The sequence below is a fragment of the Taudactylus pleione genome, unplaced genomic scaffold (genome assembly GCF_031769625.1).
Source record: "Taudactylus pleione unplaced genomic scaffold, aTauple2 ptg000677l, whole genome shotgun sequence".
NCBI classification, from domain to species: domain Eukaryota; kingdom Metazoa; phylum Chordata; class Amphibia; order Anura; family Myobatrachidae; genus Taudactylus; species Taudactylus pleione.
Window position 1 is genome coordinate 2,152,521 of NW_028285079.1, and position 72,089 is coordinate 2,224,609.

Sequence of the window (72,089 nt, forward strand, 5' to 3'; positions counted from 1 at the left end):
CTATGAGCATAGCGGCGGTAATGTGGGCGTGTACTGCTGCATCTGAGAGGCGTATAATAAAATTGATTTATATCTAAATATAAACAAGAACTCAAAGCAGTTAGCAAGATCTATTTGTTGATGAAAACACACTGATACTTTTGAAAACATACATGTAGCCATAGAGACCATTGTGCCCTATACCCAATGCAGGGACATTATACTAATGATCACATTTGAATATATATTGTGATATGATCAGGATAGATGGTCCCTCTCCTGGAATAGTTGGACACCTCTTTACACACAGCAGCCAGGAAACAGGGCACCAGTCCAGGGTTCCTGCAAGTTAGCCAGAGCTTTATTGTGCAGTAATAAAAAATGTAAATCATAAACATAGACTAACTTCCCTCTCTCAAACAGTGGTGGGGCCTACTGGCCTCACCACAAACATACGCATATGCACAATACTTACAATAAGTATATCACAGTGTCTCTGAACAAGCCTGCCTGCTTGTTCCCACCAGGTATGAGACACTGAGCTATAGCCATACACCGCTTATGTGAGACTCTCTCAGCTGTAGGCACTGATTAGCCTGATCTTAGGTAGAAGACCGGAAAAGCCGAACCGGCCTTGTGGATGGAGCCCTCCCTTCACTTACATCCACACCCTCAGGACCCATTATCCGACTTTTTCTCAAAGCCCAACTCTCATCAAGCACAAGCAGAGACATTTCCTGGGGGTTTTAAAACACATATGTTAAGAACCTGGGACACACATATATGCCATTAAGCACTTTTACAGTGATTCTATCACAATATATATACAGTATGTGTGTATATATATATATATATATATATATACATACACAGCTTTGTAATGGAGGTAAGGTGCAATCAGGGAGATTACTAGGCTCTTCAGGGAATCAGGGAGTTTGCTGCTATTTCAGGGAGTCTCCATGACAATCAGGGAGAGTTGGCAAGTATGCAGTAAAGCTGGGCATACACTCTACAATTGTCTGTCAGATGTCTGTCCAATCTGGCTGGTTGGAATGACCTGGTAATGTATGGGAGCAAATGACAATCTTCCATCTGCTCACAAACACTGAAAAACAGATAAAAATTTTCATCCAGACAAATTGGTTAAATCAAATAAATTTAACCAATTTCACCAACCATTTTTGGCTATTTTCCAGTGTTTGTGAGCAAATGGTAGATTGTCAGTTGCTCCCATACATTACCAGGTTTTCATTCCAACCAGCCAGATTGGACAGACATCTGACAGACAATTGTAGAGTGTATGCCCAGCATTAGTGATAGGCCCAGGAAATAAATATATAGAACTAATCTTTTTCCTCCTCCTACTGTGGCTGCTCACAGTCACTCTCCCGCGGGCCCGTTCCATCCTCTGGCTCCTCCTCGGAGTCCGGGCTGAAGTCTATGCACTGCGCCAGGCGGGCCCCACCTCCTGCTTCTCCGCACAGGACTCGTTGCTGATCTCACCAGTCACACCTCCTGAGTGGCTGAGCCGCCGGCTAGATCCAGGGGTTAATAAAATGGGCAAATTGTTAGGTTTAGTTCAGAGCCCCTAGTGCAGCACGTCTAACCTTAATGGCTGCCAAGCCACGCCACCAGCAGATTTTAATTTTGAAATGAATGACCATTTATAGAAGAGAACATTTTTATTCATTTATAATTTATCATGGTCTTGTAAAATAAAGTTTATTTTTAAAGAATATTAGTTATAAGTGTACAGTACAATTCGGACTATCTGCGAAAACTTGTGGGTTGTGGGCTTGATGTAGAGCTGCCACTAAGCAACTGGGTCCCTTCCCAGTTAACAAGGTAATAGTTAGAAGCTAGAAAAAGATCTCTAGCTAAGCTCACGGCACTAATACATCACAGCGTTTGGTAGCGAAAAATAGAAGAACAGAAAGAATTAAAGTAAAAGAAGAAAAAGAATGAGAGAAACTCCCTGCTCCTTATATATAGCTGATAAAAGACATTTTCTACTTCAGGGTCCATAGGGTGACCTTGGGGTATAGCTGGATCTGGATCCACGAGCACCACGCAGTTAAAGCTTTAGCTGCTCCCAGGATGCACTTGGGTACATCGTCCTCTATACCCCGCCCCCGAGCCACAGGCACCTCAGTTTTAGTTGGTGCTCGGCCGGAGTTGGGTCACCCTGTGCGCAGGGGAGCTGCATAGCAGCCCCTAAGCTTTATTTTATTTTTGGAGTTTATTTATTTATTTTTTTACACTCTTCAGAGCGGCAGCGTCAGACTGTTCATTGGACGTCCAAGCTGCCGCTCCTACACCCCGCTGGCGCCGCGACCTGGGGATCGCGGCGGGACTCCAGAGTCTGTACTAGCCGGACTCTGGGGGATCCCACGACTGCTGCCGGAAGCAGCGGGGATCAGGTAAGACGCGGGTCACCGCTTGCGGTGACCCACGGGTATATGCAGTTGGCTGCCTCCGGTCTCTGGGGACAGACCGAAGGCGCTAGCAGTGGCGGCGGGCACCCCCTCTCCGGAGGAATACCCCGCGGGTCCACTAGACCACCAGGGAGTAATTGCTGGCAGAGGGAAACCGGCGTCCCAGGGGTTAATTGCTAGCCAGGGGAGGCAGCTTCCCTGTCTAGCAGCTCCTTCCCTCAGCTCAGTGCACCTTTCTGCTCGGGGCTGGTGGCGCTGAGCTGCTCAGGCAGCGTGCGGACCGGTCCCCCTACGTACCTCTCCCCTGCTAGGACAGTGTACACAGCGCTATAGCCCTCCCATAAACTGAATCTGGGCAGGGTGATTGTAGTGACAAGGGCCCTGATTCAGACCCACTTGCTGCCGCTGGCCGCTCGCTAGGATTGGGGGCGTTTTTTTTGTTCTCCGGACGCTCGCAAAGCTGTGAGACCACCCACAGTTTGTGCGAGCGGCCAGGAGACCATCGCGATAATCGCGACTATCAGCCTTACGACGAGACCCTACGGTAGGGTCAAGGCTGCTGCAAGGCCGAGTGGACTTCCTGCTCTAATAGAGCAGGAAGTCCACTACTGACATCAGTTAGACCTCCCTACAAACGCCAGGCTTTCGTCCAGCCACCCCCCCTACCCGCCCACAAAACGGGGCGAACTGTCACTCACCATATTGTTGCGAGCCCCGTACCGACTGAACTTCAGTCGCTTGACGAGGCTCGCACACGCCGGACGCAGCGCATGCGCAGTGTCCACACATCGGGCCACTTGCGAGCAGCTTTGAATCAGGGCCAAGGTGCAGTGAGTAATAACTTTTGCATTGTATGTGACTTTTGCTAGTGCTGACTGTGCTTTATATCTACTTACTGTCAGTCTATACCTTTCCCTTTCCTTCTGCTACAGCAAATTCATGTATTTGTGAGGTCGGTCACATACAGTTGTGTGCTACACTGTACCATATCTGTAGACCTGTGTGCTGCATGCTTGTGGGTGCGCCAGGAGTGTGCCACTGGACTTCCCTATTGTGTTGATATTTATATCTGCATATATAAAGAAAAGAAACCGGACGGCACTCCATAGACTGATATAAATACTGTTAAACGGTCCTTTAATGAGCCGACGTTTCGGGGTTCCCCCCTTCGTCAGGGACAGCAATACAAATAAAACATACATACATCACAAACATATAAAGTCATATAATTAATCCTCAATCAACTCACCTGAAGGACGCCAGCGTCCGACCTCCAGGAGCCGCGCACAGGAACACTGGCGCTGAATCCATGACGTCATCAGCCAGCGCCCTGCAGGTAAGGAGACAATGTGATCCGGTTGCCTAGCAACCATATACACGAAATAGTAAAATCTCTATGTTCAATATAGCACTCATAATCAGAAACATGCAAACAATAAAACCACAATATCATCACATATTGCATATAAAGAAAAAGTATTTTAGACAAACTAGGGGTGTGCACCGGCCACTTTTCGTGTTTTGTGTTTTGGTTTTGGATCTGGATCTTTCTTCGTGTTTTGGATCTGGATTGGTTTTGCCAAAACCACCCTTCCGTGTTTTGGGTTCTGGGTTTTGTGTTTTGGATCTGTATTTTTTTTTAAAAAAGCATAAAAACAGCTAAAATCACAGAATTTGTTGGTTTCTCTGCTCCTATGCTATTATTAACCTCAATAACCTTAATTTCCACTCATTTCCAGTCTATTCTGAACACCTCACACCTCACAATAGTGTTTTCATGTCCAAAAGGTTGCACCGAGGTAGCTGGATGACTATGCTAAGCGACACGAGTGGGCGGCACAAACACGTGACCCATCTAGGAGTGACACTGCAGTGGCAGACAGGATGGCAGTTAGAAAAACTAGGCCCCAAACTGTACATAATGCAAAGAAAAAAAAGAAGTGCAAGATGGAATTGTCCTTGGGCCCTCCCACCCACCCTTATGTTGTATAAACAGGACATGCACACTTTTACAAATCAATCATTTCAGCGCCAGGGTCTGCCACACAACTGTGGCTGAAATGATTGGTTCGTTTGGGCCCCCACAAAACAAGCTGGCAATTAATGTGTCCCTGCACAAACTGGCTCTACGGAGGCAAGATGTCATCCTCATCCTCCTCATCCACCGATTCCTCACCCTCTTCAGTGTGTACATCCTCATCCTCACAAAGTATTAACTCGTCCCCACTTGAATCCACCACCACAGGTCCCTCTGTACCTTCTGGAGGCTGGTCTCCCTGGAAGAGCTGATAATTCATTTTGATGAACATCATCTTCTCCACATTCTGTGGAAGCAACCTCCTACGCCTTTCGCTGACAAGGTTCCCGGCTGCACTAAACACTCTTTCGGAGTACACACTGGAGGGGGGGCAACTCAGGTAAAATAGAGCCAGCTTGTACAGGGGCCTCCAAATTGCCTCTTTTTCCTGCCAGTACAGGTATGGACTGTCTAGCATGCCTACTTGGATGCTGTCACCGATGTAATCCTCCACCATTCTGTCAATGGTGACAGTATCATATGCAGTGACAGTAGACATGTCAGAAATTGTTGCCAGGTCCTTCAGTCCGGACCAGATGTCCAAACTTGGTCCTGCCTGCCCTGCATCACCGCCAGCGGGTTGCTTAGGATACCTAAGTTTTTTCCTGGCAGCCCCAGTTGCGGGAGAAAATGAAGAAGGAGCCGTTGACGTGTCACGTTCCGCTTCAGCTGACAGTGTGTTCACCAGCAGGTCTTTGCACCTCTGCAGGCTTGTGTCGGCCGGAAAGAGAGACACCACATAGGCTTTAAACCTAGGATCAAGCACGGTGGCCAAAATGTAGTGGTCTGATTTCAACAGATTGACCACCCTGGAATCCTGGCAAAGCGAATGAAGGGCTTCATCCACAAGTCCCACATGCCGAGCGGAATCGCTCCGTCTTAGCTCCTCCTTCACTTTCTCCAGCTGCTTCTGCAAAAGCCTGATGAGGGGAATGACCTGACTCAAGCTGGCTGTGTCTGAACTGACTTCACGTGTGGCAAGTTCGAAGGGCTGGAGAACCTTGCACAACACGGAAATCATTCTCCACTGCGCTTGAGTCAGGTGCATACCCCCTCCTTTGCCTATGTCATAGGTGGATGTATAGGCTTGTATGGCCTTTTGCTGCTCCTCCATCCTCTGAAGCATATAGAGGGTTGAGTTCCACCGCGTCACAACCTCTTGCTTCAGGTGATGGCGGGGCAGGTTCAAGAGTGTTTGCTGGCGCTCCAGTCTTCGGCACGCAGTCGCTGAATGGCGAAAGTGGCCAGAAATTTTTCGGGCCACCCAAAGCGTCTCCTGCACGCCCCTGTCGCTTTTCAGAAAATTCTGCACCACCAAGTTTATTGTGTGAGCAAAACATGGGACATGCTGGAATTTGCCCAGATGTAATGCCCGCACAATATTGGTGGCGTTGTCAGATATCACAAATCCCCAGGAGAGTCTAAGTGGGGTAAGCCACTGGGCGATGATTTCCCTCAGTTTCTCTAAGAGGTTGTCGGCGGTGTGCCTCTTACTGAAACCGGTGATACACAGCGTAGCCTGCCTTGTAACGAGCTGGCGTTTCTGAGATGCTGCTACTGGTGACGCTGCTGCTGTTGCTGCGTAAGGTGATACATCTACCCAGTGGGCTGTCACAGTCATATAGTCCTTAGTCTGCCCTGTTCCACTTGTCCACATGTCCGTGGTTAAGTGGACATTGTGTACAACGGCATTTTTCAGGACACTGAGGACACTTTTTCTGACGTTTCTGTACAGTCTCGGTATCGCCTGCCTAGTGAAGTGGAATCTAGACGGGATTTGGAACCGGGGACACACTACCTCCATCAATTGTCTAAATCCCACTGCACTAATGGCGGATACCGGACGCACGTCTAACACCAACATAGCAGTCAAGGCCTCAGTTATACGTTTTGCTTCAGGATGGCTGCTGTCGTACTTCATCCTCCTCGCTAAGGACTGTTGGAGGGTCAATTGTTTAGTAAAAGTAGTGGTGTTCCTACTTCCTCTCTGGGATGATGAACGACTCCCAGCAGCAGCAACAGCAGCAGCGGCAGCAGTAGGCGTAGCAATGCAGGATCCTCCAGAGGAATCCCGGATAGGAGAGTCAGTCATGCCAGTGACATGGCCTGCAGGACTACTTCCGATCCTGACTAAGGAGGAAATTGACGAGGAGGGAGTTGACGGTGTGGTTTGCAGGCGCTTGGATACAACAGGACAACGGGATTTAGGTGTCCCTGGACTGCTTACGGTCTTAGCCAAAGTTTCTGAACTTGACAGTAACTTTTTATGAACGCGCTGCAGGTGCCGTATAAGGGAGGATGTTCCTAGGTGGTTGACGTCCCTACCCCTACTTATTTCACCTTTACATATGGTACATATGGCAAGACAGTTGTTGTCCGGATTTGGATAGAAATATTGCCAGACCAAAGAGGTGGAATGTTTGGTCTTCTGCCCAGGCATGACCGTGATGGGCTTTTTCATCCCACGGACAACAACTGTCTCCCCCGGAGCCTGATTTAAACAAACCACATCACCATCAGAATCCTCCTCGCCAACTTCCTCCTCAGCGCCAGCTACACCAGTATCCTCATCCTGTTGTACTTCAACAGTGACATCTTCAATTTGCATATCAGCAAGTGGACTGTGGGTGCTCCTTTCAGCACTTGCAGGGGGCGTGCAAATGGTGGAAAGAGCCACCTCTTCCCGTCCAGTGCTGGGAAGGTCAGGCATCGCAACCACCACCACACTTGGACTCTCCTTGGGGATTTGTGATATCTTCTTAGAAAGCACAGTTCTTCGCTGTGCTTTTGCCAGCTTAACTCTTTTGATTTTTTTAGTGGGAGGAGGGCTTCCATCGTCATGTGAAGCTGAACCACTAGTCATGAACATACTAGGGATCGACCTTAGCCGTTCCTTGCCACTCCGTGTCGTAAATGGCATATTGGCAAGTTTACGTTTCTCTTCAGCTGATTTAAATGTCTTTTTCAAGGTCATTTTCCTGAACTTTGCCATTTGGGATTGTATGTGCCCTCTACTATGACATTGGGCATCGGCCTTGGCAGACGACGTTGATGGCATGTTATCGTCTATGTCATGACTAGTGGCAGCAGCTTCAGCACTAGGAGGAAGTGGTTCTTGATCTTTCTCTATTTTATTTTTATCGGAGAAAGTTTGGTCCTCCATTTATGTTATATCGATTTGATATATACGTGCGGCTAAACACAGAAAATAATTTTTTTTTTGGTTTGGACTGGAGTGTACTTTGGGGGTTACAGCACCCTTTAACGGTCAAGCCAGCCGGCCCTTATGACACAGGCGCACTCTTGGCACTACTTTGTTGATGCACGTGCGGCTACTGCGCACACAATTCACAAACACAGAAAATAATTTTTTTTTTGGTTTGGACTGGAGTGTACTTTCGGGGGTTACAGCACCCTTTAACGGTCAAGCCAGCCGGCCCTTTACTTATGACACAGGCGCACGCTTGGCACTACTTTGTTGATGCACGTGCGGCTACTGCGCACACAATTCACAAACACAGAAAATAATTTTTTTTTTGGTTTGGACTGGAGTGTACTTTCGGGGGTTACAGCACCCTTAACGGTCAAGCCAGCCGGCCCTTTACTTATGACACAGGCGCACGCTTGGCACTACTTTGTTGATGCACGTGCGGCTACTGCGCACACAATTCACAAACACAGAAAATAATTTTTTTTTTGGTTTGGACTGGAGTGTACTTTCGGGGGTTACAGCACCCTTAACGGTCAAGCCAGCCGGCCCTTTACTTATGACACAGGCGCACGCTTGGCACTACTTTGTTGATGCACGTGCGGCTACTGCGCACACAATTCACAAACACAGAAAATAATTTTTTTTTTGGTTTGGACTGGAGTGTACTTTCGGGGGTTACAGCACCCTTAACGGTCAAGCCAGCCGGCCCTTTACTTATGACACAGGCGCACGCTTGGCACTACTTTGTTGATGCACGTGCGGCTACTGCGCACACAATTCACAAACACAGAAAATAATTTTTTTTTTGGTTTGGACTGGAGTTTACTTTCGGGGGTTACAGCACCCTTAACGGTCAAGCCAGCCGGCCCTTTACTTATGACACAGGCGCACGCTTGGCACTACTTTGTTGATGCACGTGCGGCTACTGCGCACACAATTCACAAACACAGAAAATAATTTTTTTTTTGGTTTGGACTGGAGTGTACTTTCGGGGGTTACAGCACCCTTAACGGTCAAGCCAGCCGGCCCTTTACTTATGACACAGGCGCACGCTTGGCACTACTTTGTTGATGCACGTGCGGCTACTGCGCACACAATTCACAAACACAGAAAATAATTTTTTTTTGGTTTGGACTGGAGTGTACTTTCGGGGGTTACAGCACCCTTAACGGTGAAGCCAGCCGGCCCTTTACTTATGACACAGGCGCACGCTTGGCACTACTTTGTTGATGCACGTGCGGCTACTGCGCACACAATTCACAAACACAGAAAATAATTTTTTTTTTGGTTTGGACTGGAGTGTACTTTCAGGGGTTACAGCACCCTTAACGGTCAAGCCAGCCGGCCCTTTACTTATGACACAGGCGCACGCTTGGCACTACTTTGTTGATGCACGTGCGGCTACTGCGCACACAATTCACAAACACAGAAAATAAATTTTTTTTTGGTTTGGACTGGAGTGTACTTTCGGGGGTTACAGCACCCTTAACGGTCAAGCCAGCCGGCCCTTTACTTATGACACAGGCGCACGCTTGGCACTACTTTGTTGATGCACGTGCGGCTACTGCGCACACAATTCACAAACACAGAAAATAATTTTTTTTTTGGTTTGGACTGGAGTGTACTTTCGGGGGTTACAGCACCCTTAACGGTCAAGCCAGCCGGCCCTTTACTTATGACACAGGCGCACGCTTGGCACTACTTTGTTGATGCACGTGCGGCTACTGCGCACACAATTCACAAACACAGAAAATAATTTTTTTTTTGGTTTGGACTGGAGTGTACTTTCGGGGGTTACAGCACCCTTAACGGTCAAGCCAGCCGGCCCTTTACTTATGACACAGGCGCACGCTTGGCACTACTTTGTTGATGCACGTGCGGCTACTGCGCACACAATTCACAAACACAGAAAATAATTTTTTTTTTGGTTTGGACTGGAGTGTACTTTCGGGGGTTACAGCACCCTTAACGGTCAAGCCAGCCGGCCCTTTACTTATGACACAGGCGCACGCTTGGCACTACATTGTTGATGCACGTGCGGCTACTGCGCACACAATTCACAAACACAGAAAATATATTATTTTTTTAGCACTTGGGGGGAGCACCCCTGATGGACAGAGCACCCCCTGGACAACACTGCAGCACTCCTTTAGGACTGGGACACTGCACAGGACTTTGGAGTGGACACAGCCCCTATGGAGAACTGACTGCACAACACAGTCCAGCCAGCCCCTATGGACTTTGAAGTAGTGGACACAGCCCCTATTAACAACAGCAGCACAGCACAACACAGCCAGCCCCTATGGACTTTGAAGTAGTGGACAACAGCAGCACTACACTACACTACACTACACAGCCCTAACTCCCACCCTCCCTCTTCACTGTCCACAGCCGAGTGAGAAAATGGCGCCGACGTGGGTACCTTATATAGGATCCAAAACCCGCGAGACTCGGAAGGCGGGATGATGACGTTTTGCCTCGATTTCAGATCCGAGTCAGGCGGGAAAAGTCGAGCCTGATTCGGATCGGACTCGGATCGGGGGGGCTCGGGGGGGTTCGGATTTCAGAAATCCGAACCCGCTCACCCCTAAGACAAACACAAAGAAAAAAAAACCGATGACAACAAAGCACACAGCAATCAATATATATTTAAATTGCCAGAACAATTGGATATAAACAGTGGATAATTAGGCTGTATATTCCACTCCTGTAATTTAAAGAAAACATTGTAAACCCAGGGTCTCGTTAAGACCCCTGGGAGCAATGGTATCCAACACGTAAATCCATCGACTCTCCTTTTGCATCAAGATCTTATTTCTATTACCACCCCTCACAAGGGGGGTGCACATGATCAGTAATGATGGATCTAATTGATGCCACACCATTCTTCAACCGGGCACAGTGACGTGCCATTGGTTGTTCACTGCCCCCACTCGCCAAAGCCTGTGGTATGGCAGAACGATGCAACACCATGCGTTCCTTAAATTGACGCTGGGTTTTACCCACATATGACAGGCCGCAGGGACAGGTAAGCATGTAGATGACAAAAGAGGTGGAGCAGGTCAATGCAAAGTTAATTTTAAATCGTTTCCCTGTATGGGGATGACAAAAAGAATTTCCAATAGTTAAACTTCTACATGTGACACAGCCCAAGCAGCGATGGCATCGTGCTTTAACACTCAAAAAGCATACTGGTTGTGGTTGACGATCAAGACCAGTTATATCTAATCGCATAACGCGATCAGACATATTTCTACTTCTAGTGAAACTTGGCAAAAGCCTAGAATCCTGTAAAGTGGGTAGGTCTCTGTCAGAGCTAATAATAGGCCACCACTGTTTGGCCTGTTTTACATAATGTGGACTACCAATACAGAATCTGGGCCTGATTCAGAGCCGGTCGCAAGCGCTGAGTGCTCGCAACCGGGTCGATGGTGGCCCAGAGTGCATGCGGCTCTGTTAGAGCCGAAATCTCTCTGGGGCTTGCGGCAACGAGACCCTACCACAAGGGTCTTGTCGCAAGCCCGATGGTCGCGATGGTCTTGACGTTTCTCTAGTATCCAGATGTAAAAGTTCCAAAAAGGAATCTGCTTCACTGCCAGTTGCCATCTTAAACCAGATAAAATAATTAGTAGTCGTCTCCCAAACTTGAGGGAAAAATTTGCCTTCTCAAATCTTTGTCGATCACACAGACAATAACCATCCCATGACCTTACAGTCCGATGCAGATAAAAAGTATTTATAATCCCGTCAGGTGCCCTAGTTAGACTAGTACACCGCAATTTGCAGGCACTAAGTGAAATATGCAAAATCGAGAAGACCCGGCACTCATACTGTGGGGACAATGTAAATACTTGCTAGGGTGCCTTTCCAAAGGTGCATGACGCTACCTCCAAGTAGAGAAAAGAAACCGGACGGCACTCCATAGACTGATAGAAATACTGTTAAAACGGTCCTTTAATGAGCCGACGTTTCGGGGTTCCCCCCTTCGTCAGGGACAGCAATACAAATAAAACATACATACAACACAAATATATAAAGTCATATAATTAATCCTCAATCAACTCACCTGAAAGATGCCAGCGACCGACCTCCAGGAGCCGCGCACAGGAACACTGGCGCTGAATCCATGACGTCATCAGCCGGCGCCCTGCAGGTAAGCTGACAATGTGATCCGGTTGCCTAGCAACCATATACACGAAGTAGCAAAATCTCTATGTCCAATATAGCACTCATAATCAGAAACATGCAAGCAATAAAACCACAATATCAACACATATTGCATATAAACAAAAAGTATATTTGTATATATATATATATATTTTATCATGTCTGACGAGGAAGTTGAGCGCTCCGCGGCTCCCTCTCTGCTCTCCTGCAGACGCTGAGCTGCAGGGGTATATATGGAGGATTTATCACAGGATGGGCTATGTGTGAGGTGCCGTCAGTTACCCGGTCCCTCTAACCCCCCAAATTCGGGACAGGACCCTCCTTGGGTGGTGTTTTCTCTGGTGCTGGTTTCCATTGCGGACCGTCTGACTGTCCCGACTGCTCTCCCCATAGAAGGTTACCCCAATCAGTCATCCCCCCTTCGCAGGGTATACTGCAGTTGTTGCAGTCTCCCCCTGGGTCTCAGACTGTTAGTCCATATGCGGGGTTACCTATGTAGATTCAGAGTCCACCGGTGACGCAGCAGTCCGTCATTCCCTTTCAGGGTCTCCTGCAGGCCAATCAACCACCATGGGTGGATGTGTTCTCCAGTTCAGTCCAGAGTTTGGCGGCCTCATCTTCAGCCTTTCAAACTATGTTACGAAGTGACAAGCCTCAGAAGGCGTCTAAACTCCCTGTTATGTCATCCCAGACTGCGCAACTATCAGACTCGGATTCCCCTGTCCAGGAAGTGGAAACTAAATCTTCCATTAATGTGCCGGCATTGGTGAGGGCGGTACAGTCCATTCTTGATATAGAGGATGACGCACCGGCCCCTAAGTACAAGTTTAAGCAAGCAAAAGTGACTTCGGCTGGTTTTCCTCTATCTGACCAGCTGACTGATCATATGGCAGAGGCCTGGCAGTCGCCTAGTAAGAGTTTCCAGCTGCAGAAACGTTTAGCATCTAGTTATCCGTTTCCTGCAGGTCATTGCAAAAAGTGGGAAACCCTGCCTGCGGTGGATTCTCATGTTACTCACTTAATCAAGAGCATTACCTTTCCTATACCTTCCATTTCATCCCTAAAGGATCCCACAGACAGGAAAGTGGAGACTTGTTTAAAATAAATTTATACTCTCTGTGGGGTGGTGGTCCATCCGTCCATGGCCATCTCTTGGGTGGCTAAAGCCATTGAGAGCTGAGCCAATGTACTGGAAGATATTTTTCCTGAGGAAGCAACGGAGGTTCAGAGAGCTTTAGTGGGACAGATGAGGGATACTGCTTCCTATATTGGAGAAGCGTCTTTGGATGCCAGTCTTCTGACTTCCAGAGTTTTGGCGGCAGTGATCTCTGCTCGCCGGTCTTTGTGGCTCCGTTCTTGGAGAGCAGATGTGGACTCCAAGAAAGGCCTGGAGGCCTTACCCTTTAATGGGGAGATTTTGTTTGGCCCTGACCTGGACAAAATTGTTGATACCCAGGCAAAGTCTAAGTCTGCGTTTCTGCCATCAGCGGCGGCACCTTCTAAGGCTAGGACCTCGGCCTTTCGTACTCAGGGGAAGTCCAAGGGTCAGTCCTTCCTGAGGCAGTCGTCAACCAAGGCCGCCCCTAAACCAAAGAAGCAGGCCTGGAGCACTAGACGTCCTGCTTCCAAGCTAGAGGATAAGCCTTCAGCCTGATGGGATGGGCCTCTCTCTGGGGGATCCCAGAGTGGTAGGCCGACTTCTTCAAATTTGCCCAGTGCTGGCAATACTACCACGGATGCTTGGGTACGAGAACTGGTTTCTCAGGGGTATGCCCTTTCCTTTCATCACAGACCCCCCCAACAGTTCTTCTGCACAAGTCTTTCTCAGGACAAGACCAAGGCCTTGCAGATTCAGGGAGCCATAGAGTCCTTGCTGAAAGCAGGGGTCATTGTTCCCGTTCCGCTTTCTCAACGTGGGATGGGTCACTACTATACTCTGTTTCTGGTGCAGAAACCCAATGGGTCTCACCGGCCTATCCTCAATTTAAAATCGCTGAACAAGTTCCTCAGAGTACCCAAATTCAGGATGTAAACTTTGCGTTCCATCATTCTGGCTCGGGAACCGGGGAATTATATGGTCTCCATGAACATCCAGGACGCCTACCTTCATGTTCCTATAGCACCTTCACACCAACTGTATGAGGTTTGCTATACGTCAGCTTCACTTCCAATTTCAGGCTCTGCCCTTTGGCCTTTCCACGGCTCCAAGGGTGTTCACCAAAATTATGGCTGTCATGGCTGCCCATCTGCGCAGCCAGGGTATACGGCTTCTGCCGTATCTGGACGACCTCCTATTGCTGGCAGGCTCTCCGGAAGTACTTCTACGACATCTGCACCTGACGATCGTTTGTCTGCAAGCGCACGGGTGGCTAATAAACTGGAAAAAGTCCTCCCTGATTCTGTCACAAAGGATGGTTCATTTGGGAGCCCTTCTGGACTCTCATCAGCAAAGGATCTTTCTGACCCCATAAAAGATTTCCTTCCTACAACTACGAGTGAGCAGTTGTCTCAGGAGTTCCCAGATGTCGGTTCACTCGGCAATAAGAGTTCTGGGGTCCATGGTGTCGGCATTCGACATGATAGAGTATGCCCATTTTCATTCCAGGCCCCTGCAGGGGCTGATTATATCCAAATGGAACGGGTTTCCACACCGGATCAGGACTCAGATGCTGGTGTTGTCTCCGGAGGTGCGCCTGTCGCTTGCTTGGTGGCTTCAGACGTCACATCTCACCAAGGGTCGCCCCTTTTGGACCCCAGACTGGGTTCTGCTAACGATAGATGCCAGTCTCTGTGGTTGGGAGGCAGTGACGGGTTCCACTTTCCCTTCAGGTCCGTTGCAAGTTCAGTCTGACAACGCCACCATGGTGGCGTACATCAACCATCAAAGGAGGACTCGCAGTCAAGCAGCGATGTTGGAGGTGTCACGCATCCTGTCTTGGGCGGAGTGCCACCTTCCCGCCATCTCGGCAGTCTTCATTCCAGGAGTCCTCAATTGGGAGGCGGACTTCCTCAGCCGTCAGGAAGTGCATCCCGGGGAATGGTTGCTTCACCCAGATGTATTTCAACTACTTGTGGACAGGTGGGGACTGCCGAAGGTGGACCACATGGCCTCCCATGACAATCACAAGCTCCCCGTGTACGGGTCCAGGATAAGAGACGCAGGCGCAAGCCTGGTGTACGCGCTGTCAGTGAAATGGACATTTCAATTGGCATATCTATTCCCTCCGATATCCCTGCTGTCTCGGGTCCTTTGGAAATTCAAGCAGGACGGCAGCACGCTTCTACTGATGGCTCTGGCTTGGCCCAGAATTCCTTGGTACTCCGATCTTCAGAGCCTGTCCATCGACGCTCCGTTCCCTCTGCCTCAATGTCGGGACCTGTTGTCTCAGGGGCTCTGCCTTTACCTGGATCTTGGTCGTCTGTCTTTGATGGCGTGGCTCTTGAGACATCCGTCTTAAGGTTCCGGGGTTTTTCCAGCTCAGTCATCAGCATGATGGTACAGGCGCGCAAGCTTGCTTCTGCCACGATTTACCAGAGTGTGGCATACTTATTTTCAATTGTGTGAGTCCAGAAACTACGATCCTCAGACATTTCGTGTTTCTAGGGTTTTGGCATTCCTTCAGTCTAGTTTGGACCCAGGCTTACGCCTAGCTTCTTTAAAAGTTCATGTGTCTGCACTAGCCGTGTGGTACCAGCGTAGGATAACAAGAGATATGGTAAGAACTTACCTTTGTTATCTCTGTTTCTACGAAGTCCATAGGGTCCACAGGGTTGACCTTGGGGTATAGGTTGGGAACCAAATCCGGGCACCACGCAGTTAAAGCTTTTAGCTCCCAGGATGCACTTGGGTCCACTCTCCCTATAACCCCACCCCCCAGCCAGAGGCACCTCAGTTTGTAAGTAGCCAAAGGCCGGAGGAGGAGAGAAAAAGAGAAAGAAAACTGAAACACTCTAGAACCATACTCACAGAAAAGGAGACGGGAAACCAATGACCAGTAACACAGCCCATATGAAGCCAGATGCGTCAGGGTGGGCGCCCTGTGGACCCTATGGACTTCGTAGAAACAGAGATAACAAAGGTAAGTTCTTACCATATCTCTTGTTTTCTACTTCAGGGTCCATAGGGGGTCCACAGGGTTGACCTTGGGGATGTCCCAAAGCAGTTCAACCAAGGGTGGGGACGCTCCTGTGCTGAGAGGAGAATCCGTCGCCAAAAAGGAAGCATCCTGAGAGGCAAAGGAAACCAATGCCTAGAACCTTAAAAAGGTATGGACAGAAGACCACGTGGACACCTAGTTAGGCAAAACAGCCGAGGCGCCACAACGAGCCGCCCACGAGGGTTACATGGCCCGAGAAAAAACAAGCCTCAACGACAGAAATGCCTACCCATGGGTAGGCCCCTGAGGAAGACATACGAGGCCATCCAGCCAACATTTCATTATAGGCCGGCCATCGTTTCCTGTGAAAACCAGAAACCGCAGACCACCAATAAGGAGTCCGATTACCATAAGGAACTTGAACGGATCATATAAAGCCAAAGAGGCCGGACCACAGTCAATGAGGCCACACCAGCCGAGAAGACTGGGGACTGAATGGCCGTACCATAAGTTCCAGAATAATATGGAACCTAAAAACCACTCTAAGAAGAAATACAGGGCGAGAGCAACTCACACCCTGACATGATGCCCTCCAGAAGAGGGAGCCACATGAGAACACTCCCAATTCAGACACTCTCCTGGTTGATTTAAACACCCTGAGAGAGAGAGAGCTTAAACAATAGACCATGTAATGGCTATCACAACCAGCGGTTCCATTGACTGTCCCCGGAGGGAACGAAGAACCACTACTAACTCCCCAGGAGTCCCTAGGGAGGACAAGTGGAGGCATAATCCAGAAAACACTCCAAAGGATGAACTGGATACCAGAGCGGAGCAATTCCATATCTTAACCATACCGACAGTGTAGAGATCCGCACTGTCAGGAAGGCCAGGCCAAGGGTGAAACCCAAGCCAGCCGGAAGGAATGCCAGAATATCTGAAAATCCTGGACACCGGAGGATCGTATCGACAGGTATGATACCATAAGAATTATGTATGCCACAGTCCGTGGCAGATCCCAGCAAAGTCTGGCCTATCTGCTCTAAACATCTCAATGAAGACAGAGCCAGGGAAGCCCTAGGACCACAGTAGGGGCGCAGTCAAAGACAAATGATCCAGGTCCAGGGAAAAACAAGGACCCTGAGACAACAGGTCCAGATAGTGAAGCAGTAGGAACGGAGTATCGATGAGGAGACTCCGAAAATCTTAGTACCAGTGATGTCTGGGACGAACTGGAGCCCCCAGAAGGAAAGCCCCTCCGTCTCGAATTAAAATTCCGAAGACCTCGAGGAAGAAGGGAGACCGGAGGACACAGGTACACAAAGTGGAAGGACCACTTCACTGACAAAGAGTCACTGAAGGTAGCTTCAGTACTCCTGGAGCTGGACTGTAACACCGGTAATGTGTGATCAAGTCAGAAGGCCATGAGGATCAATCCCCTCAGGGAGGCCCCCTCTGCTCACCAGGAGTTGAAACCTCTCTTGGAGAAGAGACTAGTCCCCGGGATGCACGTCGCGACGGCTGAGGAAGCCCGCTTCCCAATGGAGAGCTCCGGGAATAAACACTGCAGAGTTGGCCAGGAGAAGACCCTTGGACTATGTCAGAATGGATGACATACCTGACATTGCCACCCAACTACCAGTGTTGCCTAGATGGAAGTCACTGTTGTGACACTGTCGGACTGAACCTATTCAGGTTTACCGTGACATATGGGTTAGGCCAGAGTGAAGGTCCAAGATAGCCTAAAGTATCAACAAGTTAAGTGGCAGGGCAGAAACGACAGACGTCCAACTGCCCCGAAACGAATGCGGACCAGACACTGTCTGTAGCAAAGAACACCCTGGACGAGATGGCCATAGCCACCCGGACAGAGACCAACTCGCCTCCGGAGAAAGTATCATCGTTCGAACAGCGATCCGATGGGAAAAGCTCGATCCATCTGGAGGGGAGTCAATTATGGCAAGGCCTGGAATGGAACTGAGCACATTCCACCCTACCAAAAGGTAGACACTCTGGTAGACCGCGCATCACAAAGAGTAATGACATATGTCGAATGCGTAGATATCCGCACACTCCAAGTTGAAGAGTGGAGATCTTGTCTTACGCCAGAAAAATTCTCAGAGTCTGAGAATCCAGCAGTGCTCCCAGATGAAGAAAACCCTGTGAGGGATGTAGGGAGGACTTTTTCTCCGTTGACTAATTATCTGTGCCGAGAAGAAGCCACGGTTATCCTGACCTGGCGGTAAAGTACCTTGGTGATCCTGCTAAAAGCAGGAGACCGTCCAGAGAAAGGAGCATTCGGATACCCTGAACAGGTGAACTGTCAGAAAATCCATAAGGCTGGTAAACCCCGGTGGAGTTGAGGACAGTCCCAAAAAGGCAGAGCCCGAAACTTACAAGTGTTGCTGTGGCACAGCAAACCTGAACCCATGCTGATGAGAGGGCTCTGTACGTACCCGTAGGTACGTATCCTGAATACTCAGATATACCCTAAAATCCCCAGGTTCCAAACGTCGGATGATGGAGCATGGACGATTCCACCTGAGTCCAGGCACCGTTGGAATCTGATTCAGGGATTTGAGACAGAGTATAGGCAAATGAGGACCAGTCGGTCACCGCCCCAGAAAGAAAGTAGAACAACCAGTCCCTCACTGAGATAGTGAGGTTGGCCGAAATAGCTCTGCTTACCACAAAGACTGTATAGCTTTCTGGGATTGTAAGGCCCTGATTAGGTCTGAAGAAGGGCCCGTGTAACAATGCCTGTGAGGAGGCTGCCTGAGCAATGAGAGGCCGTTGAGAATCAGTACCTCACTCTGGAAATTCCCCAGATGTAGACCTGTCCCGTCAGGCTGAGGGTATATCCTCAGGTGTAGAAACAGGGTCGTCCGGAAGTCCAGGACTGCTCGGTACTGGATATGGTGGCCCCCATGGAGGCCGACAGCCTAGGAAAAAACAGGCCTTTAGGCTGACCCTGAGGACAAAAAAACTTAACAGAGTTAGTCCGAATGTAGTGGGAGTAGCTAAAGACGGTATCTCCCCATTAGTGATACTGCCAATGATGCAACGATCTTGTCAAGGTCAGGACCAAACAAGATCTTCCCCATGGAAGGAGTGTGCACCTCTGCTTTCCCATAACGCAGCCATAGGGTACTGCGGCGGATACAGACGCCGCCGAAACCCTGAAAGTTAGAAGACCGGCATCCCATGAGGTAATCCCACATATGACCACTGCATATTTTATGTGAGCGGCAAAAGATATTTAAACCTCAGACGTGTTGGAGGGGAAAAACGTCACAAAAGCATCACCATGCGATGGCCATGGTAGGACGGGCAACAGGCCCTGAAAACGAGTACATTGATTTCAGGCAAAGTTACCACCTACGGATCCGTAAAATCCGTCCAGGCCGGGATGGGAGGCGTACTAATGCCTGTAACCCGATGATTAACATACAAATCCATCCCAGAAGGGGATTTCCATTACTTGTGAGGACCCTCAGGGAATGGGAAACAGGAGGCCTTTGTGACTCCTCGTATCTGGCGACAGCCAGACTCCCGCTATGAGATCCACCCGCTGGGCAGAAAACGGGAGATGTATGATACAGGTGCAGGATCGACATTCTCTATATCCAGAATGAACCTGGCTACCAGCCCCAAAGCAGGGATAATAATACTTGAAATCGTCTCCCCCCATGTGAGAGGGAAAGAGCCGAATATACCATCCAGTTCACGGCAGAGCCACTAGTCAGTAACCACAGGGCGTATATCACGCCAATTAGTATTTCGTATAAAACGACATCCACCAGGGTGGCCGTTGTGGTAATCCCTGCAAGGGGAATGACAGACCGATGTGGTATCGGAGGTAATTCATGTACTGTGAAAAACCCCGGCGGGGAGCGACAGTCTGTTGCACAGGGGTAAATTGCAAGAAATTGCGAGATACCCCGAGTTCAAAAGGGCAGTATGGTGAAGTAACTCCAAGCGAGTGACGACAATGGGGCCCGCCCGGCGATCCTCAAAGGAGAGGATCCGGAGAAATAAACCGCCCTTTAAGGCGGTCGTGCAAGGGGCCCCGCACCAGATGGTGCCGCATACATAAACCTTTCGGAGTTAAAATCCTCCGCTCTAATTCCTGCAGGCTATGACTTGCAGGATAGCAATAATGGGTGCAGTATCGTGTGCAATCTCCTGGTCAGATATATCTGACTATCTTGACGGAAATATTAAGCAGCGCCATACCGGTCCTGACTGACGCTAAGATTAGCTGCAGGGACCCATTATCAGCGTATGCAACTCACAGTTCCATCTAAAATATGGCAACGTGCAGCACGCAACAGTATGTGACAAACCTCACAGATATTAACAAATATATATATGTGAGGTCTCAGAACCACCCCAGGTACACCTGTATTAGGGCAGATAAAGAAAAGGGATAGATATACACTGACAGGTGAGAGAAAAAGCAGACAGTCAGCACTAGCATAAGTCACATACAATGCAGAAAAATATATATACATACATAAGCATGACATATAATATACTGCACAATGTCGCTACATTCAACTGCCCAGATTCAGTGTCTGGGAAGGCTATAGCGCTGTGTACACTCACCCAAAATGGCCAGGTACGCAGGGGGACTGGGCTCACTGACATCCTAAGAGTTCTGCAGCACCACAGAGAGAAAATGGCCACTGGAGACCTCAGAAGAAGCGTGGCCCGCGGAGGAAGCAGCTCAGCGACGCCAGACTGTATTATTGAAAGGCGCGCTGAGCTGAGGGGAGGAGCCGCTAGACAGGGAAGGCTTCCTCCCCTGGCTAGCAATTAACCCCCCGGGATGCCGGCTCCCGCTGCCGCTATAATCCCTGGTGGGCTGTGGACACGCGGGGTATGCCTCCATGGAGGGGGAGCCCGCCGCCACCGCTAGCGCCTCCGGTCTGTCCCCAGAGACAGACCGGAGGCGCATAAGGCTGCATATTCACACGTGGATCACCGCAAGCGGTGACCACGCGACTTACCTGTCCCCGTCGATCCGGCAGCAGCCCAGGGATTCCTCCAGAGCCCGGCTAGTACAGACTCTGGGGTCCCGCTGCGATCCCCAGATCTGTACTGGCGTCGCAGCGCCGGCGGGGTGTAGGAGCGGCAGCTCAGACGTCCATTGGACAGTCTGATGCTGCCGCTCTGAAGAGTAGTAAAAAAAAATAATAAAATAAAACTCTTTTAAGCTTAGGGGCTGCTAAGCAGCCCCCCTGCAGTAACGGTGACCCAACTCCGGCCGGGCACCAACTTAAACTGAGGTGCCTCTGGCTGGGGGGTGGGGTTATAGGGAGAGTGGACCCAAGTGCATCCTGGGAGCTAAAAGCTTTAACTGCGTGGTGCCCGGATTTGGTTCCCAACCTATACCCCAAGGTCAACCCTGTGGACCCCCTATGGACCCTGAAGTAGAAAGCTACTCTGCCAGATGTCTGCACCTTTTTCCAGGGTGTTCTCAGGATTCAGCCTCCCTTTGTTCCCCCAGTGACTCCTTGGGATTTGGCGGTGGTGCTTTGGGCCCTGCGGGATCCTCCATTTGAATCGGAGGAACTCAAATGGTTGACGGTTAAGACTGTGTTTTTCTTCTGGCTATTGCTTCGGCCAGAAGGGTGTCAGAATTGGGGGTGCTCTCCTGTCGTCCTCCTTTTCTGATTTTTCACCAGGACTGGGAGGTGCTTCGCACTGGCCCGGATTTTCTACCTAAAGTGGTTTCTAAGTTCCACATTAATCAGGACATTGTTGTGCCGGCATTTCAGTCACCTGATGTCTCGGCTGGTGAAGCTTCCTTAGATGTGGTCCATGCTCTCAAAGTTTATGTGGACAGGACTAGTTCCATTCGGAAGTTGGATTCCTTGTTCTTCCTCTTTGGTTTTCCCAAGAGGGGTTGGCCTGCCGGCAAACAAACTTTGGCCCGTTGGCTACGTTTGGTTATTTGTGAGGCTTATGCACAGGAGGGTTTGCCTGTTCGGTCACTGTTAAGGCTCATTCTACTCGGTCTGTGGGTCCCTCGTGGGCTGCTAGACGTGGCGCCTCGGCTGTTCAGCTGTGTAAGGCAGCCACGTGGTCTTCCATCCAGACCTTTCTAAGGTTCTATGCCTTTGACACCTTCGCCCCTCAGGATGCTTCCTTTGGGCGCCGGATTCTCCGTTCAGCACAGGAGCGCCCCCGCCCTTAGTTGAACTGCTTTGGGACATCTCCAAGGTGGACCCTGAAGTAGAAAACAAGAGATATGGTAAAAACTTACCTTTGTTATCTCTTTCTATGAACCCCATAGGGTCCACAGGGCGCCTGCCCTGATGCACCTGGCTTCATATGGGCTTTGTGGTTGGTCACCAGTTTTCCGTCTCCCTTTCTGTGAGTATGGTTCTTGTGTGTTCCAGTCTTCCTTCTCTCTGTTTTTTTTCCTCCTCCGGTCTTGGCTACTTATGCTCACCCCAAAGGTAATTTATTTACCAATTATAAGGCCTCATGATAAAGGCACATATATATTTTGTCAATTGTAAGGCCTCATGATAAAGGCACATACATAAATGCATCAAAATTGAGAGTCACCCCTGGGAACTCCAACTATCACTACTAGAACCAGCATGCCTTCCTAATGCTGGCTCATTCATGCATCTCATAACAAACAGAAAATGGCAGCTGCTCAAATCAATCTGGCAGTACTCTTCAGATGAGCTTTTGGACGTAGGGCCCCTGGGGCTACTCTGGCTGGGCCTCCTCAGGGCATCACCACATAGTCACTTTTCATATCACCTTTTATGTTTGTTTTTTATTCATGTCATTTTTTCACATATATTTTAACTATTTTTCAACACTTATTAATTACTCACACACATCTATACTTTACACTTCACTGTCACCCTTCTTCCTTTTTTCGTGTGATGGCCTGGGGGCAGGGCCAGATTAACAATGGGCCGGAAGGAGCTACAGCTCCAGGCCTCCACATAAAAATAGGCCCATTGTCATGACAAAATGATGTTGACTGGCCATCTGTAGTAAAATTGTTAAAATTGTATTTCTATTTACCTCACAAAATAAAGCATTTTTTTTCTTTTACATATTAGGGAGACATTTGGGCTGAGAGTATAGCGGTGTACACGCCCACATGGCACTGGCCACACCCACACAGCACTGGCCACACCTCCTCTGCTTTTCATAAAAGGCCCTTGGTCATTTTCAGCTCCAGGCCCATGTGGCCCTCAATCCGGCCCTGCCTGGGGGGGTTCCTGGGCTGGATGTTTTTTGGGGTGCACTGCACCCCGGATGTGAACCCCTTAGTGTTTGGTACTGCTAGTAACAAAGAAGCCGTGATGTGGCCTAGCAGCTTCCAATGGATTTGCAAATGCATGTAACTAATATCTCTGAATTTCTATCACCATAGTCTTCATGTATTGTTGCAGGTACAATTCAGTGTGCTGAGGAACAATAGGGGGTTAAACCCCCTTTTTATTTCTACTTGGTATGACCCCTTCAGGTATGCATCTGAAGAGTACTGCCAGATTGATTTGAGCAGCTGCCATTTTTTGTGTGTTATAGGATGCATGAATGAGCCAGCATTAGGAGGGCATGCTGGTTCTAGTAGTGCTAGTTGGAGTTCCAGGGGTGACTCCCAGGTAAGCTGGCTCTCAATTTGGATGCATTTATGTATGTGCCTTTATCATGAGGCCTTACACTTGACAAAATATATATGTGCCTCTATCATGAGGCCTTATAATTGGTAAATACAGTATATTACCTTTGGGTGAGCGTTTGGACATGGGGCCCCCGGTGCTACTCTGGCTGGGCCTCTTCAGGGCATTACCACTTAATACACAGTCACTTTTTATATCACCTTTTATGTTTGTTTTTTATTCATGTAATTTTTTCACATATATTTTAACTTTTTTTCAACACTTATTAGTCTTACACATCTATACTTCACTGTCATCCTTCTTCTTTTGTGTGATGCCCTGAGGGGGTCCTGCGCCCCGGATGTGAACCCCGTAGTGATAGGGACTGCTAGTAACGGAGAAGGCGTGACGTGGCCTAGCAGCTTCCAATGGATTTGCAAATACATGCAACTAATATCTCTGAATTTTTTTCACCATAGTCTTCATATATTGTTGCAGGTACAATTCAGTGTGCTGAGGACCAATAGGGGGTTAACCCCCTTTTTTTCTGCTTGGTATGACCCCTTCCTTCCTTCATGCACCTGAAGAGTACTGGCAGATTGATTTGAGCAGCTGCCATTTTCTGTTAGTGTCCAGGGACCTGTAATCCTATTTAGAACAGCGATTGGCAAACTAAAATCCTTTGTCTCCAGCTATGATGTTAAAAAGCAGCTTGATGGCTAAAATACATTCCATAAACTGTTAAACAATTAGCTCAGTCTATACGCAATGTCACTCAGTCTCCTGCGATACAGAGTAGGGTGGTAAGACCTTAACAGTGGTTAGCGTTACCTGGTCTCTCTCTTCTGGCAGTAATCAAACCCGCCATTCCTGTCACTTCACGTGGTCCGGAGTGTGGAAGGGGTATGAGATACCGCTCGCAGACTGGCAGCGATTGACAGTCTGCTGCCGTTTGTGGGTGGGGAGGTGGCAGCAATGCCCTCCGTTTCCCAAAACTGAGGTGTGTCACCGCCATTGGGGAGGAAGGGAAGAGGCCAGGATATCAGTCGGCTGAGATTTTTGGAATCTTCCTCTCAACTGCGGTGGCCGGCTGCGTGACCCCACGGGTCACCTTAGCCAGCCGGTTACGCAGATTATCTGATGCTGCAGTGGACAAAGCAGCTCGGATACGTAATGCACAGGAGGCGTGATGCCCCCTACTGCATTATCATATCAGCAAGGATCGCAATTGCAAAGCTGCCAGTGTGCAAAAATCCTATATCTATAGCCTGCGTGCAGCTTGGCAATTGCGATCCTTGCTGAATCAGGCCCCTAAGACCTGGCAGGTACAGTTGAGGTTTGGGAAAAGGTAACTGTGTTCTGAAAAAAGGGGCATTTGGAATGCCACAGCTATAGGGGCGTGTGTTAGCGGAGTTCTGATACCGTTTCATTGTGACAGCAGTTTGAAAAATGCCTGTTAATCTCCTCTACCAAGAAGTACAGGGCACCACAGTTCACACATTGCATGTCCATAGGACCCAAATAGTATTGTGGTGAATATGTCATGTCCAATGCAAGCGGCATATCAGATGATCTTGTTATACATTGTTTAAAATCTTTAAAATGTGTGCTCTAGGTTCCACCACGTCAACATCCTCTAGGCCGGCCTCTAAGCTTTTTTGGTGTAAATAATTAGGTGAATAATAAAATATCACAGCAACCGGATGATTTAGATCCCCACAAGATGCACTGATAAATGTGGCTGCAAATAACTGTCACAGTTCCCAGACTACCCAGCAGGTCACATGTTCTAGGTCACCCAGCAGTTCAGTGCATTGTAAACGGTGGGTGGACATTTTGCCACATAACTCTGAAACGAAACAACAAATTACAACTTCAATATTTTTCTGCAAATCAAGATCTTTCATTTGGTATATGTGTGCCCGTCTCAGATAATGGCACCATAGATAAGTCACTCATAAAAGTCATCCTCCTGCAGTATATAGATAATAATCATCAACCGAATTCCACAGATATACATAATAGCAATAATAATAACATAATTTAATAATAATTTTCATAAAACAGTTGCAGTTCATTCCACTGCATTCGTTGTACCTAATAACTATGAAACGCGTGACATCTCCAATGTTGTACGGAGACCTCACTACATACAAAAGCTTTGTAAACCCTTACCTGGTAACACTAAAACTATAGAGGGCATGACTCAGAGATGTACAGTAACCTGAGAGTCAGCACTCATCTCCGATGTTTCCTACTCTGCGCATGTGTAGAACGGGTCCTATGAAACCGCATGGAGTACCCCTAAGCCTCTGCCTGATTGACAGGCAGAAGCGCTTTGGGGGGTTCACCCCCCTTATCTGGGAGTACTGAAGCCGGGATCTGCCTCACAAGCCGCTGAGACCCGGCCAGACTGCAGTAAGCTTCAGCCACCGCAACAATCGCGACCGATGCTCAGAATGGTTCAGATTGTGATCCCAGGCTGCGATCTTGGTCGTTGCGCTGGGATCAGGCAGATGCAGCAAGGGGGTGTCTGACACCTCCTGCTACATATGAATCTGTGATGGATGGAATTATACAGCCACTTGTGTGCGGGTCTGCAATTCCCTCCATCTATCAGGCCCATAGACGGGGAGTCCGAGCTGTGATGCTAAAGCTACTCACACGATTCAGAGTTTTTTTTCGTATCCTGCATCACTTCATCTTGTATGCAGAAGTAAACGATAAATGACTGCTTACAGCCATTCCTATATTGCTCACAGTCGCATATCATGATATGGTTTTGTATTGAACCTGGAAATGACGTGGAGTGAGGGCGGAAGTGCGGTCCCATGCTCAAAGTCCACCAAAAGAAGAAACTTGTCCCCTGGCTACGCTCACCACAGGTTTATATCCCCCCTCTATGTCCACCTGGATGGTAGAAAATGACGGACAGTAGCTGATGACGTCAGGGTACATCTACGGAAGGGGATCTATCCACAACCATCATGATATACAGTAGTAGAATCATTCACTGGAAGGTGCGACCCCAAGACTATACATGCACAGTTTAAAAATATAGGAAAAAAGTCTGTATAGTTAATTCCTAAGAGTGCAGAGACTCATGGTGCGTACACACTAGACGATATGCTCCCTGCTCATTCATGACATTGAGCACAGCCGCTGAACGATATCATTAACGATATCGTTCAGCGCCGGGCTCTCTCCCCCATTCCCTGACATGCAGCAACCTGACGAGGTCGTCAGGTTGTGCTGCATGTTCAGGCGATGGACAAGGTCGGAAACGACCAGCGGGAGTGCGCATCGCTGGTCGTTTCCGACATAAAAGTGCACGATTACTGAGCGATTGCACGATTACGATGTCGTAATCGAGCAGTGGCTCAGTAATATCGCCCAGTGTGTACCCACCATTAATCTAAACTGCCAATGAGCAAAAATGTAATATATCAGTAACGTGTAAACAAGCGCTTTTTTTATGTGTATGTCTGTGTGTAAATGATATTCATAGTTCCACAATGCATGTATATATTCCTTTTACTATAAAAACTATTGTTTATAGCCCTTTATAAAGAGGTTGCAGAGTCCCATTCCGCTATTAGTAGCTCACCGATCATCATTTTGAGATCTTCATCTAAATGATGTGCCAATGTTTTTGATAAATATTTTCTATTGTTTTGTAGCTGCTATTGTACTTTATTATTAAAGCTAGTTCTGGGTTTTCTACAGGTTTTTGTTTATATTTGATTATCTCTTTTCTATCTAAACTCATTTTCTGTGTAATTTCAACCTGTAGCTATATTTCTTTATACCTTTTCTCTAGAAATTTTTGTTTAAAGTTTCTCACTTTGTCTAAAAAAAAATCCTCTTCATCTTCATCTGTGCAGTTTCTACGTAATCTCTTCATTTGGCCCCCTGGAATATTTTTAATCCATTTTTGTGGTGATTGCTGGATACTCTAAGGATGTTGTTCCCATCAATTTTCTTGACGTGTGTTGTCATTTTTAATTGTTATTCTTTATAAAAATGTCCAGATCTAGAAAAGTAATAAATTCTTTGCTACTTTGTGTGGTAAGTTCCAGGCCAATTCCATTTGCATATATGTATTCTCTAAAGTCAGTTAGTCTTTCTTCTGGTCAGTCCCAGATGAAAAGGACATCATCAATGTAGCGATTCCAGAAAAACAGGTATATTATTATTCCAAATGTGGTCATCCTCCCATTGTGCTACAAACAGATTTGCATAGCTAGGTGCAAAAGAAGTGCCCATGGCTGTGCCTTTTGTTTGTTGGTAGTACTCTCCATGTTACTAGAAGTAGGTGTGGTGTAGTATAAATTCGATATTACTCACCATGAAATTGACTTGTTTTATCGGAATGTCTGTGCTTGAAGCAAGGTATTGTCTTGTATGGTCGCATCCAATGTCATGATCAATGCATGTGTTTAGTGATTTAACATCATTCGTACATAAAATATAATTTTACTTTCATTCCAGTTGCTCTAGAAATTGTAACACTTGGATGGTGTCTTTCAAGTAGCTATTTTGTTTGGTTACTATTGATTGTATAAAGTAGTCTATGTAGTGGGATAGTTCAACTGTTAAGGACCCTATGGGTCTGCCTGGTGGGTTCACCTTGTCCTTATGTAGTTTAGGTGGTAGAGCACTGGTATTTTTGGGGTCTTTTCTGTCAAGAAATCAAATTCTTTTTTGGTTAAGATTTCATGTTCCATACCATCTTCCAGAAGTAAATTTAGTTCTTCTTGTTATTCTATTGTAGGCTGGCCATCTAGCTTTGTGTATGTTGACAGTAACTTCTCCAATTCCTTAGTGTATTTTTCTTTTTCTAAGATTACGAGACCTCCTCCTATAATACTATTGTCATAAAACTAGCAGATAATTTTTTTTTTAACTCTTGAAGACAAAGAATTTATTCAGGTCGTCATATAATATCCATGTAACAGATGGATGTTTCGGCCTGCTTAGAGACCTTTGTCAAGACACCATTATTCAGCATACTTACATAGGAGTACGCCGTACAAATACGTGTATGCCCAACTCTACTTCACTCTGATCCTTAACTAGAGCACAAACTAGCAGCACAAGGGCCCAATCTTACGCTCTACGGCCCGGCCACACAACATGAACAAAGTGGAGGAAATCTCCAGACAGTAAATGGCACTAAGATGGCTTGTAAGGTACTTAGGGCATATATTATAGTGCTGTGCCTCATCGTGGAATGATACACTACTGACAGTCTCATGGATTAAGAGTCTGAAGGAAACATTAATTGGACTCTAACCCTAAGTATCCATGAAAAAGCGATTGTTATCCTATATTACACTGACAAATCTTCTCACCCACATACTGGTAATGATAACACCATTTTTAATCTTTATAACGCGTTAACTTGCCTGTAAGCATTCCCAACAACTAGACGTCTGTACAATAAATCCAGGGAAAAAATAAATTTTAATTTCAGTCCATTGAATAAATTTTTTTTATTTAAAACAAAAAACAATATTAAATGCACAAATGTTACATTCTTATAAAACACAAACAATGCCTATACAGTACTGTACAATTGGCCGAGCACTTAAATAACAGAAGCAGAACAACATATTAAACAGAGTGTTATTAGCTGGGAGAAGACCCCAGAGTTATTTGCTGAGGGGGTTCCTTAAGACTTTGGCCTTCTCTTTATACTTCCCCAGTAACTCTCGCACATCGACCAGCAGGTCTTCCTTGGTGAACTCCTCGTATTCTCTCTCCGTCTTCAGCCGCTTCTCCTCCAGGTATTTCTGAAAGAGACAGTAAATCCACCAAGTAACCCCACTGAGGAACAGTTCCATTGGTAACCGAGTAGAAATGTTGGTGTTGCCTATAGCAACCTGACATCACATACATTCCCTAAAGTGTAGTAAAGAATAAGACGGCTCCATTCTGATTGACTGCTATGGATATAACATATTATACACTCACCAGGTGCCCTATTGTTAGAAGCATTTCACAGGGGCCTCTCTCTAGTGGTCTGTAAGTGGGAGGAGCCAATGCCTACTTCCTACCAATCAGAGCATTAGAACTCAGGTAACCACCAATAACAATATATGTTTGGGAGAGGAGGACAGGGAGTAAAAATTTAAAACGTTTACTTAAAAAAAAATCTGATTTAAATCAAATAAATCAGTTTAAAAAAAAAAATAAATAAAAATCGAATTTTATGCAACCCTACCCAAGCAGTATCTGAGTGTACCCAGTATGGAATCAGGCAATGACAACTGAAATACAGGACACCACCTTACATTAAAGAGAGATTAAAAACAAGAGATATGGTAAGAACTTACCTTTGTTATCTCTGTTTCTACGAAGTCCATAGGGTCCACAGGGTTGACCTTGGGGTATAGCTGGATCTGGATCCATGGGCACCACGCAGTTAAAGCTTTAGCTGCTCCCAGGATGCACTTGGGTCCGTCCTCCTCTATACCCCGCCCCCGGCCACAGCACCTCAGTTGGTAAGCAGCCAAGGCCGGAGGAGGAGACTAAACAGAGAGAAGGAAGACTGGAACACACAAGAAACCATACTCACAGAAATGGGAGACGGAAAACCGGTGACCAGCCACACAGCCCATTTGAAGCCTGGTGCGTCAGGGCAGGCGCCCTGTGGACCCTATGGACTTCGTAGAAACAGAGATAACAAAGGTAAGTTCTTACCATATCTCTTGTTTTCTACTTCAGGGTCCATAGGGGGTCCACAGGGTTGACCTTGGGGATGTCCCAAAGCAGTACAACTAAGGGCGGGGACACTCCTGTGCTGAAAGGAGTACCCGGCGCCCAAAGGATGCATCCTGAGAGGCAAAGGTGTCAAACGCATAGAACCTCAAAAACGTTTGAATTGAAGACCAAGTGGCCGCCTTACACAGCTGAACAGCAGAAGCGCCACGTCTAGCAGCCCAAGAGGGACCCACAGAACGAGTGGAATGAGCCTTAACAGAGGCTGGCACAGGTAAGCCCTCCTGTGCATAAGCCTCACAAATAACGGAACGAAGCCAACGGGCTAACGTTTGTTTGTTGGCAGGCCAACCCCTCTTGTGAAAACCAAAGAGGATAAACAAGGAATCAGACTTCCTAACCGAAGCCGTCCGGTCTACATAAATTCTAAGCGCCCGGACCACATCTAAGGAAGTCTCACCAGCTGAAAGATCAGGGGACTGAAAAGCTGGCACAACAAGTTCCTGATTAATATGGAACTTCGAGACCACTTTGGGCAAAAACTCAGGACGAGTGCGGAGCACCGCTCTGTCCTGGTGAAAAATCAGGAAAGGAGGGCGACAGGAAAGCGCCCCCAATTCAGACACCCTCCTGGCCGAAGCAATTGCCAGGAGAAAAACCGTCTTAAATGTCAGCCACTTGAGCTCCACCGCCTCAAGAGGCTCAGACGGAGGACCCTGCAGGACCCGTAGCACCACCGCCAAGTCCCAAGGAGCCACAGGAGGCACAAAGGGAGGCTGGATCCTGAGAACACCTTGGAAAAAGGTGTGAACGTCTGGTAGTATTGCAATCCGCCGTTGAAACCACACGGACAAGGCGGACACATGAACCTTCAGAGATGCAAGGCGTAAGCCGAGATCCAATCCTGACTGAAGAAATTCCAAGATCCTAGAAACTCGGAACACCTGAGGATCATAATGTCTGGACTCACACCACTGAAAGTAAGTGTGCCACACTCTGTGATAAATCCGTGCTGAAGCAGGCTTGCGTGCCCTGAGCATGGTACCAATAACCGAACTGGAGAAGCCCCGAGACCTCAAGACGGCTGTCTCAAGAGCCACGCCGTCAAAGACAGCCGACCCAGATCCGGGTAAAGGCAGGGCCCCTGAGACAACAGGTCCCGACGCTGAGGAAGAAGGTACGGAGCGTCGATGGAGAGGCTCCTGAGATCGGAGTACCAAGGACGTCTGGGCCACGCCGGAGCTACCAGCACGAGCATGCCGCCGTCCTGCTTGAATTTCCGCAGAACCCGAGGAAGCAGGGATATCGGAGGAAACAGATACGCCAGGTGAAACGTCCATTTCACCGACAGCGCGTCCACCAGACTTGCACCTGCGTCTCTTGTCCTTGACCCGTAAACGGGCAACTTGTGATTGTGACGGGAGGCCATCAAGTCCAGCTCCGGCAGTCCCCACCTGTCCACGAGTAGCTGAAACACCTCTGGGTGAAGCGACCATTCCCCGGGATGCACGTCGTGACGGCTGAGGAAGTCCGCCTCCCAATTGAGGACTCCGGGGATGAAGACCGCCGAGATCGCTGGAATGTGACCCTCCGCCCAAGTCAGGATACGAGACACCTCCGACATCGCTGCCTGACTGCGAGTTCCGCCTTGGTGATTGATATACGCCACCGTGGTGGCGTTGTCGGACTGCACCTGTACCGCCCTTCCGTGAAGAGCGGGGCCGGACGACTGCAGGGCCCTGTATACTGCCCGCAGTTCCAGGATGTTGATGGGGAGAAGTGCTTCTTCCGCTGACCAACGACCCTGAAGCGACAAAGAGCCGGTCACTGCCCCCCAACCCCGGAGACTGGCATCCGTCGTGAGCAGGACCCAGTCCGGGATCCAAAATGGGCGCCCCTCGACCAGATGAGCTGTCTGAAGCCACCAAGCCAAAGATAGCCGAACGTCCGAAGACAACACCAGCACCTGAGAGCGGATCCGTTGAGGTAACCCGTTCCATTCTGATAGAATCAGCCCCTGCAGGGGCCGGGAATGGAACTGGGCAAATTCCACCATGTCGAATGTCGACACCATGGACCCCAGAACTCTCATAGCCGAATGGACCGACAGGCGGCAACGGCTCAGGCAACTGCGTATCCGCAGCTGTAGGGAGGCGACCTTCTCCGGAGTCAGGAAGATCCTTTGCTGACGCGAATCCAGCAGGGCTCCCAAATGAACCATCCGCTGTGATGGAATCAGGGAGGACTTTTTCCAATTTATCAACCACCCGTGTGCTTGCAGGCAAGCGATCGTCAGGTGGAGATGTTGAAGCAGTACCTCCGGGGAGCTCGCCAGCAACAGGAGGTCGTCCAGGTACGGCAGCAGCCGTACATTCTGGTTCCGAAGATGTGTGGCCATGACTGCCATAATCTTCGTGAACACCCTCGGTGCCGTGGAGAGACCAAAGGGTAGCGCCCGGAACTGATAGTGATGTTGAAGGATAGCGAACCTCAGATACCGCTGATGTGAAGATGCTATCGGAATATGGAGGTAGGCGTCCTGGATGTCCAGGGACACCATGTAATCCCCCGGTTCCATCGCCAGAATGATGGAAGGTAACGTTTCCATCCTGAACTTGGGAACTCTGAGGAATTTGTTCAGAGACTTCAAGTTGAGGATAGGGCGATGAGAACCATTGGGTTTCTGCACCAGAAACAGAGACGAATAATACCCCGTCCCTCGTTGTGATAGAGGAACGGGAACAATGACCCCTGCTTTCAGCAAGGACTCTATAGCCTCCTGAACCTGTAACGCCTTGGTCTTGTCCTGAGAAGGACTTGTGCAGAAAAACTGGTGGGGTGGTCTGTGCCGAAAAGACAGGGCGTACCCCTGGGAGACCACTTCTCGAACCCAGGCATCCGTGGTGGTATTGTGCCAGCACTGGGCAAATAGAAGAAGTCGGCCTCCCACTCTGAGGTCCCCCAGAGGGAGGCCCGTCCCATCAGGCCGCAGGTTTATCTTCCTGCTTGGAAGAAGGGCGCCGAGCACTCCAGGCTTGCTTCTTGGGTTTAGAGGCCGTCTTACTCGCAGACTGTCTCGGGAAGGACTGACCTTTCGCCTTACCCTGAACCCGAAAGGAACGAAAAGCCGAACTCCGAACCTTAGCAGGCAGTGCCGCCGAAGGGAGGAAGGCCGACTTGGATTTAGCCAGGGTGTCCACTATTTTGTCCAAGTCCGGACCAAATAGTAATTCCCCATTGAAAGGTAAGGCCTCCAGACCTTTCTTTGAATCAGAGTCCGCTCTCCAGGACCGCAACCATAAGGATCGGCGGGCAGACACCGCTGCAGCCGATACCCGCGAGGTCAGCAGACTAGCATCTAAAGAAGCTTCTCCAATGTAAGAAGCAGCGTCCCTCATTTGTCCCAACAACGCCCGCTGGACATCCGGAGCGTCGTCCGGGAAGGTATCTTCCAATGCATTGGCCCACCCCTCATGGCCTTGGCCACCCAGGAGATGGCCATGGACGGTCGGGCCACCGCCCCGGAGAGGGAGTAAATAGACTTTAAGCAAGTCTCAACTTTCCTGTCCGTGGGATCCTTCAGCGAGGATATCGACGGTAATGGTAAGGTGGCGCCCCGAGTTAAACGGGTGACATGGGAATCCACCGCCGGTGGAGTTTCCCATTTTTTACAATGTGCCTCAGGGAAGGGGTAATTAGAAGCCAACCGCTTCTGAGGAAGGAATCTCTTACTGGGCGCCTGCCAAGCTACCGCCATATGATCCGTCAACTGATCCGACAGGGGAAACACCGCAGAAGCCACCTTAGTTTTTTTGAAACTAGGAAACTTCGACTTAGGAACCGGTGCCTCATCCTCTATAAGAAGAATAGCTCGCACCGCCCTAACTAGTGCTCGCACATTAATGGACGACTTGGTATCCATTTCCTGGACCGAGGCGTCCGAGTCAGTGTCATCAGGGACCTCCCCATCATCTGAGGAACCCTCTGAGTCCGATACCTGAGCAGCCCGTGTCATGAGTGGGCGTTTTGAAATCCTAGAAGGCATGTCAGTCTGCAACATTGACTGAAAAGCTGAGGAAGCGGCCGCCAAATTTTGCACGGAGTTGGAGAGCACATCCACCCAGGGTGGAGGAGTCACCATAGGGGCCTGAAAAGGTACCACAGGCTGCTGCGCCACAGGGGAAGCCTGTATATACATAGGCAACCCCGCATAGGGACCCACCGACTGAGACCCAGGAGGACTCCGCAATAACTGCGGGACACCCGGGGAATGGGGGATGGTCGGCTGGGACAACGACCTAGTAGGGAGAGCAGTCGGGACCGACAGACGGTCCGCAATAGACACCAGCACTTGAGAAAACATCGCCCACGGTGGTTCCTGCACCAGAGAAGGTCTGGATGGGCCAGGAGCCACCTGGCATCGACTACACAGGCCATCCTGTGACAAATCCTCCCTATCTACTCCTGCAGAACAGCGTCCGCAGGAGGCCAACACCGGAGCCACTGAGCGCTCAACCTCCTCGTCTGACATGATAGAATATATTATATATCTGGCACCAGGGTAGAAGTAAAACGCACTCACCGGTGTGCTGAACAACAGCCCACAATATGGCACTGAGTAGCACACAACTGTATGTGACGGACCTCACAAATACGTGATCTATATAAGTGAGGTCAGTAGAAACGCCTCTCCCCCACACACCTGTAGGGCTTGTAGGAGAAATAAAGGGATAGGTATAAGCTGACAGTAAGTAGAAAATAAGCACAGACAGGCAGCACTAGCAAAAGTCACATACCATGCAGGAAGATATACTCACTGCACCTTTCCACTACAATCAACCTGCCCAGATTCAGTGTCTGGGAGGGCTATAGTGCTGTGTACGCTGTCCTTAATCAGGGGAGAGGTACACAGGGGGACCGGTCCGCGTGCTCCCTGAAGATCTGCGCTGCCACTGTGAGAAAATGGCCGCTGGAGACCTCAGAGGAGGAGTGGCCGAGTAGCTGCAGCTCAGCGACGCCAGACTCCGTGCTGAAAGGCGCGCTGAGCTGAGGGGAGGAGCCGCTGACAGGGAAGGCTTCCTCCCCTGGCTAGCATATTAACCCCAGGGCTTGCCGGCATCCCGCTTGCCATATATCCCTGGTGGTCTAGTGGTCCCACGGGTTATTCCTCCTCAGAGGGGGAGCCCGCCGCCACCGCTAGCGACCCCGGTCTGTCCCCTAGGACCGGGGGCAAAGGACTGCATCTGCAGGCAAAACCAGCGAGCCGCCGCTAATCGGCGACTCGCGGCTTACCTTGTCCCCGGCGACTCCGGCAGCAGTCCAGGGAGGGACCCAGAGTCCGGCTAGTACGGACTCTGGCCTCCCGCCGCGATCCCCAGTGCAGTACTGGCGTCGCGGCGCCAGCGGGGAAGGAGAGCGGCAGCGTGGGCGTCTGCATAGACAGCCCGTCGCTGCCACACTAGAGCCTCTGTTTTAAAATAAAAATCTAACAGGCTCTTTTTTTTTTTTTAAATAAAAATAGAAAGCTTTTGGGGGCTGCTCCTGCAGCCCCCCTGCGCAGGTGACCCGACTCCGGCCGGGCACCAACTCAAACTGAGGTGCTGTGGCCGGGGGCAGGGTATAGAGGAGGACGGACCCAAGTGCATCCTGGGAGCAGCTAAAGCTTTAACTGCGTGGTGCCCATGGATCCAGATCCAGCTATACCCCAAGGTCAACCCTGTGGACCCCCTATGGACCCTGAAGTAGAAATTGACAATATAATAATGAAAAAATAAAAAAGGGACAAACTGTATCTGGCCTGCAAGAACAGACCAATACCCCCCCCCCACACTCCTGATGTCCTCTTCTGTCCCCCTCTACTCTGTATTTTCTGTCCTTCTTGATAACCAGTCGGGCTTCATGCTTAATATTAGCTCTGCTTTAAATTTTGAGGTGAACCCCTTAGAGATGTGACGATATAGAAAAGCCGCCTCTTCGTATCTATACCCCCGAGAGTCTTACATCTACTGTATAGTACAAGCTGTGAGCGTTTGGGGGTGGTTACAGGGGAGTGGTCAGAGAAACGCAGGCCTGTCTGTCTCTTTTCTAACAGCGTAATAATACTAATTTCCCTGTGCCCCAGGAAATAATCTTTGTGGATAGAGAGAGAGACCCTTATTTGTACACCTCCCCCACCCCACTCTCCCCCCATCCTTTCAGATGTGACTGGGCCTCTGCTCCATCTTCCCGTCCACCATGTGCCTGCAGTGGCGTAGCGCTCTGTTTCCTCACCTCTATCGCTGCCATGTGAGAAGCCACCGCCGTCACCACCCGGGACAACTTATTCCCGACTTGTCTCATCTCCTCTTCAGTCTGGTGCTCAACAAGCTGCAGCCTGAGGAGATAAGAGGACATCTCAGACATCGTTTGGGCAGGATCATGGCTCGGGGTCATCCGGCCCACCTCCGGGTGTGTCTTTACCAAGCATCCACTACATGTCTCAGGCAGGAAATGTTCCCCGGTATTAGTGCACATGGGATCTGAGTCTTTATTAATAACTGTACCGAGGGCTGAACCAACCGGGGACATTACTGGGTACAAACATTTCCCCACTCAGAAAGTGGCCCAATCCCAGACGTAATGCCTCACCCGGGTGTCAGATCGGGCTGTTCAGCACTTAGGACAAGCAGTCACCCGTTAGTGAGATCGGAGGGCGCCATACGCCAGTTGACAAGGGTCATCTTCCTACTGCCTTTACCAACATGTCCGACCATCACCCTAGCAGTTTAGATTGGATTATTATGGGGCATTGAGCTCAGTTTAGTTGCCACGCTACGTGTCGGAGCAGCTTAACCATTGATAACTGGGGTAAATACACAGCACCCATCTATCCCCCAGTTATAGACTTATAGTAACAATAAATCCATACAGGAGGTGACAGCAGAACAGAACCCTTTCCAGTTGCTGCTATACATAAAGCACAACCATGATCCCCCCCCAGCTATTACATGCGGAGTCTCCACACTACACTCACTCCTGCTGGGCTTTCTGCAGGTCCTTCATGGCTTCCTCCAGACTCTTGTTAACGCCAGACTCCAGCAGGTGACGATGTTTCTCCAAAGACTCGATTTCCGCAGACCATCTCTTCTCTTCCTCGTCAGCCTCCTGAGAGCAGGATAATAGGTCAGAAGGTAACACATGGTCCCACCCTGCACCCGCCATACTGCGGCTGAGGTCTCACCTCTACTTTCTGAAGATGAAGCTCGTCCAGCTTCTGAGCCTCTTCCTTGCGACTCTTTATCTCATTTCTCTTCTCAGCAATCAGAGAATTCAACTAAAGGGGGAAAAACAAAAGACACCGTTCCCTTTAGTTGCTGGTCTCCAGCCATCACCGTACATTGTAGGCGATCAGTAATTATCAGGGTCCGAGTCCTAAACGCCCTCGTGGGTCACACTACAGCTAGGTGCAGCGTCTGAGTCTCACCTGCTCCAGCAGGTCCTCCGATTCCATCCTCTTGTTGGTGGCCTGCGCCATCTGTCCTTCCAGCTGTGTTAGGATCTCCAATAGTGGAAGCTGTGTAATACAAATATTATAAAATACATTAAAAAAACATAAAAGGTTGTAATTAGCCTGGCTGTGATAGTTGGAGAATGAGGCTACATTGGGATTATTTACGAACCCTAAGCAGGTGGTGACTTATGGATGCTTAGATTTCAACCCCCCCCCCCCCTCCCCGTCTTTCCTTATGTGTTTCCCTGCGTCTCTTCCTTAGTGTATGTTGTATTGTTTTCGGGATGTCACTGGTTACTTTTATCTGTAGACATGGAATGTATGTTACTGCTATACTATAAGATCTGTAGATTATCTCTAAAGGGTCTGATCGTCTGTTCTGATGGTTATGTGTTGAAGTTGGACAAAGGGACGATCCTTCCACACCAGAACTTATACATGAATGTGTTTTCTATAGACGCTGCGACTCTACGGTTTTGCGTAATCTTGATGTTTTCACTGGTTGCTCTTTTGTCCATCGTTATTGCCATTACACCTATTGCCTTTGTGTATGTCTGTGTCTTATTTGTCAATTTTTATTTTGAAAAATCCAATAATTATTTTTCCCAAAAAAGGTCTCCGTTCCATGTTTTATAGCCCATTTCGGCACAATACCTATGACAATGGTCTCCCGTCCCTGTCTGCATTTAAAATGAGTAAGGACCTGGCTAACATCAGAGTCAGCACTACTTACTGGAATGAATCGCTCCTGATAGCAGATCAATACCTGTATGTATTCCAGCCCCTAAACCCCTACATGTATGGCTCCTCACTATACTGTAACTCGTAGTTCATAGCAACAATATAATGCAGGAACTCTGTACATCCATTCACCCATCCAGGCAGTTCCCATCTCTGAATCAAAAGGCCTGAGATTTTATTTCTTTTAAAGTCTGGTTACAATCTTACATTCTACTTTATTATGAAGTTAATTCTAATCTCCAAACGAAATACCTATTGTTTTTGAAGTTACTCATATTAATCTTCTCCTCAATGTAAGATTTGTAACAGTGCATTTTATAGGAACAGCAGACGTCATGTAGTTATAGCAAATGTGGGAGCTCCTATAATATACTCTATTAGGCTGCGGTTTACATTAAAATTCAACTACTAAACGACTATTTGCCCCGAGATAGGGAAAGAAGCAGACAAGAGGCAAAGTCTGCTACAAATGGTCAACAAAATAAATGTAACAAATAAAAGTAGAACATAAACCTAATATAATAACAGCCTCTTACACACAAGAATAAAAATTATGCATGATCTGTAAATGACCAATCTCCTTGGGTAAGACAAACCCTCTGTATACATTATGCCAGATCATCTTTGCACAGATAAGCCTGACAGATGGGAGTGAAGCTCAGTACAAGCCCTTACGTTGATCTTGTTCCTACAGCGGTTCAAGCTGCCCTGATCGCTCTCCAGATTCCACTCGATCTGGAAATCGCGTCCGTTCGCATTCTCTGCCGTGGACGGAATCAGACGCACTTTCCGAGCCACCTTGTGAAACTCCGCTACCTGTGTCTCCACCTTAAGAATAAAGAGACAGCACTGGATTAAGAACCGCACCCAAATGTTCCGCGCACACACACACAAAGTATGACCGCAGGAAGCATCATTTAGTCACATGAACTGCACAACACTTGGACCTGCCTGTTATTAGTGCACTTTCTAATCTACAGATATGCGCCCAGTTCTTGAAATGGGGGTATTAGTATAGTGTCATATTAGAAAGGGGGGGGGGGGGGCTGTTATCCCTGGGTGAAGTTTTGTTTGAAACATCTAATATGGGACCACCGCTATATAGAGAAATGAGACCATTAGGTACAGTGGGAACAGAGCTGAGGTATGGGAGGTTAGACGGGTGTCTGTATAGGATATATTGGCGGTTACCGATTCTTTGATTTTGGCGTATTTCAGCTCCTCGCTCCATAGATGCTGTTTGTCGTCATCCAGCTCTTTGGTCAGCTTGGTGATGGCCTCTTGTAGCTCAGTCTCCTCGTACTTGATCCTCTCTATATCCGCTACAGAGTATTTCTGGTTGTCCAAGATGTTCTTCAGCCGCAGGTTCTCCTGCTTTATGGCCTCATTTTCCAGCTCTGGAGACGGAGAGACAGATCTCAGTAACCAGCAATGACAGGAGTAATACCCTCATCAGGTGCAGCCTGGGATCACCACCGGTGACTCATGGGGAAATCTCGCTTTACAAGTCGGGTTGTTTGGAACGGCAATAAAAATACCCAAAACGTGTATTAATCAACAAACAGATTAAATGTATATATAAAAATATATATAAATCCAGACAGGCGGCACTCAAGGACCTTGATGATGGGGCAATAAAAGGGCTCCGAAATGTCGGTGGTGATTTGTTCCCATCCCTGTGCAGTGTTTTATTTTTTGGAGTGCCGCCTGTCTGGATTCTCTATATTGGAAGACAATCATCATTGCCTTCTGTTGGAGGGCACCTGCTTTACAATACCAATTATTGGGAGTGCCATCCTTGGACATTGTGTGTGTGTGTGTGTGTGTGTGTGTATATATATATATATATATATATATATATACACACACACACACACACACACATACAATATACTGTGACTGTATACAGTTTTATATCTTTGAAATTTATCAAATTGATGGTTAATACATATTGTGAGATTTTGAAAAATATCATGGAGTCATTTCTTTTAACCCATTTTAAATATTAAGGTTAAAGGTTGAGGTTTATTTATGCATATATATTTTCAAAGGGTTTTTCTGTCTGTTCTCTTGGTTTGAGTACATGTTGTACTGACCCTAGGGAGCACCACTAACTTGAATTCATTTTCCTGGGGGCTTTAAAAATAAATATTGTTGGTTAATTTATACAAAGTAAAACATTTACATTAGCTCAGTGCGGAGTCATTCTTTTGCTTTTGGTCAGCATCACCAATACTAGCAGATAAAGCTCTTACGAGCAGGGCCCTCTACCCTCTTGTGCTTCTCCTTACTTTACTTTCATCTACTTCTTACCCCCACCAGGGCACCTAACACTTGGCTGCTTACGCTCTGTTGCTTATCTGGGTGTTATGGTCACTAATGTAGCAATGTATATTATCCATGTCCTGTATTGTACTGTTCTGTAAGTCACTGGTCACCTATTTATGTAATGTGTAAGGCGCTGCGGAACACTTGTGACGCCATATAAATTATTAAAAATAATAAATCAGCCATAGACCGTCATGGCGTCTACACCAAATGCCTCTGGATCCTTGATTCATGAGCAAAAGTGCTCCCCCTTGTGGAACAGATGAAACATTATCATGTGGCGGACTATGTCGATTCGCAATTTGCTAAAAAAATGCCCTTGTTGCCTCCCAGTTCCCACAGCTGGAATGATCACGCCTGAAAATGCTGTCACTTTTTTATTTCTTTTTTTCCCCAAGTGCATGATCCTGGCGGCCTCCTCCTCCATTGCAAGACAGCTCGTTGTGCCTCCATGGTGATTGCTGTATGCCCCAAAGCTGGGGTTGTGTAAATGAACTAAAGCATTTAAAGCCATCAGTAACATTAGGACGTTCATTGGATGGTTAGCCTCCATCAGGGAACACAGACCCTGAAACCAGTGAAGGTGAAGAATTGTGTCCAAGCAACAGTGGTGGCGTCTCCTCTTTTGCCTTATTTTGGGAGTACGTTGGAGGAAAAATATTTTATAGGTCTTTAATCTATGCCAACCAAGGTAATTATTATAGCCAGGTGGTGGATGGCTGTGAATCCTCCTTACTGTGATTCATGTGCGTCTCTTCCTCAACGACAGGAAGCCACCTGTGCGGTTTCCTGATATTGTGCCGGTCAGAATGTTTCTAAGAGGGGCTGGTGCCAGACAAACGGTGAAGCTGGAAATGGTATGACTGCAGGGCTGAGAAGATACCAGCGGCCCTCTCAGATTGGGACGTGCACGCCCGATATCCATGGACACCATGACCCGTTCCGTGCTGTTGATGAACAGATCTTAACACCATCATGAACTGGTCCATTAGAACAAAAAAGTTGAGTGTTGAAAATTGGCTGGAAGGAACCATTTTTGTTTTTAGACGAATGCTGGCACTGGGGGCGATTAACCCTGGCAGAGAGTAGGGACTGAATAGGCGCTCGCATTGCTTGGTATTTCACCTTGTCATACTGGAGGCGGTTACTGCATCCCTGAATAATAATCACTAAGAGTCTGACATGGAACTGAAACCAGCAGAGACAGTCAAAGCAGACACCACTGCTGGGTGGGCTAAAAGCTGGTCATGCGGATGGACATCTGTAGCTTTGATCATAGGTTTCTTGGCCGACCAGGCCTCTTTCCCCTATGCTGTCCTTCCCTAGGGATAGGACTCTTCCAGCCCGTCCCCTGGCTGGTGATATTATGCAGCTTGGGTGGAACAAGACACCACTAGAGGAAGGAAGAGACTCCAGAGTCATCTTAGAGTTTGGTGAGCAGAAAACTACCAAAGTCAAAATTCTAGCCCCTACAAAACCAGCATCTGGAGCTACATCAGCCAGACGCCCTCACTGAGCGACCCAAGTCTCCCTGACCACTAAATCTCAAAGATAAGCTCCAGTCACTATTTCCACAACTTTGTGGAAGTTGAACTTAGGCCTCCGAGAAGCACCTACTGCTACATAAACAGACTTAGAAGGCGAGACCCCCTGACCATGCGCACGTTGCTGGCCACTGAAGCACCAGTGACAGAAGTGGAAGGACAGATCCCTACACATGACACCTTGGGACACGCAGCAAGAAATCAAGGGACAGGGATCGATTAGCCCATGCTGGCTCTGTCATATCAGTGGCACAAACAGGCGTAAGCAATAGTTAGCTGTCAGCCTAATATATAAAGGTTAGAAATGTAAAATAATAAATGTAACAGACAGCCCTGCAATCAGTAGGATTATTCACACAATGATTTAAATTTAGAATATACGTATTTATTGATACAATAACAATAATAAAAATAATAAAATTGGCCAATAATAATAATAATAATAATTTAAAAAAGAAAGGAAACAGTAATGGGATATATCTTATAAAAATTGAGCAGAGACATATACACAATAATTCACTTATTCCAATTTGCAATGGATTTAGACTGCTCTTTTTAGTAAAAAAACACCATTAATATGGTGCCATCAATTAATAGCTAATTGCTCCACACATGCAGAAACCACACATTTAGAAGCAAGCGCATATATTTCAAATAGCCAGCATTTGCTGATCATGCTTTTTTGCAGGGCTGTTGGAATTTCCAACAGCAATTAGCTATTAATTATGATGTTACCATATTAATGGTGCTTTTTTTTTTTACTAAAAAGAGCAGTCAAAGGGGCCTATTCAATAAACCTAAAAATTCTCTAGAGATAATTAGGTTTAGAACTCGCATGGAGTCCTAGCTAATTATAGGTGGAATTCATCATTCTACCTCTCCATAAGTATCTATTCTGAAAAGCTGTCATTTTTGCGATGACAGCTTATCGGGAAATAGATACTTTTCCCTGCCTACACTACCTTATCGCGTCTGGAAACAGTGCTGCGCATGCGCTGTTACATCTGTAAAACCAGCGCATGCGCAGCACTGCCTACAGATGCGTTAAGTTTGCGGACACCCCCCTCCGCTCACCCCCCCCCCCCAACTTACCTGTCCGCGCAGCAGCCTCCGGCTCCGTCCTGCTGGTCTGTCATGTGGTTTCCCAGCAGACCACATGACAGATTAGAAAAAAAAAAAATTATTATTATTTTTTTTGTCTAAACTTTCTTGTGCTCTGCTGGGGAGCACACATGACAGACCAGCCTCCGGAGCCTGAGGACGGAGCAGAGCGCCGGAGGGACCTGCACACGCAGATACAGGTAAGTTTCACCTGCTATTCGCCACCTCACAGTGGCGATTAGTAACTGCATCAAATTCCGAAAATTCATAATTTTCGGAATTTGATGAATACCACAATTTCCACATCCCCATACTAATGTACTAATGTACTAATACTAATGTATGGGGAGTGTGGAAATTAACGCAGGGGAACTTAGCAAGGAGATATCTGTGATATCTCCTGTGCTAAGTGGCTACATGAATACCAAAATAACGTTATTTAAGGAAAAGGTCCTTAAAAACGTTATTTTACTGTTGATGAATAGGCCCCTAAAGCTGGCCACACACTAAACCAACTTACATCCAACCATCCAACTAGTTGATTGGTTGGAATGAAAATCTGGTAAGGGATGAAAGCAAAGGACAATCAGCAATTTGCTCCCAAACGCCGGAAAATGGACAAAAACCTTTGTTTGAACAAATTGTTTAGATCAAACATTTAACAAACTTGTCTGACGTAATTTTCATCTGTTTTGTGGCATTTAGTAGCAAATTGCTGATCATCATTTACTCCCCATACGTTACCAGAGTTTCATTCCAACCAATCAGCTAGTTGGCTGGTTGGATGTAAGTTCGTCTAGTGTGTGGCCAGCTTTAGTGTAAGTACACGCACATAGGACAATACCGGCTCAGGAGGAAGGAGGACGCCTGCAGCAGAGATCATGTATGCGGAGCTCAGCTCCCTCACTATCGGTGTATCCTGTGTATAGAAGCGGCCTGCGGTAAGTGCAGAGACGGTGACAAAGCTGCTGTCTCTGTATCCATACAACAAATTTGGTCCATTGGGCATGGGGGGGGGGGGGGGCGTGTCACACACCGGAGCACAGAGGGAGGGGGGCGTGTCACACACCGGAGCACAGAGGGAGGGGGGCGTGTCACACACCGGAGCACAGAGGGAGGGGGGCGTGTCACACACCGGAGCACAGAGGGAGGGGGGCGTGTCACACACCGGAGCACAGAGGGAGGGGGGCGTGTCACACACCGGAGCACAGAGGGAGGGGGGCGTGTCACACACCGGAGCACAGAGGGAGGGGGGCGTGTCACACACCGGAGCACAGAGGGAAGGGGGCGTGTCACACACCGAAGCAGAGGGGAAGGGGGCGTGTCACACACCGCAGCACAGAGGGAAGCTGGCCACACAATAAAACAACTTACATCCAACCATCCACCTAGTTGATTGGTTGGAATGAAAATCTGGTAAGGGATGAAAGCAAAGGACAATCTGCAATTTGCTCCCAAACGCCGGAAAATGGACAAAAACCTTTGTTTGAACAAATTGTTTAGATCAAATATTTTACACATTTTCATCTGTTTTCTGGCATTTAGGATCAAATTGCTGATCATCAGTTACTCGTATACGTTACCAGATTTTCATTCCAACCAATCAACTAGTTGGATGAAAGTTGCTGAAGTGTGTGGCCAGCTTAATGCCCTGATTCAGAGCTGGACGCTCTGAATCAGGGCCGGAAGCTCTCCCACAGACATCACTGGTGATGTCAGTGGGGCCGCCCACAAACGGCAAGCGTTCGCGTGGGAATGCCTCCGTTTGTGAAGCCACCCCCACGCCACGCCTCCAAAACGGTGTGAGCCGTCGATCAAAATCGTCAGCCGCCCCCTTTTGGTGCTAGACCCAGAGCGACGGAGCGCCCGTCGCTAGCCGGGTCTCGTGCATGCACACGTCGGAGCCAGCTTCGGCGTGCGCAGTGGCCTAACATTGACCCGCTCGCGAGTGCATAGTGCTTGCGAGCGGGTCTGAATCAGGCCCTAAATCCATTGTCAATTGGAATAAGTGAATTATTGTGTATATATCTGCTCAATTTTTATAAGATATATCCCATTACTGTTTCTTCTTTTTTTATTATTGGCCAGTTTTATTATTGTATCAATAAATATGTATATTCTAAATTGAAATCATTGTGTGGATAATCCTACTGATTGCAGCGCTGTCTGTTACATTTATTATTTTACATTTCTAATGGTCTAAGAAGGGCTGGCAAGTGCCTTAAAAACAACCGATAGCTGCAGCAAACATATTGGTTTTACCCACAAGTGCCTGGTTTTCTTTTTATCTTTATAATATATAAGGTGTCTGTGCCTGAATGACCCATGGACAATTTCGACTGGCATTTCATAGGAGTATAAAAGGTTTCTGATGAAACATCCATAAGCTTAGATCTTAAATCCCTCCTTTTTTTGCAGACATGATAGCAAGGCACCACACACAGCAAGCCAAGGGGGGGGGGAATCACAGAGACCAACTCAGAAACAACCACTACCAGTCAGCAAACGTCACTGTATCAGAGGTGGTGTCGGAGGAGCAGAGAACGATGTGTCTGTCTGGTTGGTATTCGGTCAGGTGCTGCCTATAGCCCATCAGCCATCACCCTGCGTGGGAGGGTCCCCTCTGGCTGAATTACAGAGTGGGGCCGTCCAGGCTTCCGCTGCTCCCTTATCACCCTATGCAGCATCAGCCTCTGGTCTTAGTAGGACTGTATAACATCGGGATGCTGCAGGATGAAGCACCAGGAACAGCGCCTCCTCAGCCCATTCTGGTCTGCAGACAACTACATTCAAGAGACCATAATACAGGATATGGGGGATAGGAAGGTGGACCAGCAAGTTCAATCTTATTTATAGTGCTGATGTTATGAAGGAAGCTCTGTGTCCCCATATTGTATGGCTGAAAATATTTAAATGGTTATAAATAGTGGCTGGCCTTATAGGCACGGGTGGTCTATTCGGATTGTCATGACTTTGGCCTAATCAGGATAAGACTACATAAATGTGGTCACGGTCATTCCCAAACGTACAAGATGACTTAAAGCAAATAAGCAGACAAGGCAAGTTTCCTATAGGAGACATCAAAGAGCTCCTCTCCCTCATTCATGTCTGAGTAGACCTCCGTATACATTTAGAACCAGCCACACAAAATGCGTCATCCTTCGCTTATGTGAGAATAATCCTTCCCCATTTAGTGAACCCAATGTCATACCTCTGCTAGGTTATAGGAGAGAATTATAACTATTATAGAACACTGTACGTGGTTTGGAATAAAAGGGCAATAACACAAATGTAGGACAGTTTAGCATATCAGAACACCTCTAGGGCAAGGAGAGACTTTTAAAAGTAAGGAAATGATTTTGGATTTATTTTTTTGCATGTCAATTTATCACCATTTTTATTTCATAAGTATTGTGAGGTTTTTGTCCTATTAAACTCAATTTAATAAGATCCTGTCTTTGTGATCTTAAAAAGAACGAAGACTTTGATTTCACTAATTCTACATCTATGCAGGGAATTGTTTGGTTTACAGTAATTTTTTTAAAATTAGGTTGTGACTCCAGTTTTTAATCAAAAAATATCCGAAGAACCTAATAACTGCATTCAATCTAAGTGGTGGCAGTACTCCGTGTTTGATAGTCAGTGTGAGATATGTATCAGATTTTAGCCATTTGTAGACGGCGTGTATTTTTAGGTTTTGAAAGGGGGCATCGCTAAGTGAGGAACAGTAGTTACTATGTAGCACACAGGCACTTTACATGTCCAGATGGAGCTGTGGCTGCACATACCTGCGGCTTCAACCTCCTCGCTGATGCTGCTGACCCGCTGGTCCAATAGCGCTGAATGAGACTCCATCTCCGTCAGGTAGTTCTGGTACTTATGCATGTCCGCCTGCAGCAACATCTTCATCTTTCTCTTGGAGGCCAAAGGGTCCTGAAACCAAAACATATTTACTGAATCCCACTGTTCCTAGCATGAGGGGTCTAGATACACCGAGATACAGAGGTCTAGAAAAGTCTGATAGAAAAGTCAGACACATGAGAAACAGACGTGGTGCGGACTCCGGGGAGTCCTCCGAACACATCAGACACGTGGGAAACACAGACGTGGTGTGGACACCGGGGGAGTCCTCCGAACACATCAGACACGTGGGAAACACAGACGTGGTGTGGACACCAGGGAGTCCTCCGAACACATCAGACACGTGGTGCGGACACCAGTAAAACCCCAGAGCACATCAGACACGTACCGGCTCGCTCTCCTTCTCTTTCTCTAGTCTCTCAATTTCCTCCATTAGCCTACGAGACTCTGCCTGCAGCGCCTCCAGGTGAGATTCATCCACAGCGTACACATCCTCTGTCAGGACAGAAATGGGAGTGGATTAGAGACCCAGGGTCACGGAGCGGAGGCCCCTTACCATGACATGAAGTGTGGACCCCAGAGGTTACAGCCACTTACTGAGCTTGGAACATACTTCTGAGTCGGTGTCCTCAAATGTGTCCCGGCCCTCCATGAACTGTTCGTAGCACTTGACCGTGTAATCCACGAACACCTGCAAGGACAGGACAGCATTTCCAGTCATCTCTAGGTGTAACAAGGTGTATTTTATTGTTCTCATGTCAAAAGCAGCAGGAAAGGAGGAAACCGCTTTCCTTTTCGGACTTGTAAGGCTCGATTCAGAAGTGGACACAATGTCCGTCGCTGCTGAATTTTCGTGCGCAGCGGATGTAACAAAATATGCAAACGTCTCAGCCACTGCCTTTTGTACAGGCACACCCACCTCCGGCTTCTCAGATCCGGCCGCTTGCGTACAAAGACAGATCGGACAAATATCGGTTGCACTATCAGACCTCAGAGCAGCCCTACCAATCTCTAAGGTGACCTCTGAGTCAGGGCCAAGGTCACTACTCCCAGATCACAGGGACACAGAGGAAGTACAATGCCCGTGCTATATGACCAATGGGCTATACACCACCACCTCAGCAAGGCAGGTCTTCCCCACTGGAAACACTAAATGGGAATTGTTCAATTTGGGGGGATGCTGTCCTTTAAGATTGATTTTGTTTTTACTTTGACCCTAATCCGCTGTTATAGAATAGCTCATAACTGGTCTGCATTTCGCTGTATATCAGGACAACTCTCACCTGAGAGATACAAATCACATTATCCCTATATTACAGATCAGCGCAGAGGATGGCATACATCTCTATAATGGCATTCTCTACTACAGAGGGGCGTCACTGTGCTCCAGGTATTATACTATCTATGCCATTATATCATAGTCATTGCAGACATCACATTATCCCTATATTACAGATCAGTGCAGAGGATGGTATGCATCTCTATAATGGCATTCTCTACAGAGGGGCATCACTGTGCTCCAGGTATTATACTATCTATGTCATTATATCCTAGTCATTGCAGACATCACATTATCCCTATATTACAGATCAGCGCAGAGGATGGCATACATCTCTATAATGGCATTCTCTACAGAGGGGCGTCACTGTGCTCCAGGTATTATACTATCTATGCCATTATATCATAGTCATCGCAGACATCACATTATCCCTATATTACAGATCAGCGCAGAGGATGGCATACATCTCTATAATGGCATTCTCTACTACAGAGGGGCGTCACTGTGCTCCAGGTATTATACTATCTATGCCATTATATCATAGTCATCGCAGACATCACATTATCCCTATATTACAGATCAGCGCAGAGGATGGCATACATCTCTATAATGGCATTCTCTACTACAGAGGGGCGTCACTGTGCTCCAGGTATTATACTATCTATGCCATTATATCGTAGTCATCGCAGACATCACATTATCCCTATATTACAGATCAGCACAGAGGATGGCATACATCTCTATAATGGCATTCTCTAGAGAGGGGCGTCACTGTGCTCCAGGTATTATACTATCTATGTTATATATCATAGTCATCCTAGACAGGCCTGTACCTGGTTGAAGTCGATGCCATTTTCGCTCTGTTCTCCCATCTGAGGCTCCTCAAACACCTGCTCCTCGCCCCTCAGCACACGGCAAAACTGGCAACAAAGAGCAACGTCAGGTGGGTGAATGGCGAACAATATGAATTATATACAATCAGGGCTCTGGATCGGCACCAACGATAACGCGTTACAGCAAAGCAGTCGCCTCATTTGGCAGTGACCCATCATAACATAAGAAAAATATACAAAACGGCCTCCATGGTAGAAGCTTCTGCTCAGTGCGGACAGAATACTAGAAGTCTATGGGGGAATTCAATTATTTTTTATCGCGCCCAAATAGACAGGGTTTAGCAGCGTAAAATGGCTAAACCTGTGTAAAGTCCTACTCTGGGCACCCAAACATCCACACTGGGGAAATAAGAGCAGATCTCCATTGGACCCGGCTGAGAACTAGGCAGATATAGCGGGAGACACTTATGGAAATTACGGACCCATCAGAACAAAGTAAGAGGTTTAGCCACCAGGTGTGCGAGGATATGGTTAGGCCACCGTAGGAACAAGGGGAACATTAAACTGTACAGTAGGAGGGTACTGTGCTCACTAGGTTCCCATCAGTGCAGAAATAACACCAATAAAGTGGTTGCCACAGTCTTAAAAGGGAATATATTGCCAAGGGGACCCCACATTATGGTAGTAACCGATGAATAAAATCAATGGGGAAACTTATATTTATTATATCAATCTGCCTTCGCTGACGGGAACCTGCCAGGATGTGTACAGCAATGACTGGCTGCTGTGTTGCTGCAGAACACAGACAGCACATGAGTGGCCAAGTCTTTATAGTCAATAAATAGTTCCCATTATGACCACACAGTTACTGGAGTATGGGACAACATCCAGCCTATAGATTCCATAGGAATAAGTGACATCACTGAATAACAGTTCTGCTCCCAGATGTCCATGCATGAAGACACCACGATTGTGAACGGTTACCTTGACACAGTCTATTAACCAGACCAGGGCAGCAACTATCTGTGGCCACGTGTGGGGGGCACCCACTGTGTACATGGAGCTTTTTGACAAGGCAAACGGATACCTGGTGGTAAGAGAAGAACAGTAATTATGTTATGAACCAGTCTATAGACATAACGCTTCATTTCATACATCACTACAATCATTTTATGTGGCCTGGCTCTAGCAGGGTTTCTAAAGTGGACGTAGGTTGGACTTTAAAGTGTGGTTTTTACCATTTCCACTAAGCGTATTTCCAGGTGGACTGGGTACTGGGGATGGACCCTGAAATGTTATTGGCGGAGAAGTTGTCGAACAAATCAACCGTACGTGTCTACGTTTATATAACTTACTGTATGTTAGTGGCTCTCTCCTACACGCATAACATGACACACACATGGATGTACATCTGCGTTTACAGCACAAGCACTTACCCCAGCTCCTTAAATACTTTGGGGATTTCCTCCTCGAACTTAGAGTCTGGAATTTCATAGTTGGGGCAGATGAAGCTGTAGATGAAGGCGAATATCTTCAGGAAGTCCTTAGTGGAGGGGCCCTGTAAGGACTTCACGGTGAGGGTCTGGGAGTAGCCGTTCTCATTCAGGAACTGCAGGACACAAGGAGATCAGGGGACGGTCAGCGACACACATGGTCTCCACATAAATAAGCGCTGACCTGATTTGCACAACTAATCGTTATCGTGCAAGTTTATGATATCCCAGGCGAGATATGGGCAGGACGCACCTCACACAGCTGGCGGATGCACTGCTGGATAAAGGACTTGTCATGTAGAGGTCGGGGGTCTTTTATCTTTTCAGAGACCCCAAATGCTCCATACTGGCTATTCCTGTTGCCGCTGGCTCTAGAGGAGGAACAAGTGAGACGTGGTCAGAGTCATCCAGTCATTAACTTATACACAGCCTATAGGATCACTGTATAATATAACAAACGTAAAACTGCAGCCATTGCCTAAAGCTTTGGCAGATATTATGTGTGCTGGATTTGTCTTTATAAAAATGCAGGCTATACTAGATTCAGTAATGCCACAAACTCTAGTCTGTCTACTCACTCAGCACCAAGTGACATCACTGAGAATGCAGCCTATCCATTCACTAGGAACCAGTGACATCACTGAGAATGCAGCCTATCCATTCACTAGGAACCGGTGACATCACTGAGAATGCAGCCTATCCAGTCACTAGGAACCTGTGACATCACTGAGAATGCAGCCTATCCAGTCACTAGGAACCAGTGACATTACAGAATACAACATATGGAATAGGGAATAGTTAGGTGACATCACTGAGGCACAGTGGAGACAGCTATAGGAAGGGATGGACTAAGTCTACAGAATATAATTGATAAACACTGTAATATGGCCGTGTCACAGGTCTACTACACCAATGTCCACAATGAATGCAATGGTCTTTAATGTTCTACCTCTTGCCGAAGAAGCTGGTCTTCCTTTCGGAGGTTGCCGACTGTGACTTGGTCATACTTAGCTTGCTCAGTCCAGGCCGCTCCTTACTAGAAGTGAGGGAGGAAAAAATAATGTATTCAAGAGACCAATATAACATTTTAACAAACACAAGATGTATATACATGGATTTCATAGATAAATATTCCAGTATATAATGAAGAAACTGCTCACACATATATTAGTATTGCTTACTAGGGGTACAGAAATAAAAATAAATATACAACATTCTGCACAATATAGAATATCTTCTTGATGTAAGATATTCAAAATAAACTTTCCGCATCCTCACCCCGATTCCAGAAGCTGCATGTTAAGGTAACAGGGTTTGGCAAAGTTTTGTAAAATCTAGGAGTCAGATCATCATCCACGACCAAAATCTATGAAAACTTGTATAGACACATGGCCCATCAATGGTAATCAGATTCTGTCACATTACTATAGTAGCGTTCCCGCTAGGCTATTTTAGCGGGGCGCGGCGTCCTGCCCTCCTTCTGGAGGGCAAAAAGCACCTTGCCCTCACAGCCTGCGGGTGCCGTCTTCACCCACGGGTCGCAGTGTCCTGCGGGTGGGGAAATGTGCAGTGACCCGGTCACCGCCAGAGAATAGACGCCGGGCGCATGCGCTCGGCATCTATTCTCCCTGTCGGCAGCGCTTGGGGGTTGCCCGGCGTGTCCGTAAGTGCCGGGCACGTCCCCAAGAGTGACGAGGAGGGGTCGCGTCAGCAGCCCCCAATTGATATTCTGCCACGCCGTAGGCCCCAAATTCATATTATGCCACACCATACTGCTTCCCACCCAAAAAAGAAACATGGCTATAACACTAGAGGGCGTCCGTGTCCGTGTTCTCTCTGTTTTTTTTGTTACAATATATTTTTGAAAATACGCCCCCTGGCCGCTCGCATCATACGTCATCTCCGCTATTTAATAGATTAATCGAGTACATCGAAAGGGGAATGAACTGCTCGCTATTCTTGTGGTTGCATTTTCCTACCGCAATCATTGCAAGCAGTTCTGGCTATAAGACACCCAACTGACGTGGTCAATGACGCTGCTGTATTAATTATGCACACCCTTAAAACGCCCGTTTTGACCTTTAAGCACGCCTGCGTTCTGATCTCCACTCCCCGTTTTCAAGCACCTTCCCCTGTTACCACCCACATACGCCTCATCCTGTCACTCAAATTAGCAGGCATTCGCTATTTTGTGAGCACACGATTTTCGACCGCAGTGACTGGTTCGCACATGCGTACTAAAACCCGTACGCATGCGCAGTTGTGCGAACATCGCTCGGAGCGAACGAGCGGCCGCTTACGAGCGGCTCTGAATCAGGCCCAGTGTGTGCTCTGTCAGAGCAGAGCTGGAGTCGGGGAACCTGGGGAAAGGCCCAATAACACATCTCCAGGTGGCGTTATCATCACAGGGCTTCTCTCTGTTTTTTTTGTTACAATATATTTTTAGTAAATCTGGGTGGATCACATTTCCCTTTACAAGTATGGGAAATGCAATCTGCTGACTAAAAATGTGGATTGAAAGGATTGTAGTAATTTTTAACGAAAACTACTCCAATTTCCCTTTAATAAATGTATGTGATACTAAAATAATGTGAAAAGTATGTGAAAACACAAAACACCATTTTCCACATTATTTTAGTAAATATAATGATAATAAATATGCCCCTATAACACACTATCCGTCGTGTTCCCTCTAGGTCTGGCACGGGGCAGGGTGCCGGACAATAAAAAGGGCATTCTTGCGAGCCCTAAAACAAATGCCCACAAGGGTGTGTGTCTTTAAGAAGTGCCCCCTTTTCATTACTCTTGGGGGTGTGCCCGGCATGTCCTCTGTTTGTGCATAGAAGCCGTGTGCATGCGCACGGCATCTATTCATCGGCGGTGATCGCTGCACCCCAATTTTTTCCACCCGCAGGACACTTGCGGCCCGCGGGTAGGGACGTCACCCAGTATGTTGTTTTAGCAGCCTGGCGGGAACACTAGATCAGGATCCCTAAGTGCAAATACTGTAACTATGAAAAATAAAGTCGACAGCGTTCGTTTTGCGCAGAAGTGAGCTAAAAGCACAAATTAAATCCCAGCGTTTCACACAATACTCTTAAACATATAGTATGACACAAAGTAGTGAAAATAATTCATATAGGTGCTCAAAGTAAATAATAAATATGTCCCTTAATATGGCAAAGGTCCATAGTCTCTCAGAGATAGATCATTAGTAATAATAACGTTCCGTTGGTAATCAATGTGAACATGACACTCTTATTCTTACAAAGCTTTATATCATCCCGTGAGTGATCAGGAACTCTCCTCCTTAGTATAACTCCCAACAGGCAAGAAATGAAGACGTCTGTAACCGTAAAAACCATACATCTAGAATCTCCTACATACATACATACTGTAACTGCGGCACTGAAAAGGCGTATTCCCTGCTGCAGCACTGACGGAGGACGATGACTAATCTATCCGTCCTGTGACTGGTATCAGTGACGCACTGGACTGGGACATTAAATGCAGAAGGAATATTGCCCAATTCCAGGATACCGGATGGCTGTACCGTCCCAAGGGAACACGGAACAAGTTACAGATCTATGGGCAACATTACTTTCCTCATGTTAGAAACAGACAATATAATGTGTTTTATGGTTCTCCTCACTGAGATACTCTGTAACTAATATGACACATTCCAGATTCTCCCTATTTACTAAATGCCCATTCTCCATCCGTTATGCTATACTGCTACGTGAGTAATACCACTTTCAGACAGAAAAATCCCTAAAACCTGGGTTTTTCCCATATCTTTCAACCCGGGAAGGACCCGGGAATTTGCTCCTAACCCCCTTTCACACAGCACATAGTTCCCGGGAAATTCCAGGGTCGACCCCTTTCACACAGTACACAGATTATCCCTGCAATATACAGTGTGTCATAATAAATGGACTGCTTTTATGGCACACAGAGATGAGGTCATGAAAAGTGCAGCCCGTGCACGGCTATCTCAGCCAATAAGCGCGGCTTACTATGCCCGGAGTAGAAAAACCCGGGTCGGCACCTTTCAGACAGCCGGGAAAAATCCAGGTAAATACCTGGGTCGAAGTACCGGGAATTAGGTCCTGTGTTGACCCTTTCTTTCAACTGGGGGGGCTACTACCAGGGGGGGATATCGCTACTGGGGGCACTACCAGAGGGGGGGGATTAATAATGGGGGAACTACCAGGGGGGGGGATGTTGCTACTGGGGGCACTACCAGGGAGGGGGGGAATACTGGGGGCACTACCAGGGGGGGATAATACTAGGGGCACTACCAGGGGGGAATATTGCTACTGGGGGCACTACCAGGGGGGGGATTAATACTGGGGGCACTACCAGGGGGGGATGTTGCTACTGGGGGCACTACGAGGGGAGGTTAATACTGGGGGCACTACGAGGGGGGGATATTGCTACTGGGGGCACTACCAGGGGGGGGATTAATATTGGGGGCACTACCAGGGGGGATGTTGCTACTGGGGGCACTACCAGGGGGGGGGGATTAATACTGGGGGCACTACCAGGGGGGGGGGGGATTAATACTGGGGGCACTACCAGGGGGGGGGGGGATTGCTACTGGGGGCACTACCAGGGGGGGGTATTACTACTGGGGGCACTACCAGGGGGGGGTATTACTACTGGGGGCACTACCAGGGGGGGATTACTACTGGGGGCACTACGAGAGGGGGGATTACTACCAGTAGCTGCTGCATTTCCCACCCTAGGCTTATACTCGAGTCAATAAGTTTTCCCAGTTTTTCGTGGTAAAAGTAGGTACCTCGGCTTATATTCGGGTCGACTTATACTGGAGTATATACGGTAGTTCTTATTCCCCTGACAGGGTTACTTATTGACAATTATATTTTAGTCACCACTGACATACAGGGGCAGATTCAATTAGCGGCTGGTCGTGTCGCTCTGTCTGTTCTCCCAGGTAAAGTGCCTGTAAACTATCAATTAGAGGCCAACCCAGGAGCGGATGGTCAATGTCTGCTCCGGAGACACACTAGGGCTCAGCTGTCACTGGCTGTGTGATCAGCACAACACACTCAGTAAGAGTGACAGGAGGGCTCTAGCACGGAAAGGCTCGCATACAGCGGTCTAGGGACTTACGTTTTAGGGGTGGTCAGACCTGTCCTGTTGGTATCTTGGACCCGTAATGGTATCACGGACTGTCTGCTAGTCACCGAACTTCTCCGCATTGTCACTGTTGGGGAAAAGATTGTTCATTAGTCATATGGGAGCTATTAGAGTGTAATTCATTGATAGTAATTGAATGTCAGCACATGGGGCACGATTCTATTCAACGCAAAGTGAATAGCGCCGGGAACGAGGTCCTGGAGCAATTCAATCCATCGCGCTGCTAACCCCGACTGAGGATTTCATCTCCGAAATCCGACCAAAGTCCAGGCGTGATGCTGTTTTCTGCCCTTAGCGCCGGGAAAACAGCATCGCGGCGGGAAGTTTAGTCGAAGAATGCATGCTCTCAACGCCTAAACACCATGTTTAAGGCGCGAGAACGAGCCTTCCCCGACCTAACATCGCGCTGGATTGAACAGTTCTGGGAGATTATTCCCGGCGCTATTTACTTCACGTTTAATTGAATCGTGCCCATGGGATTGAAGTAGTTGAAAGATTACTCCAAATAATCACAAGAAATAAATAGGACAATAAATCAGCATGTAAGCCAGCCCTATTGTGTCTCAGCACAAGTCCTAAATGCATTTACCGAGGTTTCAATCCTGAATCCCTAACAGGTCTTATCTCACTCTGGTATTTATTCACTTCCAGACTACCTAGGTCCTAGGGGCTATTGCATATCCATAATCATTCACAGCAAGTTACTGCAATGCCGCCTGCCGGGGACTGGTCCTTGTGTCCGTATCCTTAGCTCATCACATCAATTATTTCTCATTAATTGTACACTACATTCTTCTTCTTAAATAGTTATAAATATAGGCTAAAACTTCCAGAACAAAACACCTGTTACTAATAGCAGCAATTCGGAGCAAATACTTATGTGAGCGCAATGAGAAATATGATCATCATATAATTGTGTTCATAGAATAGGTTATGTTTGACATAATCTTCCTGTCTTAGGGGCATATGTATCAAAGCTTGATGCGAGATAAAATTGTGAGATATATACAGGTTGAGTCTCCCATATCCAAATATTCAGATATATGGAATAATTTTGGCATGACTGAGATAATGAAACCTTAGATTTTTCATGGTTCAATGTACACAAACGTTGTCTAAGGCACAAATTAAAAATATTGTATAAAATCACCTTCAGGCTTCGTGTATAAGGTGTATATGATACATAAATGAACTTCATTTCTGACAACAAACTTTGCTTGAGCCACAAAATTATTGAAAATATTGTATAAAATTACCTGCAGGCTGTGTGTATAAGGTGTATATAATACATAAATGCATTCTGTGTGTATATTTGGGTCCTATTCCCAAGATCTCTCATTATGGTATGCAATTATTCCAAAATACAAAATATTCCGTTAGCCAAAATACCCCTGGTCCCAAGCATTTTGGATATTGGAGACTCAACCTGTATCACCAACCAATCAGCTTCTAACTTACATTTTGCAGGCTGTGTTTAAGAAATGATCGTTTGGAGCCGATTGGTTGGTGATATATATTTCACAATTTTATCTCACATTAAGCTTTGATACATATGTCCCATAGTCACCATAAGAGGACCCTGTGGAAAAGGTCCAATAAGCGGCTGCCCCGATAAAAAAAGCTCCTGTGTGACTAAATATGCCCACAACGCCTTCCAAAGGCTTGTGACGTTAGGGTATCTCCTAGCTTAATCCACACTCTTGTGTCTCCCTTATGGCCACACTGTAACAGCTTGTATAGTTATAGCAGCTCCCGATTAGGTCCACACTCCAGCGGCTCCCGACCAGACCACGGGGATAAATATTCCATTCACAGTGACCTCGGCGCTTGGGGGCACACCTCCAAGAGTGACGAAAAGGGGATGCATCATAAAAACACGCTCCATTTTCATTGGCATGGCCCCTTTCAGCGCCGCGCAGATGTGCCCTAACTCTAGATCCGGCGCCCTGCCCGCTGCCAGACAGAGTGAACACTAGACAGATACTTTAGCTCAGCAAACTCCGCCATTACAGTCCAGGTTTTAGGGATTTTCATGATTGAATCCAGATGTTTAAAATAAAATGGCAGAATTTGCTCACCATACTTTGGGTGGTAAGAATATTTGCGGATTGAGACACAAGCAGAAATGTATTGTTACGTACTGTTACATAGTAATAATATATATTTATATCTGATTCCACCCAAATAGCTCAGGTCACAGGCATCTTACACGTGCCCAGTACATAGATGGAACCTACCAGGGTGGTTCAATTATACCCCTTTCAGACATACCGAGAATCCCGGGAATTTGGCCTGCCTCAGCCAAATTCCCGGGTTGCCGCGTATGTCTGAAAGGTACCTACCCGAAAACACGTTCCCGGGTAGCCGACCCTTCAATCGACCAGGGAATTACCCTGCTTATGTCTGAATGGTGCTACCCGGGAATTTACTATTCCTGGGCTGCACCAAGCAGCTCTAACATTGAATTGGCAGCGCAGAGCGTCCTATAGGATGCTCAGCACTGATGCTTTGAGTTGGCAGCAGGGACGTTCAGCGCTGCTGCTTTCAGTTGGCAGCGCAGAGCGTCCTATAGGATGCTCAGCGCTCCCACCCCCGTCGGTGTAGAATGCGACACAGAAGACCCCAGCCGGACGCCAGGGGTCACCCGCCAGCGCTGGAGACCGCCGACGGGTCTCTGGCCCAGCGGGCCGCCCGCACTCCCGCTGGACCACCATGGCAATACATTAACGGAAGGGGTTCTCTCTCTTCCCCATTGGGGGGGGGGGGGGGGGTGGCTGAGAATGGCAAATAGCAGATAAAACAAATAATTTATTAATAAAGTTCAATAAAAAAAAAAAAAAAGGCTGGATTGGGTGGCTGCTGCATTTTGATGACCTCATCAGTGGCAGCCGGAGAGGGGCTAGGCTAGGAGGGGCAGACGGCAGAGGAGAGGCAGGTGATCTAAAAAACCCTGCTCTTGTCTGAAAGGGGTCTACCTGGGAATTCCCGGGTAGACGCTGTAGTGTGAAAGGGGGGTCTCGACCAAATACCCGGGGTTTTGCACAGGAGAAAGTCCCGGGTCTGAGCAGGAAATTTCCCGGGTCGTATGTATGAAAGGGGTATAAGTGAGGCAATAAGACCTCTCAGGTGTGTAATGTTCTCTATTTTAGTCTAACTTCCCGCCAGGCCAGAGCAGGTAGACCACTGCTTCCCCCCACGGCCATTAGACTGCGCCTCATATCAGTCACACTGTCCCAGCATCAGATGTAAGATGGCGGAAACACGGTCACACATTGAGGTGCGTAGTGTGATCAGATTTCTGCGTATAAAGGGCACATCAGCAGCTGAAATTCATCAGCAACTTGTCCCGGTGTACGGTAGTAACAGCAGAACAGACGGGCAAGATGAGCAGCGATCCGGCCGGACATTGGCGTCCACCACAGTGATATTGCTGAGGAACTAAACACCTCAGTGGGTCCTGTGCACAACATCGTTCATGAGCAACTGGGGTACAGGAAAAAGTGCTCACACCGGGGACCGAAGCAACTCACAGAAGTTCACAGAATAGGGTGGGAATGTCTCTTGTGATGCGGTAACATGAGGGAGCGCAGTTCCTGCAGCGTATTGTTACAGGCGATGAAACATGGGTGCATCATGTGACACAGGTGACGGAGCAATCATCCATGACATGGAAACGCGCATCGTCCCCACCTTCAAAGAGATTCAAAACAGCTCCATCAGCAAAGAAGGTCATGGTGACCGTGTTTTGGGACCACAAGGGCGTGCTCCTTGCCGATTTCCTCACCAAGAGAGATACTGTGAGTGCTGTCCGCTATTGTGACACATTGAGCCGGTTGCAGAGGACACACTCAGCCAACCACATGTGTGAGTTGTTACGGCGCTACCATTGGGATGTACTGGACCATCCTGCCTACAGCCCTGGCACAGAGTGATCTCCATCTCTTTGACCATTGAAGAAGCACCTGGGTGGAAGGCGATTCACAACCAACGGTGAAGCTCAGCAAGCCGCCATGTCATGGCTTCAGGCGCTGGACACTTATCTCTTCTATGCCGGGATAGTTGCCTTTGTGTATGGGGAAATACTTAGACAAGTATGGGGACATATAATCTGTACCAAGGCCACACTAGTGATTATACATATATGTACGAGTTGAATACATTTACGCCATGAGAGTTACCCTATTTATTGAACCTTCTTGTACTTTTTTTTCCCAAAAGAGTCAGATGATTACATGATAAAAAATGAGGGGAGCAGATTTTATATCTAAAAGTGATGGGAGAGACGCCCAAAACAACTGAATTTGCCACATTGGGCGCAAATTAATTATCGAGGCACCCAAAACAATTGAATCGCCCCTCAAGTGTCTTTTCTCAATAAAACTATTTTAAAAAGTTTTATTTTCAATTTATTGTGGTGGCACATTTAACAGCAGGCGCTAGCCGCCACTGACCGGAAGGACATGCTGGTGCTTGTGGTTCAGTAAGCACATCCCAGTTAATGGCTGCCAGTGTATACTGGCCATGTAGGCCAACAATAGGTAAGGCAAAAACATCCGTGAGCCTCGGCACCTACAGCTGGGCTCAGAAATACCAGTTTGTACCCTCATCGGGCATTACTCCATTTGGGGGTGGGGGGGGGACCACACGTAACAAAATAATAACCATATATCCCTGCAATATTACGGGTCCTTTGATTTTTATTGCGGCTGTACATAGACATGCAACATGACTAAGTGGATTTATTTGTGGGAACTCCTGGGATTTTTCTAGATAAGATTTTTTACCAAGTGGTTTAGTCTTATATTGTGGGTTAATTATTGAATTAAATTTTGGATGCTTTTTTTTTTTAATTACTCTTTAGTTTTACATTTGGGTACGACTCATTAGCCACTAAAGTCCTCTGATCATTGTTGATCGATTGGTGACAATTATACCCATATTTATGATTAGTATACAGAGAGAATTAGGGTCTGATTCAGAGCAGGACGCTATTTGCGGACGCTCGTTCAGAAAAAGGGGCTGGCTATTTAAATTGACCGTTCGCTCTTTGCGGTCTGTTGACGCCTCCATGTCTGAACGAGTGAACAAAACATTTGCGCTCGCTATTTGGAAAAAAACGCCCCCTGGCCGCTCGCATCATATGTCATGTCCGCTATTTATTAGATTAATCGAGTACATCGAACGGCGTATGAACTGCTCGCTATTCTTGTGGTTGGTTTTTCCTACCGCAATCATGCGAGCAGTTCTGACTATAAAACAACCAAGTGACGTGGTCGATGATGCTGCTGTATTAATTATGCACACCCATAAGACGCCCGTTTTGCCCTTAAAGCACGCCTGCGTTCGGATCTCCACTCCCCGTTTTCAAGCACCTTCCCCTGTTACCACCCACAAACGCCTCATTCTGTCACTCAAATTATCAGGCATTCGCTGTATTGCGAGCCCACGATTTTCAGCTGCACTGACTGGTTCGCACATGCGTAATAAAACCCATACGCATGCGCAGTTGTGCGAACATCGCTCGGCGCGAACGAGCGGCCGCTTACGAGTGGCTCTGAATGAGACCCTTAGTGTTTAGAACATATATTACATAGTGTTTATTGCCATTGCCAGCTCCTGCTAGCTAAGATGAGAAGGAATCCCCAGGTATTATAAACCAATGACCACACCTGGCACCAGTGCCCCTGCCAGGGTTAGAGCTGCACACGGAGCCGGTGTGATTGGTGGTGGGAAGGGGCCGCAGCTTTTAAATCTTGGGACGCCGTGCTGCATCACACCGCATGTTGTGGTGAATTTAACTTTCAAACAAATGGATCCACTTAAAAAAAAATATAGAATATTAGAAATATATATATATATATATATATATATATATATATATATATATATAAACAAAACATCTTGTTGCCGGTGTGTGTCCGTCCAGCGTTGTACCGACATCTCACCGTGGGATCAATGCACAACAACAAACATACAGGATTACGTTGATATGCACAATACAGAACTCCAGGGTCAGGAGCAGTAATGTGCTCAGTCACACCTCAGCTATTACACAAAATAGACCCACTTACTACAGTACCACATAGGTCACGCCGCGTTATCAGAGCGTCAGCTCATGTGGCTAAGCCACTTCAAAATATCCCTCTCTAAAGGTGCCCACAGACATAGCGATGTGCTCAGCCGATGTGTACGATTTGTGTAACGATTTCCCTTGAAACTCTCCCCGGAAGCTCTGCGCACGATTTGGTGTCCAATCTTCATACGATCTCTCCTGCAGTCAGACTGTCACAGTGCATCGCGTCCTAGATTGTCAGATCTGCCCTATAGCACGGCAGATCTGACGATGCGATGTGCGACCAGTGGGGACGAGCATCGCATCGTGAAATCACGATTTACTCAGGATTTGGCCATATATTACACGATCTGTCGTTCCAATGTGCCGGAATCGGCCAGATCGGGTAAAATATAGCTGTGTGTGTGGGCAGCTTTACAGTAATATCAGAGTGTCAGCTCATGTGTCTAATCCTGCACAATATGAAGCCAGACACCTTCATACATACCTAGGTGACTGTCCTCTCTCATAGTAATATCAAAGTGTCAGCTCCTGTGGCTAGGTCCTGCTTAGCATGAATCCAGACTCTTCAAAACATCCCTCTCTTACAGTAATATCAGAGTGTCAGCTCCTGTGGCTAATCCTGCTCAATATGAAGCCAGACATCTTCATACCGCCCTAGGGAACGGTCCTCTCTCACAGTAGTATTAAAGTGTCAGCTCCTGTGATTACATTCATAGTGTGTGATACACTGCTAGACTACAATTTTTAGGTGACTGTCCTCTGACCCACTTATTAGAGTGTTAGCTCTTAGTTCTACACTCCAACTCATACTAGGTGACTGTCCTATCACACATGATGCTATTGGGAGTGTCAGCTCTTGGGACTAGCTCTGAATGCACACACTACCACACAGCCATAGGTGACTGTCCCATCACACAGGGCTGCTATTGGGAGTGTCAGCTCTTGGGACTAGCTCTGAATGCACACACTACCACACAGCCATAGGTGACTGTCCCATCACACAGGCTGCTATTGGGAGTGTCAGCTCTTGGGACTAGCTCTGAATGCACACACTACCACACAGCCATAGGTGACTGTCCTATCACACAGGCTGCTATTGGGAGTGTCAGCTCTTGGGACTAGCTCTGAATGCACACACTACCACACAGCCATAGGTGACTGTCCCATCACACAGGCTGCTATTGGGAGTGTCAGCTCTTGGGACTAGCTCTGAATGCACACACTACCACACAGCCATAGGGGACTGTCCTATCACACAGGCTGCTATTGGGAGTGTCAGCTCTTGGGGCTAGCTCTGAATGCACACACTACCACACAGCCATAGGTGACTGTCCTATCAATCACACAGGCTGCTATTGGGAGTGTCAGCTCTTGGGACTAGCTCTGAATGCACACACTACCACACAGCCATAGGTGACTGTCCTATCACACATGCTGCTATTGGGAGTGTCAGCTCTTGGGACTAGCTCTGAATGCACACACTACCACACAGCCATAGGTGACTGTCCTATCACACATGATGCTATTGGGAGTGTCAGCTCTTGGGACTAGCTCTGAATGCACACACTACCACACAGCCATAGGTGACCGTCCTATCACACAGGCTGCTATTGGGAGTGTCAGCTCTTGGGACTAGCTCTGAATGCACACACTACCACACAGCCATAGGTGACCGTCCTATCACACAGGCTGCTATTGGGAGTGTCAGCTCTTGGGACTAGCTCTGAATGCACACACTACCACACAGCCATAGGTGACTGTCCTATCACACAGGCTGTTATTGGGAGTGTCAGCTCTTGGGACTAGCTCTGAATGCACACACTACCACACAGCCATAGGGGACTGTCCCAATCACACAGGCTGCTATTGGGAGTGTCAGCTCTTGGGACTAGCTCTGAATGCACACACTACCACACAGCCATAGGTGACTGTCCTATCACACATGATGCTATTGGGAGTGTCAGCTCTTGGGACTAGCTCTGAATGCACACACTACCACACAGCCATAGGTGACTGTCCCATCACACAGGCTGCTATGGGAGTGTCAGCTCTTGGGACTAGCTCTGAATGCACACACTACCACACAGCCATAGGTGACTGTCCTATCACACATGATGCTATTGGGAGTGTCAGCTCTTGGGACTAGCTCTGAATGCACACACTACCACACAGCCATAGGTGACCGTCCTATCACACAGGCTGCTATTGGGAGTGTCAGCTCTTGGGACTAGCTCTGAATGCACACACTACCACACAGCCATAGGTGACTGTCCTATCACACATGCTGCTATTGGGAGTGTCAGCTCTTGGGACTAGCTCTGAATGCACACACTACCACACAGCCATAGGGTGACTGTCCTATCACACATGATGACTATTGGGAGTGTCAGCTCTTGGGACTAGCTCTGAATGCACACACTACCACACAGCCATAGGTGACTGTTCCTATCACACAGGCTGCTATTGGGAGTGTCAGCTCTTGGGACTAGCTCTGAATGCACACACTACCACACAGCCATAGGGGACTGTCCTATCACACAGGCTGCTATTGGGAGTGTCAGCTCTTGGGACTAGCTCTGAATGCACACACTACCACACAGCCATAGGTGACTGTTCTATCACACAGGCTGCTATTGGGAGTGTCAGCTCTTGGGACTAGCTCTGAATGCACACACTACCACACAGCCATAGGGGACTGTCCTATCACACAGGCTGCTATTGGGAGTGTCAGCTCTTGGGACTAGCTCTGAATGCACACACTACCACACAGCCATAGGTGACTGTCCCATCACACAGGCTGCTATTGGGAGTGTCAGCTCTTGGGACTAGCTCTGAATGCACACACTACCACACAGCCATAGGTGACTGTCCTATCACACAGGCTGCTATTGGGAGTGTCAGCTCTTGGGACTAGCTCTGAATGCACACACTACCACACAGCCATAGGGGACTGTCCTATCACACAGGCTGCTATTGGGAGTGTCAGCTCTTGGGACTAGCTCTGAATGCACACACTACCACACAGCCATAGGTGACTGTCCCATCACACAGGCTGCTATTGGGAGTGTCAGCTCTTGGGACTAGCTCTGAATGCAACACACTACCACACAGCCATAGGGGGACTGTCCCATCACACAGGCTGCTATTGGGAGTGTCAGCTCTTGGGACTAGCTCTGAATGCACACACTACCCACACAGCCATAGGTGACTGTCCCTATCACACAGGCTGCTATTGGGAGTGTCAGCTCTTGGGACTAGCTCTGAATGCACACACTACCACACAGCCATAGGTGACTGTCCATCACACAGGCTGCTATTGGGAGTGTCAGCTCTTGGGACTAGCTCTGAATGCACACACTACACACAGCCATAGGGGACTGTCCCTATCACACAGGCTGCTATTGGGAGTGTCAGCTCTTGGGACTAGCTCTGAATGCACACACTACCACACAGCCATAGGTGACTGTCCTATCACACATGATACTATTGGGAGTGTCAGCTCTTGGGACTTAGCTCTGAATGCACACACTACCACACAGCCATAGGTGACTGTCCTATCACACAGGCTGCTATTGGGAGTGTCAGCTCTTGGGACTAGCTCTGAATGCACACACTACCACACAGCCATAGGGGACTGTCCTATCACACAGGCTGCTATTGGGAGTGTCAGCTCTTGGGACTAGCTCTGAATGCACACACTACCACACAGCCATAGGTGACTGTCCTATCACACATGCTGCTATTGGGAGTGTCAGCTCTTGGGACTAGCTCTGAATGCACACACTACCACACAGCCATAGGTGACTGTCCTATCACACAGGATAGCTATTGGAGTGTCAGCTCTTGGGACTAGCTCTGAATGCACACACTACCACACAGCCCATAGGGGACTGTCCTATCACACAGGCTGCTATTGGGAGTGTCAGCTCTTGGGACTAGCTCTGAATGCACACACTACCACACAGCCATAGGTGACTGTCCTATCACACAGAGCTGCTATTGGGAGTGTCAGCTCTTGGGGACTAGCTCTGAATGCACACACTACCACACAGCCATAGGCGACTGTCCTATCACATCAGGATACTATTGGGAGTGTCAGCTCTTGGGACTAGCTCTGAATGCACACACTACCACCACAGCCATAGGGACTGTCCCTATCACACAGGCTGCTATTGGGAGTGTCAGCTCTTGGGACTAGCTCTGAATGCACACACTACCACACAGCCCATAGGGGACTGTCCCTATCACACAGGCTGCTATTGGAGTGTCAGCTCTTGGGACTAGCTCTGAATGCACACACTACCACACAGCCATAGGTGACTGTCCTATCACACATGATAGCTATTGGGAGTGTCAGCTCTTGGGACTAGCTCTGAATGCACACACTACCACACAGCCATAGGTGACTGTCCTAATCACACAGGCTGCTATTGGGAGTGTCAGCTCTTGGGACTAGCTCTGAATGCACACACTACCACACAGCCATAGGTGGACTGTCCCTATCACACAGGCTGCTATTGGGAGTGTCAGCTCTTGGGGACTAGCTCTGAATGCACACACTACCACACAGCCATAGGGGACTGTCCTATCACACAGGCTGCTATTGGGAGTGTCAGCTCTTGGGACTAGCTCTGAATGCACACACTACCACACAGCCATAGGTGACTGTCCTATCACACAGGCTGCTATTGGGAGTGTCCAGCTCTTGGGACTAGCTCTGAATGCACACACTACCACACAGCCATAGGTGACTGTCCCTATCACACAGGCTGCTATTGGGAGTGTCAGCTCTTGGGACTAGCTCTGAATGCACACACTACCACACAGCCATAGGTGGACTGTCCTATCACACATGACTGCTATTGGGAGTGTCAGCTCTTGGGACTAGCTCTGAATGCACACACTACCACACAGCCATAGGTGACTGTCTATCACACATGCTGCTATTGGGAGTGTCAGCTCTTGGGACTAGCTCTGAATGCACACACTACCACACAGCCATAGGGGACTGTCCCTATCACACAGGCTGCTATTGGAGTGTCAGCTCTTGGGACTAGCTCTGAATGCACACACTACCACACAGCCATAGGTGACTGTCCTATCACACAGGCTGCTATTGGGAGTGTCAGCTCTTGGGACTAGCTCTGAATGCACACACTACCACACAGCCATAGGGAGACTGTCCTATCACACAGGCTGCTATTGGGAGTGTCAGCTCTTGGGACTAGCTCTGAATGCACACATAACCACACAGCCATAGGTGACTGTCCTATCACACAGGCTGCTATTGGGAGTGTCAGCTCTTGGGACTAGCTCTGAATGCACACACTACCACACAGCCATAGGTGACTGTCCTATCACACAGGCTGCTATTGGGAGTGTCAGCTCTTGGGGACTAGCTCTGAATGCACACACTACCACACAGCCATAGGTGACTGTCCTATCACACAGGCTGCTATTGGGAGTGTCAGCTCTTGGGACTAGCTCTGAATGCACACACTACCACACAGCCATAGGGGACTGTCCTATCACACAGGCTGCTATTGGGAGTGTCAGCTCTTGGGACTAGCTCTGAATGCACACACTACCACACAGCCATAGGTGACTGTCCCTATCACACAGGCTGCTATTGGGAGTGTCAGCTCTTGGGACTAGCTCTGAATGCACACACTACCACACAGCCATAGGTGACTGTCCCATCACACAGGCTGCTATTGGGAGTGTCAGCTCTTGGGACTAGCTCTGAATGCACACACTACCACACAGCCATAGGTGACTGTCCTATCACACAGGCTGCTATTGGGGAGTGTCAGCTCTTGGGACTAGCTCTGAATGCACACACTACCACACAGCCATAGGTGACTGTCCTATCACACATGGCTGCTATTGGGAGTGTCAGCTCTTGGGACTAGCTCTGAATGCACACACTACCACACAGCCATAGGTGACTGTCCCTATCACACAGGCTGCTATTGGGAGTGTCAGCTCTTGGGGACTAGCTCTGAATGCACACACTACCACACAGCCATAGGTGACTGTCCCATCACACAGGCTGCTATTGGGAGTGTCAGCTCTTGGGACTAGCTCTGAATGCACACACTACCACACAGCCCATAGGGGACTGTCCTATCACACAGGCTGCTATTGGGAGTGTCAGCTCTTGGGACTAGCTCTGAATGCACACACTACCACACAGCCATAGGTGACTGTCCTATCACACAGGCTGCTATTGGGAGTGTCAGCTCTTGGGACTAGCTCTGAATGCACACACTACCACACAGCCATAGGTGACTGTCCTATCACACAGGCTGCTATTGGGAGTGTCAGCTCTTGGGACTAGCTCTGAATGCACACACTACCACACAGCCATAGGTGACTGTCCTATCACACAGGCTGCTATTGGGAGTGTCAGCTCTTGGGACTAGCTCTGAATGCACACACTACCACACAGCCATAGGTGACTGTCCTATCACACAGGCTGCTATTGGGAGTGTCAGCTCTTGGGACTAGCTCTGAATGCACACACTACCACACAGCCATAGGTGACTGTCCTATCACACAGGCTGCTATTGGGAGTGTCAGCTCTTGGGACTAGCTCTGAATGCACACACTACCACACAGCCATAGGTGACTGTCCTATCACACAAGGCTGCTATTGGGAGTGTCAGCTCTTGGGACTAGCTCTGAATGCACACACTACCACACAGCCATAGGGTGACTGTCCTATCACACAGGCTGCTATTGGGAGTGTCAGCTCTTGGGACTAGCTCTGAATGCACACACTACCACACAGCCATAGGTGACTGTCCTATCACACATGCTGCTATTGGGAGTGTCAGCTCTTGGGACTAGCTCTGAATGCACACACTACCACACAGCCATAGGTGACTGTCCCTATCACACAGGCTGCTATTGGGAGTGTCAGCTCTTGGGACTAGCTCTGAATGCACACACTACCACACAGCCATAGGTGACTGTCCTATCACACATGCTGCTATTGGGAGTGTCAGCTCTTGGGACTAGCTCTGAATGCACACACTACCACACAGCCATAGGGGACTGTCCCTATCACACAGGCTGCTATTGGGAGTGTCAGCTCTTGGGACTAGCTCTGAATGCACACACTACCACACAGCCATAGGTGACTGTCCTATCACACAGGCTGCTATTGGGAGTGTCAGCTCTTGGGACTAGCTCTGAATGCACACACTACCACACAGCCATAGGTGACTGTCCCATCACACAGGCTGCTATTGGGAGTGTCAGCTCTTGGGACTAGCTCTGAATGCACACACTACCACACAGCCATAGGGGACTGTCCTATCACACAGGCTGCTATTGGGAGTGTCAGCTCTTGGGACTAGCTCTGAATGCACACACTACCACACAGCCATAGGTGACTGTCCTATCACACAGGCTGCTATTGGGAGTGTCAGCTCTTGGGACTAGCTCTGAATGCACACACTACCACACAGCCATAGGTGACTGTCCTATCACACAGGCTGCTATTGGGAGTGTCAGCTCTTGGGACTAGCTCTGAATGCACACACTACCACACAGCCATAGGTGACTGTCCTATCACACAGGCTGCTATTGGGAGTGTCAGCTCTTGGGACTAGCTCTGAATGCACACACTACCACACAGCCATAGGTGACTGTCCTATCACACAGGCTGCTATTGGGAGTGTCAGCTCTTGGGACTAGCTCTGAATTGCACACACTACCACACAGCCATAGGGGACTGTCCTATCACACAGGCTGCTATTGGGAGTGTCAGCTCTTGGGACTAGCTCTGAATGCACACACTACCACACAGCCATAGGTGACTGTCCTATCACACAGGCTGCATTGGGAGTGTCAGCTCTTGGGGACTAGCTCTGAATGCACACACTACCACACAGCCATAGGTGACTGTCCCTATCACACATGCTGCTATTGGGAGTGTCAGCTCTTGGGACTAGCTCTGAATGCACACACTACCACACAGCCATAGGTGACTGTCCTATCACACATGATGCTATTGGGAGTGTCAGCTCTTGGGACTAGCTCTGAATGCACACACTACCACACAGCCATAGGGGACTGTCCCTATCACACAGGCTGCTATTGGAGTGTCAGCTCTTGGGACTAGCTCTGAATGCACACACTACCACACAGCCATAGGTGACTGTCCCTATCACACAGGCTGCTATTGGGAGTGTCAGCTCTTGGGACTAGCTCTGAATGCACACACTACCACACAGCCATAGGTGACTGTCCTATCACACATGGCTGCTATTGGGAGTGTCAGCTCTTGGGACTAGCTCTGAATGCACACACTACCACACAGCCATAGGTGACTGTCCATCACACAGGCTGCTATTGGGAGTGTCAGCTCTTGGGACTAGCTCTGAATGCACACACTACCACACAGCCATAGGTGACTGTCCCTATCACACAGGGCTGCTATTGGGAGTGTCAGCTCTTGGGACTAGCTCTGAATGCACACACTACCACACAGCCATAGGTGACTGTCCTATCACACAGGCTGCTATTGGGAGTGTCAGCTCTTGGGACTAGCTCTGAATGCACACACTACCACACAGCCATAGGTGACTGTCCCATCACACAGGCTGCTATTGGGAGTGTCAGCTCTTGGGACTAGCTCTGAATGCACACACTACCACACAGCCATAGGTGACTGTCCTCATCACACAGGCTGCTATTGGGAGTGTCAGCTCTTGGGACTAGCTCTGAATGCACACACTACCACACAGCCATAGGTGACTGTCCCTATCACACAGGCTGCTATTGGGAGTGTCAGCTCTTGGGACTAGCTCTGAATGCACACACTACCACACAGCCCATAGGTGACTGTCCTATCACACAGGCTGCTATTGGGAGTGTCAGCTCTTGGGACTAGCTCTGAATGCACACACTACCACACAGCCATAGGTGACTGTCCTATCACACAGGCTGCTATTGGGAGTGTCAGCTCTTGGGACTAGCTCTGAATGCACACACTACCACACAGCCATAGGTGACTGTCCTATCACACAGGCTGCTATTGGGAGTGTCAGCTCTTGGGACTAGCTCTGAATGCACACACTACCACACAGCCATAGGTGACTGTCCTATCACACATGCTACTATTGGGAGTGTCAGCTCTTGGGACTAGCTCTGAATGCACACACTACCACACAGCCATAGGTGACTGTTCCTATCACACAGGCTGCTATTGGGAGTGTCAGCTCTTGGGACTAGCTCTGAATGCACACACTACCACACAGCCATAGGTGACTGTCCTATCACACAGGCTTGCTATTGGGAGTGTCAGCTCTTGGACTAGCTCTGAATGCACACACTACCACACAGCCATAGGGGGGACTGTCCTATCACACAGGCTGCTATTGGGAGTGTCAGCTCTTGGGACTAGCTCTGAATGCACACACTACACACAGCCATAGGTGACTGTCCTATCACACAGGCTGCTATTGGGAGTGTCAGCTCTTGGGACTAGCTCTGAATGCACACACTACCACACAGCCATAGGGTGACTGTCCTATCACACAGGCTGCTATTGGGAGTGTCAGCTCTTGGGACTAGCTCTGAATGCACACACTACCACACAGCCATAGGTGACTGTCCCTATCACACAGGCTGCTATTGGGAGTGTCAGCTCTTGGGACTAGCTCTGAATGCACACACTACCACACAGCCATAGGTGACTGTCCCTATCACACAGGCTGCTATTGGGAGTGTCAGCTCTTGGGACTAGCTCTGAATGCACACACTACCACACAGCCATAGGTGACTGTCCCTATCACACAGGCTGCTATTGGGAGTGTCAGCTCTTGGGACTAGCTCTGAATG

The 72,089-nt window shown here is 48.1% G+C and overlaps 1 protein-coding gene across 1 annotated transcript; it reads right to left on the reverse strand.

The window, feature by feature from the left end:
* Positions 1-29,082: 29,082 nt before the first annotated feature.
* Positions 29,083-56,223, reverse strand: NDC80 (NDC80 kinetochore complex component). The gene is made up of 16 exons (XM_088455887.1): positions 56,135-56,223; positions 51,948-52,034; positions 51,252-51,369; positions 50,942-51,114; positions 50,490-50,592; positions 49,506-49,592; positions 47,991-48,084; positions 47,782-47,888; positions 47,321-47,465; positions 39,751-39,956; positions 39,235-39,387; positions 37,792-37,881; positions 37,549-37,641; positions 37,342-37,472; positions 36,600-36,702; positions 29,083-29,401 (listed from the first exon to the last, which is right to left on the reverse strand). The coding sequence occupies exons 1-16, from the start codon at positions 56,221-56,223 to the stop codon at positions 29,261-29,263; spliced, it is 1,920 nt and encodes a 639-aa protein (XP_088312013.1). The 3' UTR covers positions 29,083-29,260.
* Between the last annotated feature and the right edge of the window lie 15,866 nt (positions 56,224-72,089).

Coding starts and splice junctions, on each gene's coding strand:
- NDC80 (XM_088455887.1), bottom strand. CDS start 56,223: ATGCGGAGAAGTTCGGTGACTAGCAGACAGTCCGTGATACCATTACGG. Junction 51,370..51,947: donor ACCAGCTTCTTCGGCAAGAG/GTAGAACATTAA, acceptor TTCCTCCTCTAG/AGCCAGCGGCAACAGGAATA. Junction 39,957..47,320: donor CGAGGAGGTTGAAGCCGCAG/GTATGTGCAGCC, acceptor CTCCGTCTCCAG/AGCTGGAAAATGAGGCCATA.